The sequence below is a fragment of the Equus asinus genome, chromosome 13 (assembly GCF_041296235.1).
Source record: "Equus asinus isolate D_3611 breed Donkey chromosome 13, EquAss-T2T_v2, whole genome shotgun sequence".
NCBI lineage: Eukaryota > Metazoa > Chordata > Mammalia > Perissodactyla > Equidae > Equus > Equus asinus.
This window is the reverse complement of record NC_091802.1, coordinates 15,332,435-15,404,523: the sequence shown is the minus strand read 5'-3', so window position 1 is coordinate 15,404,523 and position 72,089 is coordinate 15,332,435. Positions and strand designations below refer to the sequence as shown.

Genomic DNA, 72,089 nt, shown 5'->3' with positions numbered 1-72,089 from the left:
ACCCCCACAGCCTTCAATAGTGCTGAACCCAGCTGATGGAGCAGCCGGGATTCCCTGCTTCTGTGTCTCCTCCCTGGGGCTGGAGGTGTTGCTGCAGTGAGACCCACCTCCAGGAGCCCCAGTCACTACTGTGCCCACTCTGAGAGTACCACAGCAGCTTCTGATCTATAGAATGGGAGGTGCTGCTGCTCTGCACCCCAACCCCTGGGCTCAAGTCACAGCTTTTGACACACCAAGCGAAGCTGCATGGCTCTGTGACTGCATCCAGGGTCTTAAGTAGAAACTTTGACCTGCCATCACCAGGGAGTGCTGCCAGAGCCCTCTGCCCCAGCCCCTGAGTCCTGAGTCAGAGCTTTGATCCACCATCACAAGGGCCAAGATGCTGCTGCTGGACTCCCTGTCCCCTGGGTCAGAGTCAGGATTTGACCTGCCGTCTCCAGGGCCTGCTGCTACTGCACCCTGCCACCTGGGCCCAAGCCACTGCTGTATTTCCTCTCCCATTCAGAGCCCAAGTCACTGTAGTGAGCCCCAGAAAACCAGGCTCTAGTTCCCCCAAAGATCAGCACATGCCTGTTCCTCAGACACCAGCACCACTACCACAGCAAGTGCACTTGATCCCAGGACCCTATCTGAAGACACTCTGAGTGTAGTGCAACAGACATGGTGCCAAGAGGGATCCCCTTAGCTAAAGTTTCCCCCAAAGGGCAAAACAGGAGAACAAGAGAATGCCTCCACACCAAGGACTTCAATACATCTAGCTGCCAATGCGACCTGCAGGGCCTCTACCACTTCGGCCGCCAAAGAACCCTGAAGTCTTTGCCAATGTCGACCTCAGCCAAGGGAGCTACATCAAACTAAAAAGTGTCCTCACAGCAAAGGAAGCAATCAATAAATTGAAAAAGCAGTCTGTGGAATGGGAGAAAATATTTGCAAAGCATATATCCAAAAAGGGGTTAATATCCAAAATATACAAAGAACTCATGTAACACAATACAAAAAAAGTGAATAATCCACTTTAAAATATGAGCAAAGGATGTGAATAGACATTTTTCCAAAGAAGACATCCAAATAGCCAGCAGGTACATGAAAAGGTACTCAACATCACTAAGCATCAGGGAAATACAAATCAAAACCCCAATGAGATATCACCTCCACCAGTTAGGATGGCTATTATCCAAAAGACAAGAAATAACAAGTGTTGGTGAAGATGTGGATAAAAGGAAACTTTCGTGCAGTGTGATGGGAATATAAATTGGTGCAGCCACTATGGAAAACAGTATGGAAGTTCCTCCAAAAATTAAAAATAGAACTACTGTATGATCCAGCAATTTTACTTTTGGGAATATATCTGAAGGAAATGAAATCACTATCTTGAAGAGATATCTGCACTCCCGAGTTCACTGAAGCTTTATTCTCAATAGCCAAGATATGGCAACAACCTAAGTCTCCTTCAATGAATTATTAGATAAAGAAAATGTGGCATATATACACACAGACACACACACAAAGGAATATTATCTATCCATAAAAAAGAGGGAACTTGACAAGAAGGAATGCAAATCCTAGCAAGCACAAAACAATGATACCTAGTTTAAGCAACCCTTCAAATATAGACCTTATTCCCAAAGGGATCCATGAGAAGATATATCCTAAGAGATTGAATCCAGAGTCTTATGATGACAATAGTTGGAGCCAAGTTGCCTGTTTTTCTACATGAGTTTCAACCTCTGAAGAGGTGTTAATATAGACACAAGAAGAGGAGTTAGCTAGAGCACAAACACCTCCTTGTTCAGCTAGTATGTAATCTAGAGCAATTCAGTTATCTAATACTGTTTTAACCAAGGAATCTAATGCCTTTTGTTGAGCAGCCAAGGCTTGGAGTGTTTCACTGGCTATCATTCCTAAGGTAGGAGAAAGATTCCTAATCATGTGTTCATGACAGCAACTCCCCACCAAGGTAATAGATTCATCCAAAGAAATATCCAGCAGATCGCTCTCTGACAACCAGGTAAATATTTGTCTGGTACTCCCTGGATTGAATCTCCATCCAATATACATCTTTTAGTTCTAGTAGAGAGTTTTAAAGAACTAGTCCAATGCTTGGCTTTGCTTGAAGTATGAACAGAGAAAGGAGTGGTTAAATATCCTAACAGACAAGTACCTCCTATCCGCCAGCTATCAAGGCATTTATAGGCCCAGGACTGCCAGTTGGACTCACAAAGATGTACCCTGAGGGAGCACATAGGATACTGGACACGTTGTTAAAATTTAGGCTTTCATTTTTGGGGATCTCATCCAAAACTTGGTCAAGCCAGAGGCAGTGCAGGGCAGCATCCAGGAAAAATAATTTAATGTGCACATTGGTAGAGAATTGGGTGATCCTTGAAGGAACACTTGATCTCTTTTACTAACATCTTGACATAATTGGGTGGACATATAGTTTGAAAATGTTCTAGCGTACCTTTCTTTGACTAGAAGGAAGGAAACAGGAAGTGAATAGTAAATGTCATAGAGTAAACAGGTATGTCTAGTCCGTGCATCAGCAAATGTCTAGTTCTTGTGGTTATAGGTCCTTTTGTCCTTCCATTCCTCTCCGGAAATCATTATGGGCTGCTTTGTGCAGGGTGTAATAAACAAACAGGAGACAGGAGATTCTGTGTTGATTAACCTGACCCTTTAGGTTACTTCTAAAGGTTTTTTTTTTTTATCATAAGTCACAGTGAAATTGGGTATGCTGGAGAAATTCATTACTAGCATTATTACCATAAGGTCACCATGATCATGTACTGAGTAGGGCTTTGGGTGGCAAATCCAACAGTCAGTCAAGTTTCCTGGATTTGAAAGACCCTGTGAAATTCTTTTTTTTTTTTCCTCCTAAAAGCCCCAGTACGTAGTTGTATATCCTAGTCGTAGGTCATTCTAGTTCTTTCACGTGGAATGCCACCACAGCATGGCTTGATGAGGTCTACACTCAGGATCTGAATCGGCAATCCCCGGGCTGCTGAAGTGGAGTGCGCAAACTTAACCACTCACCCACGGGGCCAGCCCCTGAAATTCTTATTAAAGATTTATCTTTCCAATCCTGCAAGGCTGGGGCTAACAAAAGAACATAACAAGGAAAAATAGAAAACATTTTATAATCCATACTTGAATCAACAGAGAAAACGCTTTAGTCCTTCTGGGAGGAGGCAATTGACTTGTAGGAAGAAGAAAGTCAGGACAATTATAGAGAGAAGAACGAAGGGACAGTATACCAAAGGACTCAGGCACTGAAGTATTAATGAGAGGGCTTTCATCAGTCAGGGAATGAATCATTATGGAATTCTATCAAAGAGGAAGCCAACATTTGTGAATCATATTCTCTGGGGTTAAATTAAGCAGGTAAGGAAGATGAGTTAGGTAGTGCAGACTAGCGTGTATAAGAACAAGGTAAAATTCAGTTGTGTCAGTCAGGCCAGGCCCATAACTTCTCAGGCAAGCTGTCTCCTTCAGCTGTGATCTGCTCCTGACCTCTCAACCTATCCAGGCATGGCTTCTCGTTTACCTGGAGATCCGAGAGTCCCCTTGGTTTTATCATCCATCTTGTCTTTTTTTTCCTGAAAAGTAACTTAAGATCAGTTAAAGGTTTACAAGAATATTCTTGGGTGGAAAATTTGGCCTTAGGCCTCCATAGCCACACAGTGTTCGTATGATTCTGTCCTTCTGTTTCCTGTTGTTCATGAAGGGCATGATCTGCTTCGAATTATAGATGGGACAGATGAGGGGAATCCTGACTAGAAATGCGTATTTTTTTGCACTGCCTTTCGGACAGTCCTTTGCATTGGTGGATCAACAATAAACTTTTGTAGCCAGTGGTAGGTTGCATCTCTCCCTTAACAGGTTGCTTGATGTAAATGAGTGATAATTCTTTCCATTAAATGCTTGAGTATAAGCCCTAGTCTCTGTTCATTATAAATCCAGACTTCTTTGATTGTTTGGCGCTGATCACCACCCAAGTCATGAGAGTCATCATGAAATCTCCATCCTATTCTTCTGCTCTGTCTAGATCCATTCATGAATACTGAGGCTTAAACAGGGACAGATCCACACTCGGAATGAGTGCTAGGGCCTTAGGATTTGGATTTTTGGTTCTGGCTGCTTGTTTTGCAGCCTGATTGGCCAAATTATTTCCTTTAGCTATATAACTCTTAGTCCTTTGGTGGTCTGGGCAATATACCATGACTGCTTCTTCCAACATCACAATAGAATCTAATAAAGCCAGGATCTCCTCCGCATGTTTAATCTCTTTCTTTCCTGATGTTAGTAGACCTTTCTCTTTCCATATGGCCCCATGTGCATGCACGACAGAGAAGGCACACCTAGAATCAGTATAAGTAATTACATTTTTCTTAGCTCCAAGATGCAGGCCTCTCATGAGGGCTATGAGCTCTGTCTTCTGGGAGGGCTTCTGCTTCTAGGACTTTCTGATGAGGTACTATTGCATATCCAGCCCCATGCAGTCCATGGTTCATAAAGCTGGTCCCATCAGCAAACATTTCCATATCCAGATTTTCCAAAGGCTGATCAGTCAGGTCAGGTCTGCTAGAATAAACTTCTTCGTTACTTATATACAGTCATGTAAAGGTGCTCCTTTAATACTGGGGAGCAACTGGCTTGGTTTAGAGTAGATACCACCTTTAATTTCATATTCGAGTTGTCCAGTACTATGGCCTGATATTTGCCCAGTCTTCTAAAAGTAAGGCAATATCCACATGTTTGTTCAAGTAGAGGTAGCACGCAGTGTGGAGTGTGCACAGTAGGAGGCTGGCCCAGGGTAAATTTCTCACCCTCTTTTTAAAGGCCACAGGTTGCACACACAGTCCAGAGGCAAACTGGCCACCCTTGAGTTACATGTGCAATTGTTTGGAAAAGTAAACTACTGGCCTTTGGGTGGCACCTGGATTCTGAGTTAGCGCTCCAGGACTCACACCCTGTCTTTCATCTACAAAAAGATCAAATGGCTTTCTAATATCTAGGAGAGCAGGTGCTGGAGCTGCTAAAAGTTTCTCCTTGATGGTGTGAAATGCCTTATGGCATTCTGGAGTCCAGTTTGAAGGCTCATCGTCATTTCCTTTAAGAGCCTCATATAGGGGATTGGCCATAAGTCCAAAATTAGGCATCCAAATATGACAAAATCCAAGCATTCCTAAAAATCCTCATAATTGTCTTTTGTTGGTGGGGACGGCCACCCTAGCTGGCGCCTCCCTTCAGTCTGGCAGTAAGTTTCTTTCTCCTTTTGATGACTTGAACCCTAGATATTTTCCAGTTGGTTGTGAACTTTGTGCCTTTGCCTTGGAGACTTTACATCCCTGTTCTGCCAGGAAGTTTAAAGCGAGAATTGTATCTTTGTCTGAAGCTTCCTTAGTTCTACGGGCAATCAGTATGTCATCCACATATTGGAGTAGGATTCCCTCATTTAACTGGAAATCCCTAAGTCCTTAGCTAGGACTTCCCCCAAGATGGTCGGGGCACTTTTAAATCCCTGTGGGAGCACCATCCAGCAATACTGTTGTTTTACATTAGTCTCTGGATCATCCCATTCAAAGGCAAATAGTTCCTGAGACTCAGAGCTTCGGGGTGTCTTTTAAGTCTAGAACTATAAACCAGTTGGTCTATGATGGTTACAGAATTATTGTGATGATCATTTCACAATTTATGCAAATATTGAATCATGTTGTACACATGAAACTGATATAATGTTATATGTCTATTATGCCTCAAAAAAAAGAATACAGTAAAAGTGATGGGATATCACTCCTGAGATTAGATATTAAAAGGCTATGATCTCTTTCTCTCTCCCTCTCCATCTGTCTCTACATCACTACTTTTTTGGTATCCAGAGCACTTTTTTCAAGTATACAATATATGATTATTAACTATAGTCAACGTGCTGCACTAAATGCCTGGAACTCATTCCTCTTATAATTGAAAGTTTGTACCCTTTGACAAACATCCCCATTTACCCCAACCCTCAGCCCTTGGAAACCACCTTTCTACACTTGGTTCTGTGAGTTTGACTTTTTAGATTCCACATAATAAATGAGGTCATATATATATATATATATATATATATATATATATATATATATAAAATACAAATAATTCTGCAGCCTGCAGCTGAGAGGGTGTGGAGCTGAGTTACAGGGTCATTTCTGCATTTACAGGACTTGCAGTCAGACCAAGGTCAGAAGGCCTGCCTCAGGGTTCAGACAGGTATGTCTCCTGCATGGTCCCTGGCTGAGCAGGACTGGTGACTAAGAGGGGCTGGAGCCTGGCTATGGACTGCTTCTGGGTCCAAAACCAGGACCAAAGTCAGCAGACCTGTCACCTGAAGCACAGATGGGTGCGTCTCCTACTTTGTCCCTTGATAAACAGTGCTGGTGGCAGGACCAACACCAAACAGGACTATAACTAAGTCCACAGGGGAGCAGGGCTGCTTCTGGGTCTGTAGCCAGGACTACAATCGATGAGTCTGCCACCTGGGTGCAGGCCTGCCTTCTCAAAACAGTCCCCCTGAATCTTGGGCTCCACCAGGGCTCCATAGTCTCCTTATTACCTGGATCCCAAAGCTCCACAAAGGCACTTTAATCTGTGTCTGGTTGCCAAATTATTGTTGCTGAGCGGAGATGCAAGAAGGAGACCTCCTACTTTGCCATCTTTCTCTCTGGCTCTTTTCTTGCTCTAAGGAAGGAGACCACCGTGTTTTCAGAGGCCCTAGTATCAAGGAACTGAAGGCAGCCTCCAGCTACCAGCCCGTGAGGTCCTGAGGCCCTCAGTCCAACAACCCGCAAGGACTGAATCCTGCCCACGAGCATGTGAATGAGCGTGGAACCTTATCCTTCCCAGTCAAGCCCTGAGACAGCTATGCACTGGTGATGCCTTGATTGCAGCCTTGTGAGAAGACCCAGATCAGGTGTTTTTGATGAAAATTTAGCATCCGTATTGAGCTGTAAGTTTAAAATACACACCAGACTTTGAAGACAGTGTGAAAAACAAGAATGCAAGATATCTTATTTATAATTTCTTAATATTAATCACACGTTGAAATGCTAATATTATAGAAATATCAAATAAAATAAAATAAATTATTGAAATTAATTTCACTTGTTTATTTTTACTTTTGTAAATGTGGCTACTAGAAAGATTTAATTTATGTATGTGGTTCAAATTAAATTTCTAATTGACATTGCTCTGGGCGATAGCTTCATCTTCCAAAATGACTTATTTTTGCTTCTGGCAGACAGTAAGAATAGGAGTAGATCACTTTTATTCAATCTGGGATTCAACACTGAGTTTCCTTGTATGTGAGGGTAGGCTTATTTCCTATTATGCGTCCCTTCTAGGATGTAGCCTGTTGGAACTTCCAGTTGAAAACTTGAAGTGTTTACCATCCTTTTCCCTTTGTCAGGACCCTAATTCCATTTTTCTCTCTCCAGCTCCATAAGCCTGCTGAAAACTCTGCTCACTTCTTAGCCTCTCAGCTGCACCTTATGCTCTCAGCCTCTCAGCCCCTACATTGGATTCAACAAACACCTTGTGGGGGAAAGCAGTGGGATTGTCAGCAATATTTCTTTGGGATTCCTTTCTTTCCTGGATTTTGGACCCTCAATTCCTCACTTGGTAGCTCTTTGATGCTTCTCAGAATTCTGAGGGCAAGGATGTTTATTTGCTTGACTGGGAGCAAAAATCTAGGGTAGCCCTTCTGAACCAGGGTTTCCAAAAGGAATTAAGTTCTAATAACCTAAGGTATCCATTGTATGTAAAGAATTAACTTTTGTCCCGTGCATCCAGAATGTTGCTGCGTGTGGTTTAATTCTGTCATGGAAACCCAGCTGGGAAATGCTAGTATAAAGAATCTCATTAAACTGACTTAGGTCACACGCCCACCTAGAACCATCACTGTGGCCAAGCCAGTTAGATATGCTGACAACTCTACTCTGGAGCCATAGAGATGGAACCATCCAGATGCCAAATGGAAATTGGCAGCTGTTAAAGGGGGAAACCAAATTCAGAAAGGCTATAAATGTTCACCACAAGCAATTATCAAATAAAATGTAGACTTCCTGTTTTCGCTCTGACATGTAAAGAGCTTGGAAGTCATTTCTCTTGTCCTCACAATAAGAAAAAAGATGAACAATATAAAACACAGCTCTTCTTAGATCCAGATCTTAGATGAAAGAGATCGTGGGAGTACGAAATTAATCTTCACTGTTGCAAACCGCTGAGATTTGTGGGGTGGTTTGTTAGCACAATGTAACCTAGCCTAGCCTATATTCTCTGATACAGACAGAAAAATCTTTTCCACTCAAAGTGAGGCACAAAGTCAAAAAGCATTATAAGAAAAGGGAAACAGATCTGACAACGTAAAAATGACACACATCTATTTGACAAAACACACATCAAATTGAAAGACAAATGGAAAGTTAGAGAAGATATTTTCAACTTACATGAAAAAAAGCTGATATCCATAAAAATTAAGAGTTCCTAACAAACAAGCAATCCAATGGAAAAGAGGGCAAAACTTGTCAAAATGCAATTCCAAAAGGAGAAATACAATTGGCCAATAAATATGTGAAAAGATACATAAATTCAGTGTTAATTAGTATTAAAATCCAAATAAAAATACTGCCATTTCTTAACCTTCGCATTGTAAAAATTAAAAATCTTTATAACAACCTTTATGGTAGGAATGTGGGTAAACAGACACTATCATAAATTAGTGGATGTACAAGTTGGTGCAAAAGTTTTGGAAAGTAAGAGAACAATGTATTTGTGTGTGCATGTGTAGCTCAAATTTACATTTACATTTCCCTTAATTTGATAAAGTTATCCATAGGAATTGATGGTAGGATTATATATATAAATATATATAATCACAGAAATTTGGAGAGACATCTCTGTAAAGATATTCATCATAACATTGTTTGCTATTGTAAAACAATTGCAAACAATCCATATCATATCAATAGAGTTTTGACTAAATAAATTATGCTTTATATGTACAATGGTATACTGTGCAACCATTCAAACAGGTAAAGCACAATTTTAGCTTTTTCATGTAAAAGATTATATTGCATAATATGTAGGAAAAATTAAAAAATGGTTGCCACTAATGCATGCTGTTAGCAGCTCAAAGTTTTAAAAGTGCTTAAGGTTGTTTTTCAGAGTCATGTTAGGAAGAGAGACTATTGTCAACCGCCCTGAATCAGACGGAGCCCTGTGGAGAGCAGTGCCTGAGGAGATGGCCCAGAGGTGACCTAAAGTCGCCTTCTGCCTCATTTCAATGCGAAGATCTCCACCCCAGGAGGAGCCTAGGCCTTGTTAGCATCGCACGTGATGTGTATGAGAGAATGTTTTGAGACCGCATCTGTGTGGGCTAATACCCGCCTCGACAAGTGATGATAAAACTTCTCTTTTAAATATTCTTTCCCCACCAGAAGTAAATGACCCGTGCTTCCCTTGGTTCAGGGAGTCACGACTTTGGAAAGAATTTCACGGAGTCTCCTTTGTTTGTGGCGAGTAAATTTTACTTTGTGTGACAACTGCTTCTGGTGAAGGCTCTGATTTCGGCTCACCAAGAAGCAGATCCACTTTGGTCCGGCAACCAGATCACAGATCACATCTAGTGACGTGAAATGTGTTTATCACATATGTGTAAAATCTGGAGGAATAAACAGAAAATTCTTAAAGAGGAGGTAACTCTAAATAATGATATTTTTGGCGCAGTGAAGGGACACTTGGATTTTCAGTTTTACTTGGCAAAATAATATTGTCTGAATGTTTCCACTATCAGATAAAACATTTCTACATAAAGATATTTTACGTAGTAAATATCTTTTAAAGTAAAGATATTTTAAAGTAAAGCTATTTATATTTGGGTACAGAAAGAGAGAAATCTCAAAGGAAATACAGCTTCTCCACTTATTAAATAAGCCCTTTGGTGTTAGAGGTTAGGCAGGACACAGGAACGATTTCCAAGGAAAACATCCTTAAGAGCTTGGGATGAATACTCAGGAGGAAGCAATGCCAAGACCTGGGGATCTTTGGGGTAATAGATAAGATTAATTGGGACAGTGTTAAATGCTCATGAGGTGGATGGAGTGGTGGAAATGGCGGTGGCAATGCTCGCAACATCTTTTTTGTTCAACCCTAGGAAAAAGTTCATCCAGACTATTGCAGTCAAAGGTCATTAAATGTGAAGAATTGTGGAGAGATGATCTTGTCCCAGTTCCTTATGGTACAGGTAGAAACAAGCCCAACCATCAAAAGGAACTTTCTTAGAACACAGAGCAATAGTTAGAGTCCACATTCCTCATTTTCATTCATAACAATTTTGCCCTTTGAGGGAAGCTCACTCTGACCCCAAAATGTCTGGAGACCCTAGAGTATCAGGAAAGAGACATACTTCCTCTCTGTTCTTTACACTGTGTTGGCAAGCACTGTCTCCGAAGGCAGGGAGGCTGATGACTTTGATGGTCCAGTGGGGTTGTGAGGATGAACCCTCAGCAGCCACATCCTCCCTCCCTCTCCACCATCTATCAGTCCTACTCTCTGTCCTTCTAGGATCCTCTCCTAGACAGAGGAAGCAGAAGAGTCCCCAGACTACTTTGCATCATTCTACCTTCAGCAAAACTCGAACTTTTTTTCCTAGTAGGAAGGGTGAGACCCAAGAATAACATCAAAAGTCTTTGTTATTACATTGCCACAGACTAATAGGAAGTAATTCTACAGTATGAATTTTTTCTCATCTCCCATCTCTATTCATTGTTCATTTTCTCCCATCCATCTTTGACCTCATCAACATTCCGGAGGCATCTTTTTTGATACTCCTAATTCTCCATCCTTTCCCTAATTTCTATTCTTCCTTCTCACCCCTCTTGTTCACAATCCTATCCCATTCCTCCCTATATCCTCATATTATATCTTCGTTCCTCCACTCCCAATCCTGTCCTACCTCCTGTTCTCATGTGTTTTCTTCCCGTCCTCATCTCAGCCCATCCCTCAAGTTCCTTGGTTTTAAGAATGGATCTCAGAGAAGCCAGGATCCAGGTGTAACCATGAGACAGTTTTAGGGATGATACAGGACAGGGGCAGTAGGATTGCCAGGACAGTGTAAGTAGCCTTCCAATGGAGGCTGGAAAAAAGATACAAATCGGGCACAGATGAGCTGATGGCTGGATAAACATCAAGATGATGAAATTCTCTGGGTTGTAGCTGTACTGATATACTAACAAACTAAAGTTAGAAAGAGGCACCACTCACAGGGACTTCACTTATGGATATTTTCTGAGCTAGGAGGTTTGGGAGAGAAAAGTAAGATGTTAGAGGAGAAGGTTATATTGGACATTCTACATTGAAAATTCTATGAACCTGGTTGCAGTATAAATGTTTATTCTTTTTTCATATTTTATTTTATTTATTTTTAATTTTAATTTTTGTTTTTATAGCAGTGACATTGGATTATAACATTATATAACTTTCAGATGTACATCATAATATATTTAGAATTCTGTGTAGATTACATCATGTTCACCACCCAAAGACTAATTATAATCCATCACCACACATGTGTGCCTAATCGCCTCTTTCCCGCTCCTCCCTCTCCCCTTCCCCTCTGGTACCCATCAATCCAATCTCCTTTGCTATGTGTTTGTTTGTCCTTGTTTTTATCTTCTACTTATGGGTGAGATCATATGGTATTTGACTTTCTTCCTTTGACTTACTTCACTTAGCATAATTCCCTCAAGGTCTATCCACGTTGTCATGAATTGCTGGATTTCATCCTTTCTTATGGCTGAGTAGTATTCTATTGTGTATGTATACCATATCTTCTTTATCCATTCATCCCTTGATGGGCACCTAGGCTGCTTGCAAGTCTTGGTTATTGTGAATAATACTGCAATGAACACAGGGCTGCATGTATCTTTATGCATTTGTGTTTTCAAGTTCTTTGGATAAATACCCAGCAGTGGAATAGCTGGATCATATGGTAGATCTATTCTCAATTTTCTGAGGAAACTCCATACCGTTTTCCATAGTGGCTGCACCAGTTTACACTCCTACCAGTAGCGTGTGAGGGTTCCCTTCTCCCCACATCCTGGGCAACACTTGTTGTTTCCTGTCATGTTAATAACAGCCATTCTGACTGGAGTGAGGTGATATCTCATTGTAGTTTTGATTTTCATTTCTCTGATAGTTAATGATGTTGAACATGTTTTCACGTACCCCTTGGCCATCGGTATATCTTCTTTGGAGAAATATCTGTTCAGGTCTTTTGCCCATTTTTTAATTGGGTTATTGGTTTTTATGTTGTCAAGACATATGAGTTCTTTGTATATTTTGGATATTAACCCCTTATCCATTGTATGGTTTGCAAATATCTTCTCCTAATTGTTAGATTGTCTTTTCATTTTGTTGATGGTTTCCTTTGCTGTGCAGAAGGTTTTTAGTTTGACGTGGTCCCATTTGCTTATTTTTTCTTTTGTTTCCCTTGCCCAGTCAGATATAGTACTTGAAAATATGCTGCTAGGACCGATGTCAAAGAGCGTGCTGCCTATATTTTCTTCTAGAAGTTTCATGGTTTCAGGTCTTACATTCAAGTCTTTTTAACCCTAAATTTTTATACTTTCAAAGGTGTTATCATATATATGAGGAAGATGACTTATCAATAAGAGAGAAGAGAAACACATACAGGGGATGGAGGTGGAACATTCCTTTTTTGACCTGAGGATATATCACGTATTCCTTAAAGTAGTTTTTAGTTAGTGGGTTATTTCCCTCTCTAGACCCTACCTGTCCCCTAAACATCCCATGGGATCCTTGTGTGGTAGTCAAGAAAAGGAACTGATTTTCTCGGAGGTGAAAGACTAACAGTAGAATAGAATAATCCTTGGCACTGAGTCAGTGGTTCAAAACAGCTTTCTGCACTATGATCTAGAAGGAATTTCAATTCCCCTCCAGAAGAAAACTTCGCAGTGATATTCTTGGTTACTTAGGCTGTGACTAACCAAATAGCACTTCCCTGTAGGACACTGCTGCCCAGAACTACTTGGCTTCCAAGACTTCAACTCTACCTGTAAAGCAAGCACAACCAAAACAAGGTGTCAACCCACCCAGCAGAACCTAACTTCACATCCCCCGTCTTACTTTTCTCTAAAGCACTTACCACTATGTAATATTCCATACAGGATGCTCATTTATTTCATTTATTTTGTTCCTTCAATAGAATGTGAGTTGATAAATGTAGAGACTTTTGTCTCTCTCGTTCACCAGTGCCCTGGAAGAGTGTCTGCATCCCGAAGTCTTTCAATAAATATTTGTTGTATGAATAAAAAAAGAATTACGCAAGATTTCCCTATAGGACAAACATATCACACAACTCTTCAGGCATCAGGATACTGCGAAAATGGTTATAGACAATTTTTCCAGGTTACTGCCTTCGTGGGAAATCTTCCTCAATCCAGAAAAGTCAGGAAAGAAGGGACCATTATCACCCCTCAGGTTAGTGACCTCCTCCCCACAAATACCCGCCACAGGGCATTCTGAACATCAGGGTTTCTAAGGCTGTAGATAAGTGGGTTCAGCATGGGATTGATAACTGAGTTGAAAACACCAACCCCTTTATCCTTGTCTGAAGCCTCCTCTGAACCCAGACGCATGTAGTTAAAGATACCAGTCCCAAAGAAGAGGCAAACTACAGTGAGGTGGGAGCCACATGTGGAGAAGGCCTTCTTCTTGCCCTCCACTGAATGGATCTGTAGAACTGCTGCTGCCACGTGAATGTAGGAAGTGATGATGAGAACCACAGGTGCACCTGCCATTATGAAACCCACAGCAAAGAGCAACAGCTCATTGAGTTGGGTGCTGGAGCAGGAGAGCTGGAAGAGCTGTGGGAGGTCACAATAGAAGTGATTGACCTCATTGGGACCACAGAAGTTGAGGGTAGTTAGGGCAATAGTGTGGGTCAGTGCATTGGTGAAGGCAAAAGCCCAGGACACAGCCACCAATGTTGACTGGACTGCCTGGCTCATGCGGGTGCTATACATAAGGGGCCGGCAGATGGCCAGGAATCGGTCATAGGCCATGGCTGTCAATAGGAAGCAATCCATTCCACCAAGAAAGTGGAAAAAGAACAGCTGAGAGAGGCAGGCTTCATAGGAAATTGTACGTTTGTGGGACAGGAGACGACCCAACATCGCAGGAACAGTGACCGTAATACATCCAACATCCAGAGCTGACAGGTTCCCCAGGAAGAAGTACATAGGGGTGTGGAGTTTGGGTTCCACCAAGATGGCTGCCAGAATGCTGAGATTGCCCCCGATTGTGACCAGGTAGGCAAAGAGGAAGAGTATAAAGACCACAGACTGCAGTTTTTCATTTTCCAACAGCCCCAGTAGAATGAACTCAGTCACAGCTGTCCTGTTGGTCCCAGCTCCTGGATCCATAAGTCCCTGTAAGGAAATATCCCAAGGAGGAGGTATCAGTTCACTCAGTTTATCTATTCAACAGAAATGTTGTAAACCACTTATGTTCAAAGCCCCAGGGAAGTTCCCAGCTTTCCTGGTGATGATTTTCCCACTCCCCAGACCACACACCACTCACTGTGGTGACCTCATCCACCACCTCAGTGCCTTTACCCTTTTCTCCATTGAGATGCCCAATGCCACCACCATCTTGTCCCTCCTATCCTCTCCTGGATAAAGGGGTCAGAATGCTTGAGAAAATAAACTAATGTGAAAGCAGACTTCCTATTTGAATGTAGTGAGATTAGATGGAATTTCCCCATTTTACTCTGAGGGATCAGCCCAAACAAATAAGCAGATTTCAAAATAGAAAAATATTTCCAGAGAAACTAGAAAGCATTTGAAAACAACTTAGGTTTCAAGGCTTCTAAAAATCTTGAAGGTCAAGCAAAGGTATGGCAAGAATCAGAGAGAAGATACCCATCATTGTGGATATCAGATAGTCCAGCCAAGTACATTTCTCCAAGGTGAGGGCCATACTCAGAAGTATCAATTCAAAATCTCTTGGTCAGTAAATAGCTAGTGTTCTTCTTGGTAACTAATCCTTACATAGGCTTTGAATAACAGCTTAATTTAAAATTATTCACTCTTCTTATAGTATCTGCTATCCACCTGTGAAATCAACATTGTAAACATACCTATGGGTTGGTTGCTGCTAAGTACAATTAGTTTTCTGCATTGTACAACCACTGTCCTTCCACTTATCCTTGACTTGGGAGGGGTATACTGACCCACAGCTCTAAGGAAAGGTCTGCAGATGAAGCAGGCACATACATACAGCCAGACTGGGCTAAATATTTCAGATCTTGTAATAAGTTCCTGATCAAAAAGTATCAATTTCTCTCTATTGCCTGTGGAATTAGCTGCGCTAGAACTTCACTAAGTGTACTGTTATTCCCCTGCATAGAATACACTGGAATCAGAGGATGGGAAGCAGTCTGAGTCTGGTAACTCTAAGAGAAGGGGAAGAATGATGAGGGCCTGAGCTCAGATGGATGAAGTTAGATGCGATGATCTCTAAGATAGCCTTAAAAATTTAAGATCATGTGATTGGTGAGATGAGGGGGATCATCCTCAGGTTTGATCATCACTGATGAAATTGATAATTGATAAATTCTTTGCAAATTGGCAAATCAATGGATGGATAATGCTCTTTACATATATTATATTAAAGAACAATAACTACTCTCCATTTTCCCTTTTGGGTCCATTTTAACCCAAGCATTAGATTGTGACCCTGGGATCATCTACCTCTTTGCTCATACTGTTTTCTCTATCTATAATGGCTTCCCTCCAATTCCACATGTCCAAATATTTCAAGATTTGACTCAAATCCTGGCCGCTGCAGGAATCCTTCATGGAAACTTGCCCATCTCAAAAAGATCTCTGTCTCGCTCCCAAGCTTCCACTACACATAAGGTCATGGAACAAATTACTGCTCACCTTCTAGCTAAGTCATTTCTCTATACAGCACATCTCCCCTACTTCTCTGTAAGTGACTCGAGGACAGGATACATGTTTGATTCAGTTTTCCACAGCAATACTTACAATAATACTTCACACATAGTAGGTACATAGTATCTCTTAAATAAACAAATGGATGGGCAAATGTTCATAGGATTTGAGAGAAAGAGAGCTTCAGGATGAGCTAGAGTTGTCATGGAAGACTCTCTGGACATATTGGAGTTTGGGCCAGACCTTTATAGAGTAGTGTGACTTAAGGGAGGAGTAAGGCCAAGTGCAGGGTGCAAAGTTGCTGAAGGGACTAGTTCTTTCCTTGGTTTTAATAGAACAAGCAGGTAATCTAGCAGCCCACACACTGACCTGTTTATTTTCATGTAAACCAGTCAAAAGAACAAGGCCCTTATGAGGGATACAGGGACAGACAAGTGAGTTGGAGCCAGGGACAGAAGAACAACAAGACAGCTGCTGCCCACCTTCAGATGGCCAGAGATGCAGCTTTCTGAAAATCAGCAGGATTCTGGGGTGACCTCCAATCATCCAGAGACATCCAGAGTGTCTGATGGACATCACACCCATCGTGAGGAGCCCTCCTGTATTACTACTCTCAGGGCTTTGTAATGAGTCCCAGGTCCTCCTTACTGAGCTATGACAGCTCTGTACTCTGGAACTTCACCCAATCCCTCCATGCTTCCAAGAAGAAAACACTCAACAAGGCCTCTGACTGGAGAGAAGGTACTAGGCTTCCTGATGAAGTGGGTCCTTGGCAGTGAACTGAACTTGAACTGGCAGAGCCAGGACCTCTGGGTTATCACCCAAGATCTTTCCATGTAATGTCTTCCCTTTTCAGAGCCATCAGCTGCACCATGTGTAAAGTCAGGTTTGAACTGATGGCAACAGAGCCCTATCTCTGTTTTGTAAGAACAGAGGAAGAACTCCTGAGTGTACTCACCTTGGCATGGGCATAGGAGCCAGTGAGGTTTCTTCAGGAAAGGAGATGAGGAGTTATGCAGACTCAGTTTTACACCGAGAAAACAAGTAAGGGGCTATATATAAGAAAATGAGGAAAAACAAGCTGATATCTTCTCTGTCATAGGCCTATCTTCACTATAGTGTTGTCCCCAGAGGGCCTCAGAAATTAGTCCTCCCACGAAATAGGAGATAGATGGGGAGAGAGACAAGTTGATTTGTAAACAACTCAATCCCTTCATAAATACGGCAGCAATGTCTTACATCTTCTGGTATTTAGACTTTCTAAAGAAAGGCTTTACCTCTAGCCTTGGTTTTATAGCAAGTAGTGATATAAATTCCACTGAATGATGGGATCACTGAGGTCTACGGCCTTGTCCATATCCTCAAAGTCACCAAGGAAGCCAGGGATGTAATTGAGACTAGATATAGCTGTCTTAAGGAAGAGTTTTCCTTTCCCAGATGTCAGCCCTAAGCATGTCCTTTGAGCAGAAACAAGCTAATTTCCAGACTTGCCCTGGACCTGAGGATGAGAAGGAGGCACCAGAAGAGAGGCAAAAGGGAGAAGATTTCTTCAAACCCAGTTTCTTAATGAGACCTCAGGAATGCAGTGCTTTGCCCCTCAGGGCCTTGTTAGTGGGGCCACTGGGACTGTGTCTTGGGGTTCCTATAATGATTCTGGAAGTGGTGGTAGAAGAGCTATATTGAGCTAGAAGGACTCCTGGGAAGCTGCCTACCAATACGATTGTCAAGGCCAGACCCTTAGAAGATGAAAGCCCTGGTGAAGGTCACAGGTTCATAATGGAAGATGTAGGAAGGTTGAGGAGGGGGTTCCTCCAACTCCTATACCTACCAATGATTACACAGCCAACACCCCCTCCACAGCAGAGAGTGCTCTCTCTTCTCCTACCAGAGAAGCCTGGTGCAGTAGGAAAAGCACTCTAGACAGACCTCATCTTCTGTCTTCTATTAGTGCTTTGACTTTGGGCAAGCTGTTGCATCCTTTTGGGTCTCAGTTTTCTCATCTGTAAAGTGAGCATATCCTCTGCCACAGAGCATTGCTGTAAAGATTACGAATGAAGTGAGATTCATTTAACTGCTAGTAGAGGCTCAACAATATGTAACATACCAACTGATAACACTTATGAGTGCTTGTTACCTACATGGCAATGTGCTAAGAGCTTTAGAAGCCTGGAATCCCTATCAGTCCTTGCAACAATCCTATGAAGCAGATTGTAGCAGACGTGGCAGGTGTTCTGACTCATGTCTTGCTCAGCCATTCTTCTGATTGGACAGTTCTCTTCAGGCTTCTGCCCATTACAAGCTGACAATGTAGCCACTTCCTTGGGATCCTCTGATGTTGTGACCAACAGGGGGTCACTAGGTCTGAGCACACGTGGAGCCCATAGCTCAGAGGACAACTTGATAACAGGAGATAGGAGCCAATGGATAAATGCCCCACCACCTCTTCTTCAGACAATTCTGAGAGGCATTCTATATGCCCTTGTATAATCAATCTCTCCTGTCCTTAGTGGGGACTTTGATAATGTCCCCTCCTCAGGGATACTTCTTCCTTCTTTGTCTCACTGTCTTCATTACCTCAGTCTTGCTCCCTGGGACAGCCTCCCAAGTAAAGAACCTCTTGCTCCCTAAGATGACTTCCCAATTGAACCACACACACACAGCTTGTCTCAGGATCTGCCTTGCCTCACAGCTTTGACCCACCCTCACCAAGCCAAGCTGCACTGCTCTGTGACTGCATCCTGGGTCCTAAGTAGAAGTTTTGACTGGCCATCACCAGGGAGTGCTGCCAGTGCCCTGTGCCCCAGCCCCTGTGTCTTGAGTCAGGGCATTGACATCCATCACAGGGGTCATGCTGCTGCTGCTCTGCTCCCTGCCCCCTGGGGCCAGAGTGAGGACTTTGACCTGCTGTCTCCAGGGAAAGCTGCTGCTGCACCTGCCGCCTGGGCCCAAGCCACTACTGCATTTCCCCTCCCCCTCAGAGTTCGAGTCACTGCAGTGAGCCCCAGAAACCCAGACCTTAGTGCCCCATGAGATCTGCACATGCCTGCACCTCAGATACCATCATCACTGCCACAGCAAGTGCACCTGATCCCAGGACCCCAACTCTACTGCCATCTGAGTACAGAGCACCAGACCTGGTACCAAGAGGGATCCCCTTGGCTAGATTTTCCCATCTTCCCCCTCACAGGCAAAATAGAAGCACAGGAGAATGCCAGCAGCCTTCACATCGAGGACCTCAATAGCTCTAGCTGTCACTGCCACCTGCAGGGCCTCCACAGTTTTGGCCACCAAAGCCCCCTGAAGTCTTTGTCAATGGCGACCTCAGCCAAGGAGCTCCACCAAACTAAAAAGTGTCTGCTGAGCAAAGGGGACCATCAATATTTGAAAAAGCAACCTATAGAATAGGAGAAAATATTTGCAAAGCATATATCTGATATGGGGTTACTATCCAAAATATAGAAAGAACTCATACAACACAATACAAGAAAACAGATAATCCACTTTAAAAAATGGGCAAAGGATGTGAATGACATTTTTCTAAAGAAGACGTTCAAATGGCCAACAGGTAAATGAAAAGATGATCAACATCACGAATCATCAAGGTAATGCAAATCAAAACTACAATAAGATGTCACCTCCACCTGTTAGGATGGATATTCTCAGAAAGACAAGAAATAACAAGTGTTTGTGAAATGTAGAGGAAAAAGAAACTTTTCTACACTGTTGGTGGGAATGTAAATTGGTGTGGCCGCTATGGAGAACAGTATGGAGGTTCCTCAAAAATTAAAAATAGAAATAGCCATATGATCTAGCAATTCCACTTCAGGGCATATATCTGAAGGAAATTAAATCACTATCTTGAAGAGATATCTTCACTCCCATGTTCATTGCAGCATTATTCTCAATAGCTAACATATGGAAACAACCTAAATGTCCTTCAATGAATTATTGGATAAAGAAAATGTGGCATATATATATTCAAAGGAAGATTATTCATCCATAAAAATAAGGAACTCCTATCACTTGCAACAACATGAATGGAATTGGATGGCATTATGCTAAGTGAAATAAGCCAGACAAAGAAGGACAAATTCTGTATCATAACACATATGTGGAATCTAAAAAACAAAAAAAGCCAATTTCACAGAAACAGAAAGTAGGACAGTAATTGCCAGGGACTGGTGGGAGGGGGAAATGGGGAGATGTAGGTCAAAGGGTACAAAATTTCAGTTATAAGGTGAATAAGTTCTGAGGACCAAATGTACAGTCTGATGTGTAAAGTTAGTAATATGGTATTGTATACTTGAAATTTGTGGAGAGTAGATCTTAAGGGTTCTCACAACAAAGAAAAAAAGAGTTAACTATGAGGGGCGATGGATGTGTTAAACATCGTGATCTTGATAATCATTCCACAATGTATACCAAGTCATCACGTTGTACACTTAAACGTATTCAATTATATGTGTCAATTATTCCTCAATAAAGCTGTGGGGAAAAAATTCCCAGTGAGGAAATACTAATGGATTGTATTAGTCAGCTCAGGCCTCCATAACAAAATACCACAGACTGGGTGGTTTACACAACAGAAATTGATTTTCTTACAGTTCTGGAGGCCAGAAGTCTAAGATCCGGATATCAGCACAGTCAGTGTCTGGTAAGGGTTCTCTTTGTGGGTTGCAGATGGCCACCTTCCCACTGTGTCCTCACATGGCAGGGAGAGAGAAAGAGTCCTCTCTCTGTCTCTTCTTCTACTATAAGGCCTCAGTCCTATTGAATTAGGACTAACTCAACCTTAATTACTTTCTAAAATACCTGATTAGTACTCCTTAATTAATCTCATTTAACCTTAATTACTTCCTAAAGACCATATCTCCCGATACAGTAACATTGGGGGTTAACGCTTCGACATTTGAGCTTTGGTGAGACACAATTCAGTCCACATCATCGGTAATAAACATTTGAAAATAATTCAACCTTATGTGAACATCAAAGAAATGCATATTGAAATAACAATTAATAATTTTCAGTCACTATATTGTCAAAAATTAGAAGAATTTATTTATAATAGCCACTGTTGACAAAAGCGTGGAGAACAAGCAGTTTCACTCACTGTTGGAATAAAAAATAGTGCAAATTTTTGCAGGATAAGAGGGAAATACATGTTTAAAATCAAAATTTTTATTTTATTCAACTCAGGAATCTTGCTAATTAGAACTTATCTTTGGAAATGCTTTCGGAATAATAGAAACACATCTGTAAAGAACATTCTTTATGATATTGATAGTAATCGCAGTGAATCTAGAAACTTGGCAAGTTTTTCGATACTTGACAGGTAAAAAAGTCTACCATGTGATGTATAAACAAAGAATAAGACATAACATACCTCTGTTGATATGAAATGTACATAAACATGTTTATGTTGATATAAAAATATATAAACATGTTTATATATGTGTTGAAAAAAAAACCTAGAAGGGTAATCACCAAATTCTTAACAGTGGCTTCTTCTGGAAAATTGAATTATGAGAGGTGGGGACAGAGAAGGTATAGCTTTTGTCTTTAATTTTCCACTGGTAAAATTTTGTTTTGATTTCATAATTTCTAAAATTTAAATCAACGCATATTTCCATTATAGGGAAAAAAAGGAGAAATTCCAAAGGAAATATAAACTCTCCATTGTTACCCTGGAATCTTGCGGTGTAGACAGGGTACTAGAAGTCAGTGTCTCAAATGATACTGTACTAGGTGTGGGTCCTCGTGTGGGATCCTGTGTAAAAGCAGGTTGGAGAGCTGTTTCAGGGGAAACCTGACAGCAGGACATGTTAATACTTGGCACCAGGCTGTGACTTTTCATATTCCTTTTTTTTTTGCTGTGTATTTTTAGAGACTCCAGCAGAAAATAAACAAGGAGTCTTTCCTGTAGGACCATGAGCCTCTGAGGATACAGAGCTTTCTGGGTCCCACCTCCATCTAGAGTGGGAAGGGTCGCCATGACCAAATGTCAACTAGCCAAGTGTTCTGGTCTATAAAACCTGCACACCTATTATCAGGTAGAGCCTCCTTGAGGAACAAGAAGCCTCACTTCCTAATAAAAGTCATCTTGTCAAAGATCCAGGAGAGATAGAAATCATTTGCTGTGGTTCGGCACTCCTGAGACACTCCTCACGCAAGGCGTCGCTTCCCTGTGAGCACCCACCGCAGGGCACCCTGCACATCAGGGTTCCGGAGGCTGTAGATGAGTGGGTTCAGCATGGGGCTGATGACAGTGTTGAGGATACCAATCCCTTTGTCCTTGTCTGAAGCCTCCACTGAGCCCAGTCTCATGTAGCTGAACACTCCTGTCCCATAGAAAATGCCCACCACAGTGAGGTGGGAGCCACACGTGGAGACGGCTTTCTTCCTGCCCTCAGGAGAGCGTATTTGCAGGACTGCAACTGCCACGTGGATGTAGGAAGTGACAATGAGAATCACAGGCACACCTGCCATGAGGATACCTAGACCAAAGAGCAGCAGCTCATTGAGTTGGGTGCTGGAACAGGAGAGCTGGAAGAGCTGCGGGAGGTCACAGTAGAAGTGATTGATCATATTTGGGCCACAGAAGGTGAGTGTGGATATGGCTACAGTATGGGTCAGTGCATTGGTGAAGGCACAAGCCCAGGACACAACCACCAGTATCCTCTGGACCATCTGGCTCATGCGAGTGCTATAGGTGAGGGGCTGGCAGATGGCCAGGAATCTGTCATAGGCCATAGCTGTCAACAGGAAGCAGTCCACACCAGCCAACTGATGGAAGAAGAAGAGCTGTGTGAGGCAGGCTCCATAGGAAACTGTACACTTGTGGGACAAGAGACGACTCAACATTGAAGGAACAGTGACGGTGATGCACCCAACGTCCAGCGCTGATAGGTTCCCCAGGAAGAAGTACATGGGGGTGTGGAGTTTGGACTCCACCAAGATGGCTGCCAGGATGCTGATGTTGCCTCCAACTGTGACCAGGTAGGCAAAGAAGAAGAGCACAAAGATAACTGGTCGAAGCCCTGGTGTCTCCACCAAGCCCAGCAGGATGAACTCAGTAATGGCTGTTCCATTGGCCCTAGATTCTGGTTCCATGGGTCCCTGTAGGGAGACATCCCATAGTGGAAGGGATCAGTCTTCCCAATTTAGTTATTCAATAAAAATATATTGACTGGGGCTGGCCCCGTGGCCGAGTGGTTAAGCTCGCGCGCTCCGCTGCAGGCGGCCCAGTGTTTCGTTGGTTCGACTCCTGGGCGCGGACATGGCACTGCTCATCAGACCACGCTGAGGCAGCGTCCCACATGCTACAACTAGAAAAACCCACAACGAAGAACAACGAAGAATACACAACTATGTACCGGGGGGGCTTTGGGGAGAAAAAGGAAAAAATAAAATCTTTAAAAAAAAAAAATATATTGACTCACTTTGACACATCAAGCCCCAGGGTACCTTGCTAAGTGTCCTAGTGGGTATTTTCTCACTCCTCAGGCCACGCCTCACTCATTAACCCTCTCTCTGGCTTCACCTCAGTCCTTACCCAGATTTCAGGTGCGTTGCCTGATGCCACAACTACCTTGGACTTGCCCCCTCCTCGTGAAATGTATATAAATCCTGTCTTCCTTTGTCCCCACCAATAACCTGTATGAGGCGATTTGGGGAAAAAATAATGCTAAAAGTGAAAATGAACAGATAGTAAAACAGAAAGGAAAAGAAGAATTGATCATAAGTCCTTATAAATGTATTACAAAGAAATAAATATCTGGCAAATATCTAAGCAAGAAAAATGTAAAGATACACAAAATTAGGAATTGAGAAGGCAGTTTAACCACAGACCAAAAATAATCATGGAATACCATCTGTTCCTAAGTTTGAACAACTAACTCAAGAACAATCTCCACACCAAATAAACCAGCTAAAATTGAAAAACAAAAGAAAAAATTAGTCAATAATGTACTTCCATGTGTAGGCTCCAGGCTCATATACTTCTTAGACAAATTATTTTAAACTATCACTGTAAACATAATTATCACGTAATATAAACTTTCCTTAGCTTAGGAAAAAATGAAAGCCATCCAATTCATTTTCTAGAGTTAGCAAATCCTGATACTAAAATGTAACAATGATAGCAAAAAAAGAAATTATTCTTAGACTAATCTCATTTGCTAAGATGTATGCAAAAATCCTCAGTACAAAAGGTGAAATCCACTATTATCTAAGAGATTTTATAGGAGAGGACGATTTACATTAGTAAATCTATCAATATACTGTAGCATATTAGTTGGCTTAAAAAGAGGAAAATTTTCTAAAAGGTGATTCATAAATGTCTACACACATTCCTGATGTAGAGAAAAGAAAGAAAAGAAAAAAATGCTCGTAGTTACATGAAATGGAAGTACACGATTTTATATGATGGCACTTAAATGCCAACAATAATCAGCTACAAATCCCAAATTCACAATTGTAAGGTGAAATCGTATAATATAAAATTAAGAGTAAAGCTGGAAGTAAATTTGTACCTGAATCACGTATGCAGGTACCCAGAAAAATGACCCCAAATAAGCATTGCTCAGTTCCACTGACTGGTAGGAATATGCGAGATTTTTTATTCCCTTTTTTCCACTTTGCTTTCAAATAATCAACAGTGAATCATATTACTTTTAGAATAATAAATAGATGTTTTTACTGTTCTTTTTCCTCCAGATTACAAAGATGTTTAAAGGACAGCAATAGTAGCTCAATGGCTCCTCCTCTCCGTCATGCTTCCTGCAGTTTCAAGGTCCTGCTACTCAGTAGATTAAATAAAGCTTTAGAATGCCACATGCATCCCAATTTGCCTCAGTATGAAATAATAAAATAGCATTAGCTCCATTGTGCTCCCTTGAAAAAAATCTATTTTTAACAAAACAGTCAACTTGTTTACCAGTTTCTGCCCAAACTAATTTATGTGGTATCCGTCAGTGGAAGCTTACAGTCTGTTTTACTCTTTTTGTGCACACTTCAGGAGAAGATGGATGTTTTAAGAATATATTTATCTTCTACTTATTAAACTTATTTCTTTGACCATTTTTCTGTCTTTTTGATGGATCTTTTTAAATATAGTAATCTGGTAACATTACTGGTGCCTAGAAATATTTAGGTTTCTTAAAAAGTGTAATTAAAAGCTTCATAGATAATAATTAAAAGTTGTCGTTTCTGCAACTGCGTTTATCATGATACAGGAATAATGAAAATAAGTCCCAAAACATTGAGAAGTACTTTAAATCCAAGACATAATGTCAATTTCCCATCAATAAAGTAGCTTCTGAGTCATAATGGGGGGCCCACATGCAGGGTAACATTCAGCTGGAATCCATTGGTACAGAGTACCAGTCTGGTTCTTGTTAAATATTTTGACTATAACCCCTACCCACATTGTGGCCTTATCAGTGCACATAACTGTATTCTGTAAACCCCGTATATAGTGTCATTCAGTCAAAGAAGGACCAAGTTGGTTGACATCTTGGAGAGTATCTACTCCCTCATTTTACCAATGATGAAACTGTGGTAGAGCATTTCTGAGTTGGAATGGTTGGGATTAGAGTGGACGCTGAATATACTTATAAAATGTCCATTTTTCTTTTTTTTTAAAAAGTACGTGTTGCTGGGCCAGCCCATTGTATGCTTGCTAAACTCCAAATAACTATGAGGCCATCAGAGAAAGAATTTGTATAAGGACACCAGAAATTCGTCCATTGGTCTGACCAGCCCAAGATGGCTGCTTCCAACCAAGTCCCCAAGGGGCACTTCCTGTACTTATCAAAGGGTGAAAAAATCCATGTGTTTCTGCAGTTCTCTCTAGAGCTGCTCTGGACGCACTCTTCTGACTGAGAAACCTATTCCCTACGCTTTGTGGCTGTGCTTTGCAAACCTCATGCTCTCATGCTCGCAGACCTGTTGTAAGTAGCTCGTGAACAAGCAAGCTCTTTGGATAGGTCATGGTTACCTAACTACGTCCTGCTTCCCACCAACCACACAGTTCACTCTGGGATCTCCTCCCTCAGAGCCTATCTGCCGAGAGCCTTTCCTCTGATACATCTGCTTGAGTCAGATTTTCTAAATGTGCCACCAAATGTCACAGAACCACAGGTGTCTCATGAATGCAGGTCCCTGAGGGCACTTCTCACGTGCCAACAGTCTTCCTCTCAGCCCTCCGCTTTCCATTTTTCCCAAAGACTTCCCATCTTGCCCAAAGGAAACCACGCTGCTTTCCATGCCTCTTCAATGCTGTATCTCATGGTCTTCCTATAGCTGATGGCAAGCCACAGCTCCCCCCTTCACCCCACCTTCCCTCCACCATCATAATCATCACCCTTTCTTGCTCTCAAATAAGAACCTGGACTCTTTTTGTGTTAAAAATTTTTCTGATGGTTATAGATAGTGCATAAAAGCAATGACAAATACAGAAAAATAACAGGAGTTTAGGATATCTTTCAAAGTCCTTGTCATGAATGTCGTCTTGCCCTGTCTGGGTGGTCCCTGGAAACCACCCCAATGGGCCTCTGGCTCTCTTCATCCGTTCCTTGCTCTCTCGGCCAGCAACTACCCCTCTAGATCCTGAAGACAACCTCTTTTCTATACAGGTTCATTTTATATGTGCAGTTAAGGCGGAACAGCAGCTACAGACACACAGAGATAGCTGGTAGAAGCCTAATGCCAGAATCCAAATTAGGTCCCCATATTGTGGTGGCTGTCAGTTTTAGGGATTCCATGTGGCTGAGAAATTTGATGCAGTGTCTCCTAAGTTCTCCTAAACTCTGAAATCCATGACTTCTGTTGTGTTACCCTCTGAGTCTAGTTACAGACCTAGACTCATTCAGTAAATACTATGGGAATTGACATATTGACAGGAGCAAAATATCTCCCCAAATTAAATAATGAAAGAATAATTAAACTACCTCTCAATTGTCGTCTCAAATCCACTTTAACTTGAGTTATAAACTTTCACGCTTTGATTTCATACCTTTCTATCTTTGCTCAAACTGTTTATTTTATCTGAAATGCCCTCTCACTAATTCCAAGTGCTCAAATCCTTTAAGACTCAACTACAACGTTTCTCGTCCGTGAAAGTTTTGTGGCTCCTTCTCTGTCTCAGACTCCCCTCCGCTAAACTCCTGCAGCACTTTAACTGTATATTTCCCAGCACTTATCTCTCTTAACTTCTCTCATGGTCCTTTCTCCATAGAGCACTTCCCTACTCTTCTACCCACTACAAGTGGCTTCAGGGAAGATTTATGCCTGACTCATCTTTGTATTCTCAACACCTATCATCATATTTTGCATACAGTAGTGCTCAATATTTCTGAAATAAATAAATGAATGAACATGGCAACTAAGACCGTAAGATCGACAAGTTTTCAGTGAAAGGGGGCATCAGATTGGGCTGCAGGAGTTGGGAAAGGTTTTCTGGATAAACTGGAATTTATGCAAGACAATGAAAGATTAATCATTTGAGCAAGTTAAAGGCACAAAAGCACTGCTGTAGGAATCTCTGCTCCCTTTATGTGGATGGGGCATTGGAAACAGTTAAGACAGTACAGTCGCCCCCTCAATTGGGGAGGATTACATTCCAAGACTTTCAGTGGATGCCTGAAACTGCGGATAGCACTGAACCCTCTATATACTATGTTTTTCCCTATACCTACCTATGATACAGTTTAACTTAGAAATTAGGCACAATAAGAGATTAACAACAATAACTAATAATAGAATAATTAGAACAATATACTGTAACAAAAGTTACCGTAGGTCTTAGCAATCTCAGTGTAAGATGTTTTTCTTTCCTTATTAAGTCAAGAACTTTCACTTTTCGCTTAAAGGAAGCACTTTACAGCTTCTCTTTGGCACATTCAAATTGCCAGTATCACTGCTCTTGTGCTTTGGGGCCATTTTTAAGTAAAATAAGGGTTACTTGAACACAAGCACTGTAATACCGAGACAGTCAATCTGACAACTGAGACTCCAAGTGACTAACAGGCAGGGAGTGTATACAGTGTGGATACACTAGAGAAAGGGGTGATTCACATCCTGGATGGGACAGAAAGGGATGGCATGAGATTTTATCACACTACTCAGAACAGAGCACAATTTAAAACTTACGAATTGCTTATTTTCAAAATTTTCCATTTAATATTTTCAGACCATGGTTGACTATGGGTAAGCGAAACCATGAAAACTGAAACAGCAGATAGGGAGACTACTGTACTGAAAACAGCTCAATAGAACTTGGCAGTTAGGAGGCACAGACCCTAGGAATAAGTAAGGCTAGACAAGAGGAGCACACCCCACAGAGATGCCATGTAACCCTACTGTACAGAGGTGAAGCTTACTTATCACCATGAAGATTCTAGGATGACCACTGGTCTGTGCGTCTAAGAAGCCCATCTTAAACAAGATCACCATGGGGATCCTAACTGAAGAGGTCCTCCTAGATTAGCACTCTTTGGAGTCCAGAATGAGTCCCAGGCTGCCCTTGCTAAGTGTTCATGACTCCCTGCTCTCAAGTTCTAACTAAACCCTTCATGCCTCTGGTGATGAAGACTCAATCAGGTCTCCTGATGTAGGTGTCTGGTCTGAAGTTCGTCCCTGAGGAAGGTGTCCAGCAGGAAGGTTGGATTCAGCAAGTGCGCTCATACTCATTCCAATAAAAACAGAAAGCAGACTTCATCCAAGGATGCCAGATGTTGGCAAAGTGGCCAGGCATAGGAGAGTCCCAGCTCTTTCCCTCACTTGATGTGTTAGCCGGAGCAAGACTCTCTTTCTCTTCTGAATCATCTGTGAAATAGGAGGTTTGACCTGCTTGGTAACAACTCAAGTGCCTTCTCCATTATCAGGGAACAGAAGGGGACTCTGGAGAATACTCACCTTGTTACAGGTACAGAAGGCAGAGAGGTTTTGGTGAAGGGAAATGAAGAAGGTGCGCCACTGTGTGGGCCCAGCCTCTGAGAACAAGGAAGGGTCCATAAATAAGAAAAGGAGTGAAAGAGAGATGAGATCACCTCTGCTGTGGGGCTCTATCCACTGCAGTGCCATCCCCTGGGGACCTCAAAAATTAGCCCTCCCAGGAGAGGTTGGGGGCTTGGGGAGCCACAGACTGATAAACAACCCCAAGCCTTTAATGAACCCAATAATGATGCTTCACAACTTTGTGATGCTTTTGATTTTCTCCAAAAGGCCTCACATCCAATTCCTTTCTCTACGTCTTATATTGGTTCCATGGGGGTTACTAGGGGGTGTTATTAATCCCATTTATCACACAAGGACAGGGAGGGCCAGAGAGTTTATCCATCTTCCCAGTCACCTATGAAGCTACTGGAGCTGGGACTCGACCAGGGTCCAGCCTGAGTGCTTTGCTCTCCCAGATTCTTGGCCCAAACAAGACCTCTGAGCAGAGAGCAGCCTTGCCTGGGGATGAGAGGAGGCACAAGAAAGGAGGCAAAGGGGAGAAGCATTCTGCAAACTCAGTTTCCCAATGACTCCTCAGGAAGGTAATACCTTCCTCCTCAGAGTCTTTTAGGGAAGACAACTGGGATTGCATCTTGGGGTCCCATAATGATTCTGGAAGTGGTACTAGGAGAACTGAGCTGTGTTAGGAGGGACCCCAGGGTCCCCAGGGATGTCATCCCCCTGTCAGATTGTCTAGGCCATGCTGTTAGATGTGGAGGGTCCTAGTGATGACATTAATGAACAGAGAATGTAGAGAAGTTGTCTAGACTCACCTCCCCCTCAATGTCCTCCTCCCTGTTCAAACAGTGACTCCCCACCATAATGGAGACCTTGCACTTCTCTAGCTGTGGGACCCCCAGCTCCTCATACTTGTCCAGGACAGCCTGGTGCAATATGAAAAGCATGGATGTGGTGTATAGTCAGACTAACTTTTCCAATTATTAGTGGTATGTCTTAGGACCAGCTACTGAACTCCTCTGGGCTTCAGTTCCCTCATCTGTGAAATGAGAACACTCTCTCTGACCATACACAGTCAGTCTGAGAATTAAATAAAATAACGCTCTTATAGTACTTGGTAGGGGATGAACAAATATGAATAATAATAAAATAACAAGCAATAGTATTTACTGCATTTTAGTGCATTGTCTTATATAATCCTCCCAATAACTCTTGGACATAGCTTCGTTATTTGCCCTACTTTGCAGAGGAGGAAACTGAAGCTCATGTCACTCGCCTGATGTTGTACATCTAGGGTGTAGCAGGAACTCAGACCCCTTAATTTGGTTTTAACAACTTTCTATAAAATTTTCCATCCCCTCTTCTTCCAACTCCTTCAAAACGCACCCGCTACCAATCATACACCAGTGTGATCTTGTGTCTGCCATCAAGACATATTCTGATATTGGTGCCAGCTTTTTCAGCTCTTTCATGATCAATTGTAGATGCCTCCACCTATAGAATATAAGCCAATTGGGAAAGAGTTAGTGACCGTATTGTCACCTTCAGATGCTTGCCATCTGTCTTACAATGTGCCTGGTATCTGTCATGCGGTGGGTGAGCCTGGGGCTCCACATCCAACTCATGCTCATCTGGTAACCCCAGGATTCAGCTCTGGACTCTAATTCTGGCTAAAAGCTGCCACCATTCACAGTATGACTCTCTTACTGTCCCACTAAGTGGCTCCTGCCAGCCCTGAAAGGCATCATAACATATCTTAAGGGTACGGTAATTAAGGTCATGTTGTATTTGAGCAAAATTAGAGAAATGAACCAAAAGAACAAACTAGGGAGTCTGGAAATAGTATGTGGAAATTTGATATGTGACATGGGTAAACATGTCAACAGGAAAAGAGAAATAGGATAAGGACAGGCCTTTCAATAAGCAATGCTAGGCAATGGGATGTCCACAGAAAAAAATGACACTAAATATCTTTCTCATTCCATACACAAAAATTAGATTTGGGTGGATGAGACACTTATATTGAAGAGCAAACATGTAAAGCCTTAAAAACAGTCTATGGAATATTTTCATGACCTTCCAGGAGGTCAGTCATCCTCAAAGAAGTCCTAAAAGCATTAATCATAAAAAAAAAAAAAAAGACTGAGAAACTTGCCTACATTAAAATTTAAAGCCTTTACTCATCATTGGACAAAAAATTTTAAGTGAAAAGTCAGCTACAGTTAGAAGAGATTTGCAGCACATATATCTTTTCTTAAGTATCCAAAATGTATGAAAAACTTCTACAATCAACAAGAAAAATACAAGGAACCCAAGCGAAAATAGGCAAAAGATGTGAACAGGGATTTCACAGAAGAGGAAATACAAACGGCCCATGAATTTAGGAAAGGAAGTTCAGCCCTATTCATAATCTATTAAATGCAAATTAAAATCACACTGGAGACACAATGTCACACTCGTTATATTGGTCTAAATGAAGAAATAAGGTAATAGCAAGTTTTGATGAGAATCTAGAGCAAGAAAAATTCTTATACACTGCTAGTAAAACCAAAAGATGGTACGAGCACTTTGGAAAATTGGAAAACAATTTGATTTTATCCTTTAAATCTGAAGACACACAAATTCCATTCCTTATTAGAGAAATTTTTGCACGTGTGAACCAGGGGATGTGTACAAGAGTATTCACAGAAGCAAAATACTTTGAAACAGAAAGAAATGATAGATTGTACTGTAGTCATACCATGCAATGCTAAACAGCCTTAAAAAATAAATGAGCAAGAGTTGTAGGCACAAATTTAATACTGAACGAAATAAACAAGTCAAAGAGCAATAACTGTTGAATGACTCCTTTCATATAAAGACCAAATATAATAATAAAATCTAGATGAGGGGAAGATGGGTGTTCACTGTATAATTATTTGAATGTTACTGTAAGCTTGAAAATTTTTGCAATAAAATGTCAGGGGAGAACAGTCTATCACTAAATAGAGGACCTGGCTAAATATCTTGCTATCAAATATACTAGTCTTCATAACCTTTGAACCCACTTATAGGAATCTGTTCTAAATATAGAAGAGCCACATGCATAAGGGGAAAATTTAAGTAACTTACATACCTACCAAGGGAATAATCAAGAAAACTTTATATTCACCACCTCTTTATTGAAACTCTCTCTTCCTTGACCCACTGTGAGTCTGGAGTTGGGGCTGAGGCGAATGGCACCAGAAGATGAGATTCCCTCTGATATTCTATCCAGTGTCTTTGGACTTGGGCATGTCAGCTCTCTCTGACCTCTTCTGGGAGGCTCTACCATCCCTCATGCAAATTGACTTCAGTAGGACCCTCCTGTCGTTGCCATATTTGTCAGTTCTAAGGTGAAGTAACTTTCATTCTCAAGCTGAGAATACCACTGCATATGCAATATTGTTACGTTAGTGTTTTATTTATGAAATACATTAAAAATGGTACTCATGGGCAAAGTATTATAAATCAAATAAAAAATAAGAAGAGAGACATCGTAGACATTTTCAGCTCTTTCAGAATGTCTAGGCATTGTAGCAAGGGCATCCTGTTGAGTAAAATCTGTATGACTATGGCACTTAAGTAAATGTCATCATCATCATCATCATCAGTCCCAATGTAAATTAAATGGTATAAAAACTCAAGCAGGGGCCAGCCCCGTGGCCAAGTGGTTAAGTTCGCGTGCTCCGCTGTGGTGGCCCAGTGTTTCATCAGTTCGAATCCTGGACATGACACCAATCATCAAACCATGCTGAGGTGGCATCCCACATGCCACAACCAGAAGGACCCACAACTAAAAATATACAGCTATGTACTGGGGGGCTTTGGGGAGAAAAAGGAAAAAAATAAAATCTTAATTAAAAAAACAAAACCTCAAGCAAATTTTCTTCCTTCCCACTACCTAATCTTTATTACATGAGAGCTTTGAATAGTCACACATTTACATAATGAATCTTTTTTTCTTTTCCTTCACAGTTAACTGAGTTAAAATACTTCTGTTAACAAACAAGGCAACAGGCCTTGAAGCTGGTTAAAACTCCCCTCAAAACAAGAATAGAGGCAAGAAATATGATGAATATAGTTGGAGGATATGAGGAATACATGTTTCCCCTATCCTTTATATAACATGTAAGTAATTAAGTATTTTGTTCTTTTGTCATGAGGTAACAAGAAATCTAGTTTGGTTTCTTTTTCACTGAAGAAAATTAGCTCTGAGCTAACATCTGTGACAACCTTCCTCTACTTTTGGTATGTGGGTCACTGCCACAGAATGGCTGATGAGTGGTGTAGGTCTGCGGTGGGACCTGAACCCACAGACCCAGGCCATCAAAGCAGAGTGCACCAAACCCAACTCTATGCCATGGGGCCAGCCCCAGGAATCTAGTTTTGAGAATGGAGAATATCAATGGATGAGACAAGATCTTTGCACAAATTGGGGTAGAAACTACTCAGGACATAGGACAAAAATCAGAGATGGAGAGACTTGATTGCATTATTGTTTATAAAAGTGAAAAATTGGAAACTAAATACCCAATGGTTAATTAAGTTTTGGAACATGCAAAAGTCATTGTAAAATTTTGAAGAATAATACATTACACGAAGCTCAAAATATAAAGATAGTTTTAAAAAAGCTGATAATAAAATTTTAATCAATATCATGGCTTTTTGTAAACAAACAAAAAAAGTATTGTCTCTGTGTGTGTGCACATGCATATGCACAGTGATTAGGAGATAACTACTTATTAAGGCCTGTCTTCTTTATGAGGTGTTAAGCTTCATGTGGGCAGGTACCATGTCTGTCTTGGTCACATTGCCTGGCAAATAACACCTTCCTCAATTAATAGTTGCTAAATAAATGAATGGCATTTCCCCATCTCCTTTAAGTAAGCTGAGAAGGAGCATCTGGTTTGGACAATGAGGAACTCTGGATACTCATTTCCTCCCCTCCTTTCAGTAGATTAGCCAGAAGTTGGCTTATCAGCTCAATGGAAGAATGGACTGATCACCAAGGCTGAGCTCTGCTGGAGGCTCCCCCGTTTAACAAGCTTACTTCTTCATCCAGGAGGCACTGGCTGTTAGGCAGTTGCCTAGATGTTTCCACTCCCACATCCACTTCCTATAAATATGTAGAGAGTTTGTGGGGAATTGAATCCCTCTCTACCAAAAACCTTGCCATACTGTATTCAGTCTAGTGATGTTCATGTTTAGCCCCACTCCATGTGGGAAAGGGAGAGTTCAGGGGATCATTGTGCTCTGCTTCTTCTCTGCTTGTGAGCTCTTCCACAATAAGACATGTGGTTCTATGTGTGTGCCTTTTGTACACTAGTGGGAAGCATGATACATTCAGTTTTGTGCATGTTGAGCTTGCGGTTCCTGTGGGACGTTCATGTAGAAATATCCAACATAGTTAGGTATTAGGTTCAACAGCTTAGTGCCTTAGATGGAGATAAAAATTGAGGCCCAGCAGCATGCATTGCCTTTAGATTGCTGTGGGAGTATAGAGGAAGGGCACCTAACCCAGCCCCCAGGGCTCATGGACAGTTTCCTGGAAGAGAGGAGACCTGTGTTGGGTCTTCAAGGATAGAGTTTCCTGGGTTAACAGGGTGTGAGAAAAGGAGACTTTCCAGGTAGAGAAGGCAGGCTTTGTCATGTCAGGAGGGAAATGTGCAATAATGGGCTCCATTTGGGCTCTGTAATCTAGAGGTTCCCTTTCATGGACAGCTGTCAACAGAAATCTCAATTCATCCTAATTCTCTGATAACTTCTCCTTGGCCTATGACGGCCTTGAGCCACTGTAAGGCTCCTCAATGGATCCTGCAAGGAGCTTCTCCCAAACTTGCTAACAAAAGTCAGTGGGAAAGCTTTATTAATTAACAAGGAATTGTTTTTGATGCCTAAAGCCACCTTCAGGAGTTAGCAAAAGTAGGGTGATCCTGGTCTAGAAGATACTCCAAATCTTGACTCTTCTTTATGGTGTTGGGGGCATAAGGCTGGAAAACATTAAAGGTCAGGATATTATAGGGTCTGGATCACGCTGCAGGAGCAGAGAAAAGGCAAGCGTTTGAGACTGGAAGAGAAACCAGGTTTGAGGATGGTTAAAGTGAGCTGCGATGGGAGATGTGAGGTGACCTCATGAGATGATGGGGGGACACTGCTCCAGGGGTGAGACAGGTGCAAATCCTGCCCCAGGCTCCTCCCTCCTCTCAGTCCCATGCTGTAGGCAAGGCTAGGAAGTCAGAAGTCACTGCCCTCCCCTCCCAAGATGATGGGCTGGACTAACCCAAAGCCCCAACTCCATCCCCAATACTGTGTGACCTTCACTGCATGTTAAGACTTTCTGAGATTCCTTTCAACTCTGTAAAACGCTGATAAGAGCGCAAGTTCATAGTAAGTGCTCAGAAACAATTTTGTTAAATAAATGAAGGAATTTTGCTATATCCATAAAGGTCATACTTGGAAACATTTTAAGAAAATTTAAAACATTTTAAAGGTTCCAGAGATTATTTTGTCTGTGGCAAAGGCAAGTATTTATCTGGCTCAGGCTCCCGCTGGAAGGTGCTAATTTCTGAGGCCTCCAGGGGTTACAACGGGGCGGGGGGGAAAATCCCATCATGAAAATTATGTCAGCCAAGTTGTTTGTCTCTTTGTCCCTTTGTTCTTTATAAGCTCTTCCCTTGTGTGGGCCTCTGAGCTGGAGTGACTACCCCTCGTCTTTGCCCAAAAAGTGTCCTTCCCTTTGTGTGGGTGAGTGTCATCCCAAGACCGCACTCTCACAACTTGGTTTCAAGTGAGGTTGAACATCCAAGTGGAGTTTATCTTCTGGGCTCTGGAATAGCTACTCTCTTCCCCCAAAAAATATTGTGTGGGCCTTAGGTGCTTGAACGCTAGAAGTAAGAGATAGAAAGGAGTCAGCAATGACTGAAGTTTCAAGCCTTTCCAACTGGGAAGATGGTAAGGCTGTTACCAAAATACTTAAGTCAAGAGCAGATTGAGAAAGAAGGCGGCTAGTGCAGATCTGGAGAGACTGAGTTTGAGGTGATGGTCAGAACAACATGCCCGTGGAGAAAAAGCCAGACCGTTAGATAGTGGTTGACCCATTGTGGACTTGGAGGACATTATTCTCAACGTTAATCATCAGAAAATGTCTTCCTCTGCTCACGCCTTTTGCCCCTTGGGGAACTCCAACTTCAGCCTTTTCCTGTTCAGGGTACACTCCATGTAAATAACTTAAATACCCAGCCCTCAGTCAGGTTGAGGCAGATAACTGTGTATTTTGTTAGTGTGACCACTTCGGAGCTGGGGAAGGGAAAGCATTCTCTACTGATCATGTGTGAGCAGGTCACGGCACTGTAACAGACTCTGCCCTTATCTGGTCACCAGGTCCATGATAACATGTGTGTTGGATTATGTGCAATTAGAGCCAGGAGACAGAAGAGCAAGAAGCTAAGTGATGGTGGAATTGCAGGCAGAGGGAATTCAGGGTCTGGGTATCTGTTTGTCCAGCTGTGTGAGAGAGCTCAGCTGAGTACCCGGTGAGGCAGCTCAACTGGGTATCCACTAAACCCACTGGGAGCTTAAGCCTGGAAACTCATCCTGCTCAAAAGCTCTTTTTACATTTTTCTTATTCATTAAAAGATCAGTACTTTGGAGCCCAAATTTCCCAGATTCTGTTTGGAGAAACGCAATATCATCTTACTATTTAGAAAATCTAGAAGTCTAGTAGTCCCCAGCTATGGAGCTGGAGATGTCCTCAATGATATCTCCTCATTTAGTTTCACTGTTTTCATTTCATTCCACTCTTTTTCTGAAAAGTCCAGACCTCATGGCTTCACAGGTTAATCTGTTAATAGTCTGGGCAATAGGAGGCATCTCATTACTGCCTTCGCATATGATGACACATGTACGTGGAAACGGCAGGGACACAGGCTGTGGGGGAGCATGCTTTCCTGTCCCCTTGCCCTGAAGCCTCCATTTCATCCTGTAGGATCCTCTGTACCCAAATTACGGCCATGCCACCATCTGCAGGCTTGGAGTTTTCTTCTTGGAATTTTGGTCTCAGGAAAATAATCTTTCCCTTTAACTTTCAAGTGTTACATTGGTTGCCCTTTTTATGTCAATTCATCTATCTCTGTTTGATCCTATCCAATGCCACGATTATTGCCCATTAAGAGTTAAATTTATCAAGTCTTTTCCTACTATGTTTCAGTTTTTAGCTTCTAGTTAAATTTTACGTATCCTTCCATCCCAGCCCTCTCCTGGACATTGCTGCACTTTGTGGTTGCTATCAAGGTCTCATTCTCCTTTTACCACCATTGGCACCTTCTAGCTTTGCTCACTTCTACTGCTCGTGGATGGAGCCTCAGGAAATGACTCCGAGGTCACCGAGTTTGTCCTGCTGGGCCTAACGGAGACTCCAGCCCTACAGCCCATCCTCTTCGTCATCTTCCTTCTTGCTTATGCAGTTACTGTTGGTGGCAATTCCAGCATCCTGGCTGCCATCCTTGCTGAACCCAAACTCCACACCCCCATGTACTTCTTCCTAGGGAACTTGTCCCTGCTGGATGTTGGGTGCATCAGCGTCACTGTCCCCGCCATGCTGAGGCACTTCATGTCCCATAACAGAGGCATTCCCTATCAGGCCTGCCTCTCCCAGCTCTTCTTCTTCCACCTCCTGGCTGGGGTGGACTGCTTCCTCCTGACTGTCATGGCCTATGACCGCTATCTGGCCATCTGCCAGCCCCTCACCTATAGCACCCGCATGAGCTGGGGAATCCAGCAAGCCCTGGTGGCTATGTCTTGTGTCTTTTCCTTCACCAATGCACTGACCCAAACTGTTGCCTTATCTACTCTTAAATTTTGTGGCCCCAATGTGATCAATCACTTCTACTGTGACCTCCCACAGCTCTTCCAGCTCTCCTGCTCCAGCATCCAACTCAATGAGCAGTTGCTCTTTGCAGCAGCAGCCTTCATGGGTGTTGCCCCCTTAATCCTCATCACTGTGTCCTATGCACACGTGGTAGCCGCAGTCCTGCGAATCCGCTCTCCTGAGGGCAGGAAGAAAGCCTTCTCCACGTGTGGCTCCCACCTCACTGTGGTGGGCATCTTCTATGGGACAGGAGTATTCAGCTACATGAGACTGGGCTCAGTGGAGGCTTCAGACAAGGACAAGGGGATTGGCATCCTCAACACTGTCATCAGCCCCATGCTGAACCCACTCATCTACAGCCTCCGGAACCCTGATGTGCAGGGCGCACTGCGGCAGGTGCTCACCAGGAGACAGCCCCCCAAGTGAAATCCCTGCCTCTGGTCTTAATGAATGTCATGGACCACTTATTGCTTCCAAGAGGTATTGTGACTAGTGCAAATGGTATGACGAAATTGGATCAGTGACTGGCTTAGAAAGGAAAGTACAATAAAAATGATAATAGCTATTACTTATATGGTGATTACCACATGCCAGGCTACTGTTCGAAGTGACTGAAATGTATTAACCCATTTAATCCTCATAACAACCCTGTGTGGTAGATACAGATTTACAAATTATGGGTTAGGAAACTGAACCTCAGAGAGGTTAAGTAACTTGCCCAAAGTTACACAGCTAACGAATGTCAGAGATGGGATTTGAACCTAGGCAGGCTACATCTTTAACTATTGCCTCTCAAGAGTAATAAATCATTTCAAGTAGGAAGGGCATCTGTAAGGTGGGGTGGACGGATGAGCAACAAAGAAGGGGAAAAAAAAGGAAGTTCAATGTTATGGGGAACAGCTATTTGAATGAAATCGTATATGAATTAAGCTGTTTTGTTCCTTTAACAAAGTTACAGTTTATTTCAGAGCAATTGGTAGAAGTTGAGAGGAAATTGCTGGAGGCTTATTTCAACAAATAAACCAACAAAAAGAGAACATATTTTAAAACCCAAATCTGAAGAAATAGGCACTGTTTGAAAAAAATGAGGTGGAGTATCTTCATATTGGACCAACAATTACAAAAACTATGTGTAATAAAGTTAATTAGAGTAAGAGATTTGGCTCATTTGGAAAATGAATGACTGAATGGAGATCAGAGATCTTGACTGACTCTCTGCTGTGAACCTGAACCAGCACTCTCCCTCTGCATTGCTGTAAGGAGGACGACACTTCATCGATTCAATTCATAGCTTTAAAAAGCTTTTTACATAATGCAATAAAAATGCATGCTTATTATAAATTTAGAAAGTGCAAAAAAATTAAAATTACCCCTAAGTTTACCATTCAGAAATAACCATTATTGGCATTTAGCATAAAACTGCTAAATTTTTTATATCTAATATATATTTGTAAAAATATAATTATTCTATACCTAAGCTCTGTAACCTGCTTTTTTCACTTAATGATGTAGGTGAGCATCTTTCCACAACACTAAATATGGATCTTCCTCATCTTTTTCTATGACTGCATAGTATTCCTTTGAGTGAATGGAAGAAAATGAATTTAACAACCCTCTATAAGTAAATCTGGGTGCGTTCGAATAATCTCATTGTGCGGAGCGCTGCCATGAGCATCCTTGTAGATTCATCTGTGCACACTCTTGTAATTATTTGCCAATGATAAATCCCCATGACTGAAGTTCCTAGATCAAAGGATATGACCTTTTTCGAAACACTTGAAAACATATTGCCAATTTGCTATTCAGAAAAAGTTAAACAAATTGACATTTCCATAATCACTATTTCTCTCCCCAAAGCCCCAGCACATAGTTGTATATCCTAGTTGCAAGTCATTCTGGTTCTTCTATGTGGGATGCCACCACAGCATGGCTTGATGGAGCACTGTGTAGTTCTGCACCCAGGATCCGAACCGGTGAATCCCAGGCCGCAGAAGCAGAGCATGCAAACTTAACCACTCATCCATGGGGCCAGCTCTCATAGTCACTTTTATCTTTGCCAATATGATAGGCCAAATGCTATAACTCAGTGCTCCTTTAATTCTAAATTAGTTAATCCTAGTAAAGTTAAATATATATGTATAAACACACACACACTAAGACAAACATCTTAGAAATATATACATAAATTTGGAAATACTCTTAACTTATTAATGACATTAATTCTTCATCTCATGAATATTGCAAATGTGATGCTCTCTTTTGCCATACAGAAGTTTTAAATATATACATGGTCAAATTACTTAATCTTTTCTTCTGTAAGGTATTGGTATCTGGTTTTAGTGTTATGCCAGAAAGAATCTTTTTTATTTTTGAATGGATAGATTTATTGATTCTTTCCCCACTGATGTGAAATGATGCCTTTGCCATCTGCTAAGTATCCTTCTAGTTTGGGATCTGTTGTTGGACTCTCTTTTGCAGCACTGCACTTTTTAATCACTATGGTATTACGACACAAATTAATATGCAGTTGTTATGGTTCTTCTTGTTACTCTTCTTTCCCTAGCATTGCTGTGTCCCAGCCTTACCCATTCCTGCAGCTGCTTACTCTCCTACAATCCTCCTTCCAGATTAATTTTAAAAATCTGTTTGTAAAATTCTACCAATGTAGTATCAATGTACAAATTTAGGAAGACTTGACACCTTTGAATTATTGATTTTCCATTCTGGAACAAGGTATATCTCTTCAATTACTCAATTCTTCTTTTATAGTGTAAGAGATTTTTTTTAAAAACAAACATTAAGACCATGTGAGACAGAAAGTTGAACTTCCCTTGCCAGGAGGCAGATTTAACCAGAGTGATTCATGAGGCCAAGAAGGCAAGTTCTCCAGGTAGGGGCAGGGAGAATTTGCTCGTTCTGCAGCAACCAGCTGCAGAGAATCTCTGAAACTTCCACATACCACTTGGAAAAGATCCTATGTGTATTTACTGTTCTGATAATTAGGAACATCTGCACTTAGAAAAGCAATGGAATGGAACTATTTTGGAGTGTTTTACAGAGTTCAGCTAAAAGACCCCTAGCTGTATCCAGAGCACAGAAGTGTAGTTTACAATATTTGAAAATAAAAATCATCAGATTTCCCATGGTTTCCAGCTCCTGTTGTAAAATGAAATCTGTCAACAGTGGACTCACATTCTTATTCATCAGTGATCACCTAGGGCTAAGTTTCTATGACCCTCTTTGCAGAAGGTGAGTACTCTCCAGTTAACCAAAGTCTTCCACCTGACCACTTCATCTGCCTGCCCCTTTTAGGCATTTGAGTTTGTCATCCCTGATCTAGACATTTGAAGATCTAGTCTTTGGGACATTTGACACTATTGGAAAAATATTTTATCTTAACCTATGTTTGTTTCCTAGAATTTTCTGGTTCTATCTGAACCCTAAACTTACAATATAGAAAACTTATACTCGCATGTAAAAGGTACTCTACTACTAATGGGATGAATCACTGCCTCATTATAAAGAAGATGGTCTCAATAGTTATGCATTATCTAGGGAGAGACAAGAGGTACAGACGTCGCTAAATTGGAACTGTCACAAAACTGGACTTGACATATTTCTCTAAAAGCATAATTCTATTAAATCATTAACTGATTCAAAAAGCATTCATTGAGCACTTAAAATGTAACAGGAATAATACTCAGTATTAGGATGAAGAGAAGAATAAAACACAAACTCTGGCTTCAAGGTGATTCCTTGATATTAAAGGGAGCAAAAAAGGCCACATTACAGAAACAAATACAGGTGCTGTGTGACAGATGGTTTCCATGCACAGTGAGGATAAAGAGAAGTCTTTCTGGCAAAGAAATGATGATACTGAGAAAAGACATCTGGAAGAGATGGAGATTGAGCCATTAAAAGATGAGTGGACATGTGCCAAGTTCACTAGGAAGGAAGTCATCCCAGGCAGAGTGTGACCTCTTCCAAGGCCCTGTGAGAGGGGTGATGGGAGTAGGAGAGTGTTGCAGTGGGACTGTAGAGTGAAAGAGAAGTCAGGAAATGAAGACCACAGATGAAAACCGCTCCTTGGAGACGTTCAGCTGTAACTGGAAGAAGGGAAGCGCCAAGGCAGCCAATGGAGAAACAGAAGATTAAGGGAGATTTGGATTTTGTTTTAGTTTTGTTTGAAGACGAGAAGAGCTGCATGTTTGTATGCTGGCACACAAACACCAACAAAAATGGAGAAGTTTAAGATGTCCACGAAAAAGGAGATATTTGGTAGAGTGAGATACGAAAGAAAGTGAGAAAAATGAAACAATTATAAGAGAAAAGATTGATTTTCTATATACTGACATATTTCTTGATTAAGAGAAAGTATTCAATGAAGTATTTATTGAGGAATATAGTAGAATATAATAACTAAGTGCTGCAGTCTAGGTAATTTTCACCCCTCAGTCATTTTTTTTCCGCTAGCCAATTATTTTGTTAACAATTGATTTGTTCCATTGTTAATAATGTCTATTTGCTGTACTGGCTTAACACCTGCCTTCAAGGAATTTATAATACACAGAAAATTATAATAAAACATATTAATTACAATTATAGAGTTACATACAGCTTATAAAGCCCAGAGAATTAACAACCACTTACCTACAGAATCTGCAAGCGTTGAAAATCAGGCCTGATTACCTTGCAATACTCATATAAGGTTTAACTTAATAAATTTATACAAAAGTTCCTTTTGTTTATTTAATTGCCCAACAAATGTTTATTGGAGTCCTACTAAATGTCCAACTTTATACTGGACAATAAGTTACAAAGAGAAAAAGTCAGTCTCTACCCTCAAAGAATCCAGTCTGTTATGGCAAAGTGCTGTAGCAATGTTAGCTATCAATATAGAATCATTATTTTCAGGTATCTGATTTGAGATCTCTGTCGGCATTATTGTCAGATGCATAAATTTCTCTCTTGAAGGCTAGCATGAAAACTGTAAAAAAGGTGTAGATTTAGGCATATACAAATACCACTAAATGTAGTAACAATAATTCCTTACATGCAAGTAGTACTTCCCAGTTCACAAAAACACTTTCATGTCTAGCATCTTATTTGATGTTAAGACATCCCTGTTCAACCTACAGTGTAGAGATCATTATTATTCCTCATTTTACAAAGGAAAAACCTGAGTACAATAGGACACAGTTGCTTGCTCAAGGTCACAGTGTCAGAACAAATCCTAGAATTTAACACATTTGAAATCTGGAAGCTGTTTCCAAGGATGAGTAGAATATTTTAAATAATTTTGAATGAAGTTGCATACAGGCATTACAATTGTTTGCAATAAATTCTACTAGAAAAATATTATCATATTTTTCTTTAATAAAGATGCATCTATTTCAAACCTAGAACCAAACAATATACTCAATGGCAAAACTCTAGAAGTGTGTCCTCTAAACTCAAGGCCAAAGCAAACATGCTCATTACTGTTGTAATAATCTACACAACTAAATTGTGATTTCAGTAGTTTGAGAAATTTTGCTAATTTAATAAGGCATACTGAATTATCTCACTCACATGAATGATTTTATCTGCCCTGATGACTCCTCATTTCCAAACTTCGGATGCACTTATTCATCAGTCTAATGGATGTTTTTACGTGCATTGCAAACCAAACATATCATGATCAAACTCGTCTTCTCACCAGCCTTTCTCATCTTCTGATATCTGGTCATTTATATACCATCATCTGATCACCTAAGAATTAAAACTAGAGGTCATCAGTTCTTTCCTTGACCCTGTTAGCATCCTTGACCATCCCATTCAGCAGGCATCTGTGAGCCAATAAAAATGAGCTGGAAAGCGTTCACAAATGATTGGAGTTCTGACACCTACTCTTCCTCATTGCCTCTCTGTTCTCTCTCTGATCACATCCCACATAGTTTTAAACTTTCTTACTCTGAAATTGGCCTTTCTCCTGCCTCTGGTCCCTGAGATTGGTGCTTAGCTTTGGGTCTCTAATGTTAGAACCTCAGTTTTTCTCTGTGCCTTTCCACACCCCAACCCATCCCTGCTCTAGGTCAGGTTTTGAGATGCCCAACCTTGTCCTTTTGCCTCATCTTGCTATCCAGACCCCTCTTTCAAGAGGACCACACAGAATTCTTGGTTGTTGTGTAGGGTATGTCTCACAATCCTTACACTAGGATATGAGAACTACAGGATGACACTGGTTCTATAAGGGTCAGGGATCTCAAGTCACTGACCATGAACTGACTGGAATAGCCCAGTGCTTTGGAATGAGTACTGAAAAGGCCTCAGGAATAAAGAAAGTATGGACCAGGCCTAGATTTAGCATGCCCTGTTATGAATTTGGCACAAAGCAGCCCCTTGTTGGTAAGAAATACATTTAGCCACCATCTTCCCTGATTAGTATATAGGAAACATCATCAGATGACCAGTGTACTACCCAGTGGTTCTTGATATCCTTCAACTGGAAACTTATTAGTATATCATCTCTTAGTGCAGCCAAACCCTATATCTCACTTATTGGTGCCATAATTTCTATTAATAAATCCCTGAAGCTTCCATTCTGTGTGCCTTATTTGCACATATTTATCCTGTTTAAAAATCATGGACAGGTAGGGGCTGGCCCCATGGCTGAGTGGTTGGGTTTGCATGCTCCACTGCAGGCGGCCCAGTGTTTTGTTGGTTCGAATCCTGGGCACGGACATGGCACTCTCATCAAGCCACACTGGGGCAGCGTCCCACATATCACAACTAGAAGGACCTACAACGAAGAATATACAACTATGTACCAGGGGGCTTTGGGGAGAAAAAGGAAAAACAATAAAATCTTTAAGAAAAAAAAATCATGGACAGGAAAATTGCCCACAGGGAGTGTCCAAACAGAAGGCAGCAGAGTTTCTTATTTTGTAAGAGTACCACGTAGGGCCTCTGATCTGATATGATAACTTTATCACCTGAAACAGAATTAGTGCAAAGAAAAACACACTTGGACACACTGTAATCAAACTACTAAACACCAAAGATAAAGATAAAGTCTTGAAGGCAGTCAGAGAAAATGAAACATTACATATAGAAGAACAAAGATAAGAATGACAATAGACTTCTTATTCGAGAACATGCAAGCAAGAAGAAAATGGAGTCATATCTTTAAAATATTGAGAGGAAAAAGCTGTCAAACCACAATACTATATCCAGCCAAAATATCTTTCGAAAATGAAAGTGAAATAAGGATTTCATCAGAGAAGAAAAAGCTAAAATACTTTATCACTAGCAGATTTACAGTATAAAAAAATGTTAAAGGAAGTTCTTGAGGCAGGAGGATGATACCAGATGGTATTCAGGAACATAAATTGGCTCATCATTCCAAAATCAACCAATTTAATTCACCATGTCAGCTGACTAAGCATGAAAAATCGTATGATCATCTCAGTAGATTCAGAAAAAGCATTTGTCAAAATTCAACATTCATTCATGATGAAAACTCACATGAAACTAGGAATAGAAGGTAACTTTACCAACTTGATAAAGGATATCTACCAAGAACTTAGAGATAACGCCACAGTTAATGGAGAAGACTGAATGTGTTGCCTCTAAGATCAGAAACAAGACAAGGATGTTGGAATTCACAATTTTTATTTAACATTGTGCTTGAAGTGCTAGCCAGTGCAATATGACAAGAAAAATAAAAGTCATACAGCTTGGAAAGAGGATGTAAAAGTGTCCTTATTCATGATGACATGATCTTCTTTGTTGAGAATCCCAAACAATCTACAAAAAGCTATTAGAACTAATAGGTGAGTTTAGTAAGGTCAGAGTATAAAAGATCAATACAGAGTATACAATAGAGACTATACAAAAATCAATTATATTTCACTATAACGGAAAAAAATTCATATTAAAACAATACTATTTACAACACATTAAAAAACATGAAATAAGGATAAATGAAAAAAATATGTGTGAGACCTATACACTGAAAACTACAAAATGCTGCAGAGAAAAATATTTAAAGACTTTAACGAATGAAGAAATAATTATGTTCCTGAATAAAAAGACTCAATATTGTTATGATGTCAGTTCTTCCCCAATTCATCTATAGCCTTCGCATATGTTTTATAGAAATTGGCAAGCTGATTCTAAATTTTATATGAAAAAATAAAGGACCTATAATAGCCAGAATAATTTTGAAAAAAGAAAAACTAATTTAGGGGACTAAATTTCAAGACTTATTATTAAGCCACAACAATCAAGATAGTGTGTATTGGTATAAGAACAAACATATAGATCAATGGAACAGAATAGAGTCCAGAAGTAGACCCACACATATATGGGTTGATTTTATATATACACCAGTTGATTTTTGTCAAAGGTGCCAAGTTAATTCAAAGGAAATATGTAGTCTTTTCAACAAATGGTGCTGAAACAACTGTACAGACATATGGGAAAAAAATATCCTCAACTCTTATCTTGCACCATATGAAAAACTAATTCAAAATGGATCATAGATCTAAATGTAAGAGCTAAAACTATAAAACTTCTAGAAAAAAATAGGAGAAACATCTTTGTGATTTTGAATTAGGCAAAGTGTTGGAGGAGGTAATCAAGAGGACATGACTTCTGGTTGACCCACGAGCTGGACTCAGGCAATCAGAGGTTCCTCACCCCTTCCCCTGTCCTTGGATTGTACACCCTGCCTATACGTTCTCACAGTGGGAGCTGTTCCAAGGATGCAGCCTTGAGAGAGTAAGGTGTTGTTGAGACCATCTGGATGGCATAAGTGACTGAACCCAGTTAAGACTTCTATATAAACTTTTAAGATTCTAGCGAGTAGATGTGGAGATATATTCATCTTGCAGCCGTCCAAGACAAGCCTCATAAGTTCCCTTGCTTATTACAACTGCCACTTGCCAATCTGGAGTGGTCTTCCTCTTTCTTTGATCTCTCCTTACCCTCCATGTATGGGGTCAATTTTCAAATGTCCAATGACTGCTTAGATAAGATACAAAAAACATGAATCATAAAGGGAAAAATTGATAAATTAGATATCATCAAAATGTAAAATGTCAGGTATTCAAAGGACACTGTTAAAAATTGAAAATACAAGACACAGAATGGAGAAAAATTTGTGAAACATTTATCTAATTATAGTCTAGGATCCAGAATACATAAATAACTCTTACAATTCAGTAAGAAGTAGAAAAACAACCCAATTTTTGGAGGGATGAGGAGCAAAATATTTAAACAAACACTTCATCACAGACATACAGATGGTGAACAAGCACATGAAAAGATGCTCAGTATCACAAAGGAAATACAAAGCTAAGCCACAATGAGATACTACTACATAACTAATAGAATGGTTAATATTAAAAAGACTGGTGGTATTAAGTGTTGCTGAGCAACTGGCAATCTCATACATTGCTGGTAAGAATGCAAAATGGTACAGCCACTTTGGAAAACAGTTTGACAGTTCCTTATAAAATTAAACATCCATTTATATCAAGTTTAGCAGTTACATTACCAGGTATCTTCCAAGGAGAAATGAAGACATATATCCACACAAAGAACTGTTTGCATGTATATATCATAGCTTTATTTGTAATGGCTAAAATCTGGAAACAACCCAAATGTTCATGAACTATTGAATAGCTAAACAAATTGCTATACATCCATACAATGGGAAACCACTCAGTGGAAAAAAGACTGAACTACTAGTATAGCCAACATGCCTGAGCCTCAAAAGGATTATGCTAGTTGAATGAATCCAATTATAAAAAGTCTACATACCATATGATTCCATTTATATGAGACTATATTTCATACAAAATGCAAAACCATAGGGACAGAAATCAGATCAGCGGTTGCTGTGGGCTATAGTGTGGAGAGGAGATTGCCTACAAAGGAGAAGAAGGGAACTTTTTGGAGTGGTTGAAATGTTCCAAATATTGATGGAGGTATTAGATACATAACTGCATACTTTTATCAAAACTCATCAAACTTTACAATTAAAACTGTACCTTATTTAACCAAGCTTTTTAAAGTTATACCTTAAAAATCCCAGTGTGAAAAATAAATGAGAGGAAAAGTACCAGAATCAGCTTATCTGGAGCCCAGGCTGAGCTCCATCATGGATCCACTTTCTGGCCTTGGCATCATCCAAGCCCTCTGGATCTCATTTTTCCCATCTTTAATATAGTGACTCTATCTTTCCTCCTTCCTCTGAGACATTAGGAGCCTGGAATGATGTCACAAATCTAATATTTCTTTAATAGAATCCAAAATATTAGGCAGATGAGAGAAATCCTTAAGGGCTGAGGTTGTTTATCTGCCTTGGACTTCTTGTACAATCCCTGGGAGAGTTAATTTTTAGGGCTTCTAGGTGCTTGTTAATTCCCAAAGGGAAAGAGCACCAAGACAGGCTTTCTCAGCACCTGTCTCACTCCCTATTTATAAGCCTTTTGGAGACGGGCCACCTTGGGTCAGCTTAGCACTCACTCCCCTCCCTAAAAGAAATCCCACCCAAGAGCTCTACCCAGAGTGTTCAGAGAAAGGTAAGTTCCTCATGAGCCTTCCCACTGCTCCAGAACTCCGAATTCCTTTCCTTCATGTGTAAGGGTGGGTGAAGGAGACTCATGATCTTCATATGGCTCTTTCCTTGTTGATAGAAGAGTAAAGGGCTGAATGATACTTGGATTGAGGGTGTGGTAGTGAAATATAACGGTGAGGTTTTCCATTCCGAATGACTAGAAGAATGAAGGACAGAGCTGACAAATAGAGGGAAGTCAGAAGGGAGCTGATAGGGATAAAGAGCGGGGAAATGAAGAGAGCCTGGAGAGAGCCAAGGGGGCTATTTAAATTGATTGGGGCAGCAGAATCAATATTTACAGAATCTTATAACTCTAAGTAAACCTAGAGATAATGCAGTACAGCCTTTCATATTACAGAAGGGAAATGGATGGATGGATGGATGGATGGGTGGGTGGATAGATAAATAGATAGATAGATAGATAGATAGATAGATAGATAGATAGATAGATAGATAGATGTAAACAACAAGATAATGGCAAAGGGCTTGGGAGACAGCAGGGGTTGTCAGAAAAAGAACAAGTTCTCCATTCAGAAAAAACTCTGACATACGTGGACTCAAACAAATTAACTTTTTTAAGCCTCGCTTTTCTCATTAGTAAAATGATTGCTAGTCTTCAAGAATTTTTGTAGTTTAAATGGAGTAACACATAATGGAGTTAAATGGAGTGATATACCTGACAAAAAGTTTATATTCAAGTAAAGATTAGCTTCCTATTCTCTTTTTCTTTTCCTTCCTCTCTCCCTCCCTTCTTTTCATCTTTTTTGGATTGGATGAGGTAATACATAAAAGTAACTTGGATGGAAAGTGCTTGATAAATGTTTCCTGTCACCAGCTGTCACTCTGAATCCACCACCTCCAGGGAACACTCTCATATTATGCCTATGCTGACTTCAAATGGGACATTTTGCTGAGCCTCCCAAGCATTTAGGGAGGGATTGCCTGGAACAAACTCATAAGAGAAGAAATTTATCTTCTCCAACCATGGAACAGGAAGACACGAGCTATGAGGAAGGGATCATCATGTTAAGGTGTGGGCTTGGGGAGTCAGATAGTCCCAGGTTTGAGAGACCAGCTCCGCCAAGAGTCTACAATCCTGGACTACTTATTTATTTCCAAACCTGAGTCCTGAGTACCTAGACATCATAGTAGTTACCTCGCAGAGTTTTGTGAGAATTAAATGAGAAAATAAATATAAAGTACTTAGTACAATACTCACAGTTTACACTTTTGAAATGTTGTTAGTCTATTCTTGAATTGCCTGTGTGTCTTCAGCTTTCAGCCTCTGTACTTCTGTACTTCGGTCTGCTTCTCGCTCCTCTCTTGGCTCACTGTCTCGTGTCTCTTCTTGATTTCATGAGATCCTGTCCTCCCAAGCTTCTTCATGTTGCTGTGCTTCTATATCATGCATTCTGGAAACTCATCCATTCATTTATGTGTTGAACTAGTCAGAGCTGCTAGTCAGTCACTATACACTGATGCCACCTTAATAGCTGTTAAAACACAGAAACACTCCATACCGTACTGGTAAATAACCACTGCCCTGGGTCCCCAGAGTAGTTCCCTCTGCTTTACCTCCTTCGCTGGAATCTCTGGGATCTCAACCTGAACCAGCAATTAAAGGGTTAATGTCTGGTATTGTCAGAGCCTCCAGGAGCCTGCTCAAGCTCTAGGCTCATATCCTTTCCTATGGGTAGGTCCCGATGCCATATTACCCTAGCATTGGGATTAAGTGCCTACTATGTGTCTCCCTCCCTTTTGGCAGGTCCAAGTCTTCTCCCACTATAGCTCTCAGCAGTGGCCTATGGAGCCAGGTTCCTGGGGGAACAGGACAACTGTCACTGAGTTCGTCCTTCTTGGCCTAACAGAGAACGTAAGACTGCAACCCATCCTTTTTGCTGTCTTCCTTTGCGCCTATGTGGTCACAGTCGGAGGCAACTTCAGCATCCTGGCTGCCATCTTGGTGGAGCCCAAACTCCACACTCCTATGTACTACTTCCTGGGGAACCTGTCTCTGCTGGACATTGGATGCATCACTGTCACTGTTCCTCCCATGCTGGCATGTCTCCTGGCCCACCATTGCAGAGTTCCCTATGCTGCCTGCATTTCACAGCTCTTTTTTTTCCACCTCCTGGCGGGTGTAGACTGTCACCTCTTGACAGCCATGGCCTATGACCGCTACCTGGCCATCTGCCAGCCCCTCACCTACAGCACCCGCATGAGCCGTGTAGTTCAGGGTGCCCTGGTCGGCATTTGCTGCACTGTCTCCTTCATCAATGCTCTGACTCACACAGTGGCTGTGTCCGTGCTTGATTTCTGTGGCCCTAATGTGGTCAACCACTTCTACTGCGACCTCCCACCTCTTTTCCAGCTCTCCTGCTCCAGCATTCACCTCAATGGGCAGCTGCTCTTTGTAGGGGCCACCTTCATGGGGGTGATTCCCATGATCCTTATCTCAGCCTCCTATGCCCATGTCGCAGCTGCAGTACTACGCATCCGCTCAGCCGAGGGGAGGAAGAAGGCATTCTCCACGTGTGGCTCCCACCTCACCGTGGTCTGTATCTTTTACGGAACTGGCTTCTTCAGTTACATGCGTTTGGGCTCAGTGTCAGCCTCAGACAAGGACAAGGGGATTGGGATCCTCAATACTATCCTCAGCCCCATGCTGAACCCAGTCATCTACAGCCTCCGGAACCCTGATGTGCAGGGTGCCCTGAAGAGGGTGCTAACAGGAAAGAGGCCCCCAGAGTGAGAAGGCAGGGGCAACAAGATGCTCCTCCCTCTTTGAGCATCCCTTGGCTTTCTTATGCTGAGGACCTGGATGTGGGCAGGCGGATATTCAGGGGTGTGTTCAGTGATGGGAGGAAAGCAGATACTGTGGGCCAGGGTATAATGTGGTTTTCCATGGCTTGGCTGAAGCTTAGGGACAAGAGTATCTACGTTGCTGATGCATTAAAGACAGATGGGAGGAAATTATAACATGGGTCAAGAAATGGGACACAAATCAGCTATTTTGTATTTTTTTAATTTGATGACTGTTCAATTGAAATATATTTAAAATGTTAATGAAAATAAAGTGCTTTCCTCCCCCCGCGTCCCCCCCTCCACCGCCTTTAAGATAAAATAGATTTGTACCAGAGTATGGGGTCTGATTATGGGGTAAGAGATTCTTCTTCAGGAAATAAACCTAGGATTGTGAAGTTAAACTGACATACCCTAGGAGCAGGGTGTTGGGACCCGTCAGAGCACCCTGCCAGCATCTTCTTCAGAGCAGCATTACTTCTCAGAGCAGTAACACTGGTTACTGAAACCAGTGTCCCCATCCTGACTAACGGTCAGTGGGAACAACATATTTTCGTGTCACTGCATGAGCTAACTCTCATAACCCCTCCACCAAAAAACGTGAGAACATATCGTCATATGTTTCATGAGAAGAAGCATTCAGAATAGTAAGTTTTATTTTTAATGGCAAAATACACTGAATTGGCATTCCATTTAATATATATGTACAGATAATTAGTAAAGGTGGGGAGATTGTTAAGGAAGGGAAAATAGAGGGAGATATTGTTTGCAATTTACCAATGAGTGAGTCCTAGAAACCAAGATTTTACCAAAAGGGTGAAACTAAGGCAATCCAGAGAGGAATGGTCAATAGAATGATAGGCAATTTCATGTGCTATTGTGGCCATTTCTAGAATATTTTCTGTGAACCATGTCAGATACTTCCTGGCCAAGAAGCTGGAAGTCTGAGAAGAGTGACCTTACCTGACATGCTTATTAATTGATTAAGGGGGGCATCATGGAGCCCTTAAGGTGTCTGGGAATGTTTCCCAGTCAAACGCACGTATCTACAGTCATTCTCCAAATCCAGCCACCCACCAGGACCACTGAGTGTTCTCTAAGACTTTCACACCTGCACTCTTGTCTTCTTGAAAACAGCAGCCTCCCATACAGGCCCACTGGGGCTCCTGCAACAGCCTCTGAGCCTTATGCCCCCCTCCACTCAGTGCTGCCCACACTGCCCAATGAACCCCCTGAAGCAATGTCTGTCCCACATCATTCCATCCTCCAAAGGCCACTAATTATTTTCTGATTGCCACCAGATCACATCCAGACCTTCATCAGGTGTGCACAGCCTCCATCATTTCTTCCTGACCTCTCCACTCAATCTTTATCTCTCAACCACAGCCTCTCCCTCAGGGTGGGCTTTTCCTTGCCAGGTAACTCACGCACCCATTTGCTTCATTCACTGTTCTCAACCTCCTCTGAAAGACTGTGGCCCGCACAGCAAGCCACCATCATAATCTTTTCTGTATTCTCTGCAGCTTCTTTTGCTCTCCCCAACTAGATTATAAGCTCCCTAAAGATAGGGATCATGTTTTATACTATACTGTGTCCTCCAAATGCACGGCATAGTGCTGAGTACATAAAGCCGTCTTGTGGATTAGTTAATCAACTGATAATGGAAAGCATGACCTATGAAAAGAAATTTGTGTTCTACAGGAAGGTCAGTGAAACTGCTAGGTATTTTCAAAATACCATAAATGGCCCAATATTGGGAAAGTATAACGATATAAAGGGAAAAGAAAAAAAAAAGAGAAACCTTCATCTGATGAACTAAAGATGATCATTGAGTTTGATGTAACAGGGAGATTTCCTGACTTTGCATGTGAACTGTGACATCCTGTCTCCTCAAAACTAAGAGAAACTGTAGAATATTTAGTTACCAAAAGCTGCGCATAGAGCACCAGGGTGCAAAATCCTGTAACATCCAAAGACTGTGATCCATTCAGTTTGGAGCACATTACTGAGGTGGGATAATAATAATAAACGAGTGGTCAAAAGTTATGACAAAGTGTTTGTCTTTCTTTAATTCATGATCTGAAGGGAATAGTTCTTAACTCTGCTATACAAAGATGAGTAATTGATGTTTCATGTTTTAAACATTTTAATAAAAAGCATATTTTTGTTTAAAAAGATGAGTGGATGTATTGACATGAAAAGATGTTTAGTACATATTGCTAAATTTAGAAAGTGATGACAATGTGACATACATATGTGTATGGGCAAAAAAGTCCTAGAGAACAGCCCCTTTAGCTGTAGATGAGGATTCTCTCTGTCAGGGGATAGGACTGGGGAAAACTTGAAGTTTTTCACTAAATTCTGTAATTTAAAAACAAAAATAATAAATTCTAAAAAGTGCTAACAGTGAAAATGTGGGGGTGGGAGTAAAGTGAACTGACTGTGGTGTTTTCTCTCCAGCCGTCAAAGTGTCCTCATCATCCTCATCTTTGAGAAAAATAGTAAGTTGGCCTGTCCATCCACTATAAGGTCACCAGGTTCACTTGATCAAGATTCAGAGGCCTAGCAGAGACATGAAGCAGTCATTGGTCATCTTGTCTATCCTTTGTCTTCTGAGTTAAGAGCCAAACCAAATCATCTCTATCCCAGTAGAATACTCCCAGTGGACACTTTCCTCCTCCTCCCATCTCCTGGTTCTGGAAATTCAAATTTCACCCTCCATTCCACACCAACCTTTATCCTGCACCACCACCAACACCCACTCCTCACAACACCCCTGTACTGCTGCCTAGTTTTTCATCTTTTACTGTAATTCCAGTCAAAAGTAATGACTAATCCTAGGGGGGACACATGTAGACTTTTCATAATTCCCTGTGCCACAAACATAGGTTCATGGCCTCCAAGCACTAAAGGAAACTTCTAGTGATATTTTGGTCCAGTGACCTTGACTTTCAGATAGCTCATATCCAGAGAAACGTGTTCCAGATTTTATCAGTCCTCAACACACCTGTGAACTTTGGAGGACATCCTGGATCCATCTGTCAAGCTCAGCAGATGTCATTTTATACACCATAGGCATCTGTATATGTCTACTTGGAGATGCTCTCATTCACATCTCAACAATGCCTCCTTTCCCACATCCACCTGAGCATCTAGAAGCTCCCCATGTGCCCAGCACAGAGACAGACACTCTCAGGACTCAGAGGAATTATAACAGTAGTAGGATTTCTCTTATTATCCTATAAGCACACAACAGTTTTTACAAGCCACTTTGAATCTCATTATGTTCTCATTTGAATATTGCATATGCACAATTGAGTGTTACTCACAACCAAGGCCAGGATTAGGAAGTAAGATCGCAAGCTTTTATTATCTTCACTTTACAGGTTAAAAAAAGCAGAGGTACAGACAGGCTAAGTGATTTTCCAAAGGCCATAGAGTTAGTAGGTAACTACTCCGAGTGCTGACTCGAGTGCCCACTATCATTGCCCTCCTCCCTGCCCGCCTGTAGTACATCACCAAAGGATTCTCAACTAAACAGAGCAACACTGGCTCCGGGTACAATGAGTCTCAGAAATGGGAAAGGTATTACCATGGAGTGAAGAGAGCCTTAGAAATGATATCTGGAGACCTGGGTTCTAATCCAACTTCTCCTACTTAAGGCTACATGAATTTCTAAGCATCAATTCTTTTATCTGTAAAATTAGTCCCCTCCATGTTTCTTGGGCTTTTTTCATCCACCTACTACATGATGAATACTCAGACCCACAGAGGATGCCAAAGGCTAGGGGGAAATAAGGGACCATGGGCAATTAAACGGACAGGTGGTAAGGTTGAGAGCAGGTGTATAAACCCAGGAGTAATTCATGCACAGTGGATCTCTGATTGGTAAAAGTTGGTTCATGGGCTTCAGCAACTGGAGAGATGCCCAGGTTGGAGGTCATAGCATTGGGCCAGGCATAGACATGAAGCCCTAAAGAGGTAGAAATAATTGAAACTGACACAAGTGAGCTTGGGAAGGAATCTTGGAAGATCAGCCACAAAATATCTAACCTTGTTTTGAGAGTTTGTGTTGGTAGGATCTGAAGGGATAATGATATCAGAGCCCTGAAAGACTTCAGACCTTTATTTGGTATTTACAGCTGGTTATCCAAGCTAGTATATAAGGAAAAGCAAATATGTAGCAAGCATCTTCTACACACCGGGCAGCAAGCTGAGAAGCCCATGCTTCTTGCTGCATTAAATCAGCTGTGGTCCATCAGGCAGCATTGGACTGAGAAGTCGGGAGACCTGGCTTCTGGGCTAACCCTCCTACTTGTTAGCTGTGTGACATTGGACAGGTCAGTTCTCTCCGTGGGTCCCAGTTTTCTCATCTACGAAGTGGGAATCATAACATGCACTTTAAATGATTATTCTGAAGATTAAATGAATTGAAATGCAGAATTATTGAGTTGACAGGTATAGTGTAGAAAAAGATGTTAAAATTCCATTGGCTTTTGAGGAGGAGTTGCCTGTTTCTAGAGTTTGTACCCTCTCTCTAATAAAGACCAGAAAAGGGATTTAGCCCCCAAAACTCTGGCCAGTGCTATGCGTTTTCCACCACACTGGTCCCTTGAATGAGCTAGTGAAGGACTCAGTCCTATAGAAGGTGCTGCCCTGCCCCCCATGGATACTGGGAGGGAACATGATTAATCTCTTGGGGCCCAAAACACTTCAGTATCTTTTGGTCTGTTAAACAAAAAGCAACTAATTGATAAACTTTGCTACCTTCCCAGCTCCGCATGGCCTGGAGAGGCACAGCCATCCAGCAACTGTTCTAACAAGGTTCCCAGGGGATAACCAGGGGATTGGGGAATGAAGTCCTTGCAAGTTCCACAAACAGAATCCTCTAATTAGCTCCCAAATGACAGTTCAGGATAATGCAGCCTAGGGGCTGAGGGAAATTGGGATGTGGTGATTGTCTTCTGCAACTCTGCTAATAGGGCCAGAGGGATGGGACACCCTGAAAAGATTTGTTTTCTTTTTGGTCCTTTAGTCAGAAAGAAACTAGGACCTTAGAGAGAAGAATGAAGGAGGCCAATTAGTGATGGGTGGTTTCAGTAGTGTCCTTGCAAGTCTCACTAGCAAAGCTGTGAGTAGAGGGAAGATATGTTCAAACCAAGAATGCCTGAGCATGAGCCTCAGCCTCCCTGCCAGCACTGGCCTCCCATTTCTTCACTTTTTGTCTGATTTTTGGCATCGCGTTCTTCCACCCTTTTGCACACCCCAGCACTCTCCTGACCTCTCACTCCCATCGCAGCCTGGTTTTCTTTGTCAGTCTCATATTAATAAATGCAGCTGCTCCATGGTTCGTAATGGCTGTGTCCTTTTACAACTGCATCACCATTTCCTTAATCAACCCCCTATGTTGACCCTTCAGGTTATTTCCAGTTTTTTCCTATTAAAGGCAAGGCTTTGCCATGGCTTTGCCCAGCTCTTTCCTTGGATGGACCAGATGCATGTATATATTTTAACTTAACATTTCTATGAATATTGACAAATTATCAACTAGACAGATTGTACCATTTGACTTTTCTACCAATTCAATGTGAGGGGACCACTTTCCTAATCCTAACCAACCCTAGGCATTATCGTTTATAAAAATCTTTACAATGTTGTAAGTGAAATACTATTTTGCATTACTGTTTGAGTGTGCATTTCTTTAATTGTGAGCAAGATTGAGCTTTTTTCTTATATTAATGCAAGTGTTAGTTTTTCTTATATGCTACGAATATTTTCCTTATCTATGTTTGTCCATCATTAATGCTAATGATATTTTTGACACAGACTTTATTTTCTGTAGTCAAGTATATAAATAATTTACTTTATGACTTCTGTCTTTGTTGTCACGTTTGAAATTATTTTCTCTATCTCAAGTTTAGGTAAATATTCTTCTATATTTTCTACTACTTGTTTTATGATTTTATTTTTTACATTTTATGTTTTACATTTCTTACATCCAAAATTCATTTTACTACATGATGTGACATAGAGATAAAGCTTTATTTTTGTATCTATAGCTTGTGTCCAAGAGCTTTCCCAATCATTTGAAGTACCTCCTTTTGTCAAATATCAAATGTTTTTGTACACTTGTGTCTGCTTCTGAACTTTATATTCTATTACAGCTTTCTGTGTTAGCACCACAATGTTTCAACCACTGTAGCTTTAGGATACTTACTCATGTGTCATTCTGGAAATCTCAAATTCACATCGCATTCTCATATTCTCGTTACACTCTTTCCTCCCAAACGTGCTTGATTAGTCTCATGTGTTAACTATAGAATCATGTTTTATGATTGTGATTTTAATTAGAATTGTGTTAAATTTACAGATAATCTGGGGGTAATTGACAGCTTTACAATACTGAATCTTTCCAGATAGGGACATGATATGGTCCATCCATTTATTCAAGTGTTATTTCTAAAGAAGAGTTTTGAAGGCATTTAAAAATGAGAGTTCTCTTCTTTTTATTAAGCTTATTTCTAGGTATATAATAGTTTTTATTTCTACTATGGAGTAAATATTTTAATATGTGATATGAATATTTGAGGACTCAATACATATTGCTAAACTATCTACTAAGAGGAAAGTGACAGCTTAGTCTCCATTTGGAAATGATCAATGTCCACTTCATCATATCATCACAGATAATATTTATTTTTAATCATTACCAAATTGAGAATCAAACATATATACTAATTTTACTTTGCTTTTTCTGCTTATTAGTGAAGCTGAGTATTTTCTCCTGTCTGTTAACCATGTCTGCATTTTTCTCTTTTGTAAATTGCTTTTAAGTTCTTGGCGTATTTATCCAATGAGAGCTCAGCATTTTCACTTCATTTTGTTTTCAGTTTCGTTTGTTTGTTTGTATTCCTAATAGATCTTACAGGGTGAATAAATTGACCTTTTGGTATTTTCTGCAAACATTTGTCCAAGTTTGTTGTTTGCCTTTTAATTTGGGTAACTTTTTACATAAATTTTAAAAAATGGTTATGTAGTCAAATCTATTGATCTTTTCCTGTGTGCCTTCTTCCATTGTTTGTGTTCCTAGAACAGCTGCTATCATTGACAGCTATGATAAATATTCGCTTATATGTTCCCTCAGGCTTTTTCAGCTTTGGGTTTTGTATTTAGCTCTTGATCCATCTTGCATTTGTTTTGGCACAGCGGGTAACATAAGCATTCAAGAGCTCTTTATTTTTCAAGTGAACGATCAATTGCCTCAACACTATTGAATATTTCATTCCCCGCCCCATTCCCATTATTTGCGATGCTTAATTTATGCACATATTAAGTCATTATAAATCCAAAAATGTGTTTATGGTCTGTGTCTTCCATTCCATAAATTGTCTATTTCTAAATAAATTTCAGGATGCTTTTGTCACTGTTAATAATAATAATAATAACCTGTATTTATTTCTGTTTATTTAGCAACCAGCCAGAGACTAGGTTTCACATATGTTGTCTCATTTAATCTTTATAATGAAAGTCCCATAATGTAAATGCTAAAATTTCCATTTTACAGATGAAGAATGCCCCAGGGGGCTGACAGAAAATACACTGTAACATTGTCCTCATTTTTTTTCAGTTTATTTAAAGGTATATCACCTGGCTTCTCTCAATCCCCAACTTATCTGACTTAATGCACTCAAGACTGCATACACTGCCCTTCCTGCCTCACATCCCAAAATGGGTCAGGGGCCAGAGTGGCCAAAGAGCTGCCCAAGGTGCCAATGCAAACAAATGCTAAAACATCACTGCGACATTTCCACGCAGATGTCCTCATGTAACTCTTTCACAGCTGGCAAAACACAAACTCCCTGCCCATCCCTGCTGAGATACACAGCACTCCAGTGTATTTCCAGGGGAAATTTTTAAAACTCTCCTTGCCAATGCTCTCCTAGCTTTGATCAATATTTTAGGACTTGCATATGGAAATAAAGACATGTCACCAGCCTCAACATCAGCCAGGTCTTGGTCATCTGAATGCAGCAGGTGAAGTAGACTAAAATTCTAAAACTGGACAATTCACAGCATAGTGGTTTTTAGTGAAAATAAGTCACTTTTTTCCATTATCTAAATTTTAAACACTTTAGAAGGAATGTGAATACCAGGAAAAGAATAATTTTTTTAAGCAACTTAAAATGATATTTATTATTTCCCACTGCTTCTGAGGGTCAAGAATCCAGGAGTAGGTTAACTGGATGGTTTCAGCCCGGGGTCTTTTATGAGGTTGTAGTCAAGCCCTTGGCCAGGGCTGCAACCCCTCAAGACTCAACTGGGAGTGGAAGCTTCTGTTCATCACCATGTGGGCCTCTCTATAGGGACGCTCTTGATATGGCTTCCACCATAGCGAGCGATGAGAGAGGGAGAAAGAGAGAGGACACCCAAGATGGAAGTCATAGAACCTAATCTTGGAAGTGATATCCCATCACTTTTATAGTATTCTATTTGCTAGCAGCGAATCATTATGTCCAGCCCACACTGAAAAGGAGGGAAATTAAGTTCTATCGCTTGAGAGGAGGAGCATCAAAGAATGTGTGGACATATCAGAAAAGAATAATTTTCATACACATTTTGACAAAACTTTAAAACCGTATTCATATAAACCTCCTCTATCCTTAAGTAATATAACTAGCAATGTTCAGCTACAAATGGTAGAAAAAACATGAAATAAAAGAGAATTTTATGATCTGACTAGTAGCATCTTGAATGGCCTTTATTTTCCCTTTATCCATTTCTACATTTTCTAATAATCTTATAATAAGCATAATAAAAAATGAAAGCTTAAAAAAAGAGCATTTTATTATTAAGTCAAAGAAGTACGTTCAATATAAGTACTAAATCCGTTACCAGTACCCAAGGGAGAGAGAGACACAATTTTTATTAATTACAAATCCATTCTACACTCCACAATAAATAAAATTTGAATGAATGTATAACAAATATCAATTTGAACTTGTATCCAAATATTACACTGTCTGGGAGCCCAGAAACCTTAATTTAGCTGTGCTTACACTAGAGATGTCCTTTTAACTCTTTCCCCTCTTAGACCAGACTGAGTTCTCCACAAGATCATAAATTTGTGTATTATTTCTTGAAACTTCCTCAAAACCTGGCACACATGGTAGCCATCAATAAGTATCTTCTGAATGAACAGATGGTGCATCCCTCCTCACTCCTACCCTAACCCCCAACTCTCTGCCTCCTCAGGAAAGCCGGTTACTCCACCCCTTTGATTGTGTTCTCATCCTATGTGAAGACAGTTACACAAGCAACCAGAGATTGACCCTGGGTCAAACTGCAAACCTGGGTTCTCATATCTGTGTCTAATTTCATTCTTCTTTCCATCTCCGAGCCCCAACTGGACATTTAGCTTCCAGAAAGCAAAATCTACACTTCCTTATATGAAAATCTAATGCAAAGACAGTAAGAATTTGACTTATTGACCTAAATAGTCTTAGTATTCCCTACCCAATGACTCATTTTGGAGAATGCTAAGGTTTTAATGTGCTGCTTCTTGCTTTCGCTTACTGTCATGCATTATAGACAAAAAGAAATGGAAACAAATAGAATCCATGGCTCCTCTCTGCCTTCCAATCACATGTCATGAGGAAAACTAAGACATAAACTCAATAATTCAAGTTCTAAGTGAGGCAAATGGGATTAAAAGAGAGTTTGAGGAGGGTACACTCTGGAGTCATCAGCACTGTATTGGACACTACAGTATTCATTTGGTCAAAGCTTGCTCAGTGTCTGTATCACCCAACTCCCTTTCTTAACAGTAAACTAATTTTTATCGTGCCTCACCCATCCTGATGCAGGGCATATGCTTTGGCAGAAGATAAATCTACACCCATCCCCTTGACTCAAGATTGGCTCAGGTAACCTAGGCCCAAGCCAACCAGCACTGGAAACTCTCTCCCATCACCATTGGCAACCAATATAATCAAAGGGGCAGAAGGAGAGATTTATGATCCTACTTTATCTAGGGACCTTTTCTCATCCTCATCCATGATTTAAAATACATCTTAATGTTCTTCACCTTGTTGTTTTGTTTTTCCACTCAGCAATAGACAGGAGATCTTGCCATATCAGTACACACATAGCTTGATTTTTGGCTGCTTGATGTTACCCTTCAGTAACTTGTTATAAAAATGAGCCAAATATGGCCTCTGTGTATTGGCCCCATGGGTTATGCATTTCTTCACTGCAGCCTGAGACCTATTAGTTCAAAAGCCAACTGACATTAAACTCAAATTTTTACACATCAAGTTGTTTTAAAAATAGCCCAAAGAAGCAGATTTTCAGCCATTTAAAGCCTACCTGCTTTGCATACCCAGCAAAACTTCACCCAACATCTGCCAACCATAGATACAACTGCGTTGTATTATAAGAACCCAAGCCAAAGCTGACCTTCAGCGCTCTCTGACCTAGAGACGCCCCACCATGCTGCTGAGCGACATTACCTAGAGAGAAAAGTCCCCTCTCAATCCCTCTCTCCTTTGGGAGTTCCCTTGCCCTCCTGCTCTTCTGACTAGCAACTCCAGTGCTGGTGCTGTAGCCTCTGTCTAGTCCCTTGCTGTGAGGGATGACCCTACATGTAAACCGTCAAAGCTCAGCCTAACAAAGCTCGTGTGTTCCACTGCCACCTTGTGGTCATAGCTTTTTCCTTGATTAGTCTCCAAATCCCTCAAATCCCCTACATAGCCACAGTCTGGATACCCATGGATTTCCCACAGATTTCCAATCTATGAGTCTTGGTTTGGGCTAAATTCAGCTCAATATCTGGCTAAGCAGTGTCCTTATCCTCCAAGGTTATAGGTTTAGGGAAGGGCATGTGACTCAAGTTGGTCTAACTAGGATGAATTCTAGACCCTATGCTGAGCCATGTGGAGGGAAAGTTAGTTGTCTCCCATGAGACTATATGGGAAGAGCTGCAGCAGCCATCTTGCCACCATGAGGAGAAAGCCTATCAGTGGTCTGAGGGATCACAATCTCCAAGACTCAGTTTCTCTCTTTCTCTTAGAACTGCCTTTCTCTCTTTTGGCCTCATCCTTAAATGAACTGAAGAGAAATGGTTTTCCCATTCTTCACAAGAAGAGTTAAATGTTTCTAAAAGTTAGGTAAGAGAGTATGGAATCCAAAAGGCAGATGGAGAAATGGATCTCAGGAAAGGAAGGAAGGAAGGAAAGAAAGGTGCCATTGCTGATGTAGATAGGTTGATAAATTCATGGAAAGGTGGAAAGATGTAAGTACAGGCAAGTCATTAGAGGATCTCTTTCTCAGGAAACTAACAAGGACAAATACAAAATAAAAGATATTCATATACCAATAGTTAGAGATCAAACAATTAAATAATCCAGTCACATCTATTGGTCCACAAGCTTAACCCCGCCTCGGAACTTCCAGTCATCTTCATTGGGCCTCTCCCTTAAATAATGAGAACAGCCAAAATCATCTGAGAGAGAGCAACCACAACACCAAAAGTCAGAGCAAAAAGGGTAAGGGTGAGGGGTTGCAAAACAAATAAAAAGAAGTAACATATGGAGCAGAAGAAAAAGCAAATTGTAATAAGTATCCTTACAAAACAAAGGCGATTTGAACCCATGAAATAAGAACAAAAGACCATAAAAAGGAACAGTTGGATACCAGAAAAGAGCTCTTGAAAACAAAAAATACGATCTCAGAAATTTATTTAAATCAACAGAAGGATTGGAAGATAAAGTTGAGGAATCCTCCCACGAAGTAGAGGAAGAATAAAAATTGCTGGAGAAGAGAAAAGAAAGAAATTTTGAGGACCAGAAGTTTGGCAAGCACAGGACCAGTAACAGAATCTGTGACCCCAAAATATGCCTCTTTGGCATAAGGATTATTTTAGGCCAGTTGTTTTTAAGAAACAGCAGACATCAAAGAAGCTCTGAAAATCAAGTGAAAGTTACCCTTTGTAAAAGACATTTACATTGGTAAGGGAAATCTCCATTTATAAGGGTGTTTCCCTCTCTGTGCCAGGAAGACAAAGATGACTCTAAATCACAAGAAACTCTTACCAATGGAGAAGGCAATGACTTAAATCTGCATAACAACTTTATCCTTGTTTACTGTGTTTTTCCTGGTAATCCCCCATAACTGACCCCATCTTAGCAGCAGAACGTTAAAGCTGTTTTTCAGTGGCAGTGAGAGAAAATCTGCAAATCACGTAGCTGGAGCATGCACAGAACAGAAAATTTTGACCTGAAATAACATCTGGAAGCAAAGACTCTCCCCATAGAACCAAAAGGAAATGATCAGAACTCAAAAGATGGACACTTTCCAGAAGTGAGGCGTCCATTGTCCAGGAAGATCCAAGGTTAAAGCTGATTTCCATAAATAATCTTGTTTGGAGTCCTGCCAAGTGAAACTCATCCTGCCGGTTCTTCTGCAGACCAGCTGGCCCTCCCTAACACCTTAAACTTTGCCCCAAACCTTGGATGAGGGAGACATTTGAGAGCCTTGCCTCTGATAAATAAATGAAGAGCAATCAGATATAGTGGAGTATGTGAGGAAGGCATTTGGTGTAAAACTAATTCGGCCTGACTTTGTTTTTCCCAAAGAGCCTGATGTGGCCACTGAGCATGCATTGTAGATCTGCTTTAAGCATTTACTATGTCCCAAGACAAGGACAATGCCCTTAAAGGTAAAGATGTAACCTCCCCCACATTGGCATTTCCTTAAGGATAAGCATCTCTCCCTAGGCTAGGAATTGATTGCTAGCCTGCTGTGCTCACCCTTTGACCACCCAGCTCGAGACCACAGGCCTGCTACCTGCTGTGTTCATCAACTGCTGTGCGAGTTGCTGTGCCAGCTAGGCAATCTCATCACTGTTGTAAAAGGGACATTCCAATCATATGTGATACATACTCTGACAGTATGTAACTACTCTGTCAACTTTACTTCTTTGGGGTGCTCCATTCCTTTGTGAAAGGACTCTCTCAGGCTATATGGTCCTCACATCTGGCTCATAATAAACTGATTTATAGATTGCTTATGGATTATTTGCATCAACATCTCCTATCCCCTTGCTGGTCCACTGTGCAATAAAGCCTTTTCTTTTCTCAAAGCCAGGGCCATAATTATTGGCTTTTTATGCACATCAAGCACAGTTTCAATATCTGACTAATAAAAGTTCCCTAGAGAGACAACAAAGAAAATGGAGGGGAGGGGAGATCATCAAGGCAATAGTTTTTTTAAATTTCCTTAAGTGAAGAAAATGCCCAGATTCAAAGCACAATGGATAAAAATAGATCCATCCTAAGGCAATCATTGTGAAATTTCAAGTCACTGGGATCAAAGAGAATAGTCTACAAGCTTGCAGATTAGGGGTAGTTGAGAAGGGAAGTGTCAGTTCACGTGCAAAGGATAAGGATTCAAATGGAAGTCCACTTCTTATAACGGCAGGCTAGGTAATCTGGACTAAGCCTCCCTCTGAGGACAATTATAAAAAGTGGACAAAATATTTTAAAATGTATTCTTAAAGGCATCACAGAGCTAATTTAAAAAGTGAAGAACTGCCAGGACAGGACCCAGAAGAGATGGAGTCCCACAGAGATAAGCCCATCCAGGCTTTTTCCCTGGAGCCCTATCCTTGATTTCAGAGGGGACAGCCAATCAACCGAAAGCCAAGAAGTTCAAGACCACCCCAAATCCACTTCAGGGATTGAGACAATTTTGAGCCACGCTATATAGTGTGTTTTAGATCATCCTTTACTGTTAAAATGTAGCCTTTCTGAATCCAAACCAAAAACAAGGGGGTTTCATAAGACCCCGAACTCTAATCCTTTTTCTCCAGGACCTTCAGGATTGCCAAAACCACTTACATGCATATTAGGAAAGAAGAAAAGCTTTAAAAATCAATGCACTGAGCACATGCCTTAAGAAGTTTAAAACAAAAAAGAATAGCAAATTAAACTCATAGAAAGAATGAAGGAAATAATAAAGATATGAGTTAAAATTAATAAAATAGAAAAACATTATCATAGAGAAGATCAACAAAGCCAATAGTTGTTCTTTGAAAAGATCAGTAAAATTAATAAACTCTGGCATGACTTATGAAGAAAGAAAGAAGGCACAAAACAACCAATGTAAAGAATGACAAGGGGATTATCCCCACAGGGGTTTGCAGACATTAAAAGATTATAAGAGTTTATGAAAAACTTTATTCCAAAAGAAAAGGTTAGCATTTTTTGAAGAAGAAAAATAAAAACTGAACAGTCCTATAATTATTTAAAAAATTAAATCTCTAATGAAAAACCTTTAGTGATGCGGGGTCGGTGAGCCGAGGAGTCGAAAGAAAGATTTCTTAGACTCTCAAGATCTGGCAGTAGTGCTCTTTTATTTAGAGAATAGTATAGAATAGCATGGGGACAGGACCCATGGGCAGGCAGAGCTTCTGCTGCCGCCGCTTCTGCTGCCCCCGCTGGCATGGGGACAGAGCCCATGGGCAGGCAGAGCCGCTGCTGCTGCCCCTGCTGGCATGGGGACAGGACCCACGGGCAGTCAGAGCTCCTGCTGCTGCCCCGAGTTGAGGGTTAGGGCTAAATTTAAGGCATAGATATGTGAGTTATCTCTTTGCAAGACAAAGAATATGTAAAAAAGTTAAAATGGTATCAGTGCCCGTTTGGTCTGGCCATTTGGCGGTCCCACAACTTTTAGATAAGAATCAAACCGGATTGGAGAAGAGCCAAGATGGCGCCGTGAGTAGTCCTCTTTGTCTCTCGCCCTTCGAGTCTACAATTATTTGGACACTTATCGCTTGACAAAGGATATCCAGACAGCATCTCAGGACGTCTGAGACACCCACGCGACTATACATCGGAAGGCGGATGGACTTTCCTCCGGGAGGATGTGGAAATAGGTGAGGGCTCTCCGACCCCGACGGGCAGCCTGGTACCCGCAAGCGGCTTTCTTCCAACGGACGCCCCCAGAGGATCCACGCATGTCTAGGGCAGGAGCGAGAACACAACAGAGGAGCGACGGTGGAAACAGGTGACCAGAACCCTACCTAAACCCCCTGCAATTACTCCTAAACGCAGAGGGAAACTTTGGAGTTGCACACCTGAGCCCGCGGGGAGAGTCTCTCCCCGCCATTGGCGGGGGGATCCAGCCTGGTGCTCGGGGCGCCCGGAGGGTCCCAGAGAGAGACACGGAGGGCACGGAGATCTCCCAGCTGCCGTTGCCCGCCCAGTGGAACTAGGGATTGCCAGAGATCTCGGAGAGTACCGGGGCGGGGGGAATTTTCAAAGGCCGGTCCTGCGACCCGGAGGGGAAGCGCCGGAGCTCCGCCCGGGCAGCAGACAAAACTCTCTGTCTGCCATTAGCAGAGGGGCCACGCCCAGCATTCACGGCTCCGGCAGAGGCCCGGAGAGAAGCCCTGAGGGCGGGGCGACCCCCAGCTGCCGTTGCCCACCCCGTGAGGCTAGGGATTGCCGGAGATCTCGGAGAGGACCGGGGCGGGGGGAATTTTCAAAGGCCGGTTCTGCGACCCGGAGGGGAAGTGCCGGAGCTCCGCCCGGGCAGCAGACAAAACTCCCTGTCTGCCATTGGCAGAGGGGCCACGCCCAGCATTCACGGCTCCGGGAGAGGCCAGGAGAGAAGCCCTGAGGGCGGGGCGACCCCCAGCTGCCGTTGCCCGCCCCGTGGGTCTAGGGATTGCCGGAGATCTCGGAGAGGACTGGGGCTGGAGAGAGTTCCAGAGACCCAGCTTAGTAGCCTAGGGGGAAACCCTACAGGCTCACAGCAGCCTTAGGGAAAGCCTCTGCACAGCACCAGTAGAAGGCACCCAGCCACCAGCCACAAGGCTGGAAGACCCCAGGGCAAAAGCAGCATAACTAGGTGTACTAACCACAGACTGTAGAAGATGCCAATAGCTCTCCTGCGACCTATAGAGGACAAGTGAGATTTGGTGGGTGCCGACAGCAACGGAGCGACAAATATAAGTGATCCCACCCCTGGCTGCTGGAAAAGCCCATAACACCGTTGCAGACCCCAAGGAGAGAGCACATCTAGGTGGGCTGCAACAGTAGGCACCTGCAGCCTGAAGCCCCCCTGTGACGGCCCCCACGGCAGAGGAGGGAATCCAAAGGGCCACTGTGGCTACGAAGAGGGGCCCAGGCCCAGTTAGCAACTACGGACAGGGTTCCTGGTTGGTGAAATATAAACAGCTGCTCCTCCCACCGCAGCAGCTGAAACAAGTGAAAGGAGCAACTAAACTCTATCTCCATGCAGAGGCACAAATCAACAACATCAAGCAATATGAAAAAATACATTAAATCTCCAGAACAGAAAGAAAGCAACAAATACACAGAAAACAATCCCAAAGAAAATGAGATGTATAACCTAAATGACGATGACTTCAAAACAGCCATCATTAAGATTCTCAATGAGTTAAGAGAGAATTCTGACCGACAACTCAACGAGTTCAGGAGCTATGTCACAAAAGAGTTTGATACGATAAAGAAGAACCAAACAGAAATATTGGAAATGAAGAACACAATAGAGGAGATTAAGAAAAATCTAGATGCTCTGAACAGTAGGGCCGATAATATGGAGGAAAGAATTAGCAATTTGGAAGATGGCAATATAGAATTGTTGCAGGCAGAGGAGGAGAGAGAAGCAAGACTTAAAAGAAATGAAGAAACTCTCCGAGAATTATCAGACACAATTAGGAGATGCAACGTAAGGATTATAGGTATACCAGAGGGAGAAGAGAAGGAGAAAGGGGCAGAAAACCTATTCAAAGAAATAATGGCTGAGAACTTCCCAAATCTGGTGAGGGAGATGGATCTTCAGGTGACAGAAGCCAATAGATCTCCAAACTTTATCAATGCAAGAAGACCAACTCCACGGCATATAGTAGTGAAGCTAGCAAAAGTCAACGACAAGGAGAAAATATTAAGGACAGCCAGGCAAAAGAAACTAACCTACAAAGGAACCCCCATCAGGCTATCAGCAGATTTCTCAGCAGAAACTTTACAGGCTAGAAGAGAGTGGAATGATATATTCAAAAATCTGAAGGACAAAAATCTACAGCCGAGAATTCTCTACCCAGCGAAAATATCCTTCAAATACGATGGAGAAATAAAAACTTTCCCAGACAAACAAAAATTAAGGGAGTTCATTGCCACAAAACCTCCTCTTCAGGAAATCCTCAGGAAAACCCTCATTCCTGAAAAATCCAAAAAAGGAAAGGGGCTACAAAACCAAGAGCAGAGGAGATAAGTAGAAGGACAACAACAGAGAGTAGTAGCTCTACATCAGAACAGATTAAACCATGGGACGAGAAACAAAGGAAACTGAAGAAAACCGGAAAACAAGACACAAAATGGGAGTGGTAGGCCCCCACGTCTCAATAATCACTCTAAATGTAAATGGATTGAACTCCCCAATCAAAAGACACAGAGTGGCAGGATGGATCAAAGAACAAGATCCAACAATATGCTGCCTCCAGGAAACACACCTCAGCCCCAAAGACAAACACAGACTCAGAGTGAAGGGATGGAGAACAATACTCCAAGCTAATAATGAACAAAAGAAAGCAGGTGTCGCTATACTAATATCAGACAAGGTAGATTTCAAAGCAAAACAGATAAAGAAAGATAAAGAGGGACAGTATATAATGATAAAAGGGACTCTCCACCAAGAAGACATAACACTTATAAATATATACGCACCCAACACAGGAGCACCAAAATTTGTAAAGCAACTCTTAATAGAACTAAAAGAAGACATCAACAACAATACAATAATAGTAGGGGACCTCAACACACCATTAACACCAATGGACAGAACATCCAGACAGAAAATCAACAAGGAAATAATAGAATTAAATGAAAAATTAGACCAGATGGACTTAATAGATATATATAGAACACTTCATCCAAAAACAGCAGGTTACACATTCTTCTCAAGTGCACATGGAACATTCTCAAGGATTGACCATATTTTGGGAACCAAAGCAAACATCAATAAATACAAGAGAGTTGAAATAATATCAAGCATCTTTTCTGATCATAACGCTATTAAACTAGAAATCAACTACAAGAAAAAAGCAGAGAAAGGTGCAAAAATGTGGAGACTAAACAACACGCTTCTCAACAAACAATGGATCATTGAAGAAATTAAAGAAGAAATCAAATATTATCTGGAGACAAATGAAAATGAGAACACGACATACCAAATCATTTGGGATGCAGCAAAAGCAGTCCTAAGAGGGAAATTCATCGCAATACAGGCTCACCTCACTAAACAAGAAAAAGCTCACGTAAGCAACCTCAAACGACACCTAACGGAACTAGAAAAAGAAGAACAAACAAAGCCCAGAGTCAGTAGAAGGAGGGAAATAATAAAAATAAGAGCAGAAATAAACGATATTGAAACAAAAAAAGACAATAGAAAGGATCAATGAAACAAAGAGTTGGTTCTTCGAAAGAATTAACAAAATTGACAAACCCCTAGCCAGACTCACCAAGAAAAGAAGAGAGAAAGCGCAAATTAATAAAATCAGGAATGAGAGAGGAGAAATCACAACAGATACCAATGAAACACAAGAGATCATAAGAGAATACTATGAAAAACTATATGCCAACAAATTGAACAACTTGGAAGAAATGGACAAATTCCTAGACTCCTACAATCTCCCCAAACTGAATCAGGAAGAAATGGAGAATCTGAATAGACCAATCACAAGTAAGGAAATAGAAACGGTAATCAAAAACCTCCGCAAAAACAAGAGTCCAGGACCAGACGGCTTCTCTGGAGAATTCTACCAAACATTTAAAGAAGACTTAATACCTATTCTCCTCAAACTGTTCCAGAAAATTGAGAAAGATGGAGAACTCCCTAACACATTCTATGAAGCCAACATCACTCTGATCCCCAAACCTGACAAGGACAACACAAAGAAGGAGAACTACAGGCCGATATCACTGATGAACATAGATGCAAAAATCCTCAACAAAATTTTGGCAAACCGATTACAGCAATACATCAAAAAGATTATACACCATGATCAAGTGGGATTTATACCAGGGACACAGGGATGGTTCAACATCCGCAAGTCAATCAACGTGATACACTACATCAACAAAATGAAAAACAAAAACCACATGATCATCTCAATAGACGCAGAGAAAGCATTCGACAAGATCCAACACCCATTTATGATAAAAACCCTCAGTAAAATGGGTATAGAAGGAAAGTACCTCAACATAATAAAGGCCATATATGATAGACCCACAGCCAACATCATACTCAATGGACAAAAGCTGAAAGCCATCCCTCTGAGGACAGGAACAAGACAAGGGTGCCCACTTTCACCACTCCTATTCAACATAGTACTGGAGGTGCTGGCCAGAGCAATTCGGCAGGAAAAAAAAATAAAAGGAATCCAAATAGGTAACGAAGAAGTAAAACTCGCGTTGTTTGCAGACGACATGATCTTATACATAGAAAACCCCAAAGAATCCACAGAAAAACTATTAGAAATAATCAACAACTACAGCAAAGTAGCAGGGTATAAAATTAACGTGCATAAATCAGTAGCATTTCTATACACTAACAATAAACTAACAGAAAAAGAACTCAAGAACTCTATCCCATTCACAATCGCAACGAAAAGAATAAAATACCTTGGGATAAACTTAACCAAGGAAGTGAAGGATCTATACAATGAAAACTACAAGACTTTCTTGAAAGAAATTGACGATGACATAAAGAGATGGAAAGACATTCCTTGCACATGGATTGGAAGAATAAACATAGTTAAAATGTCCATACTACCCAAAGCAATATACAGATTCAATGCTATCCCAATCAGAATCCCAAGAACATTCTTCACAGAAATTCAACAAACAATCCTAAAATTCATATGGGGGAACAAAAGACCACGAATTGCTAAAGCAATCTTGAGCAAGAAAAACAAAGCCGGCGGAATCACAATCCCCGATTTCAAAACATACTACAAAGCTACAGTGATCAAAACAGCATGGTACTGGTACAAAAACAGGTGCACAGATCAATGGAACAGAATTGAAAGCCCAGAGATAAAACCACACATCTATGGACAGCTAATCTTCGACAAAGGAGCAGAGGGCCTACAAGGGAGAAAAGAAAGTCTCTTCAACAAATGGTGCTGGGAAAACTGGACAGCCACATGCAAAAGATTGAAAATCGACCATTCTTTTTCACCACACACCAAAATAAACTCAAAATGGATCAAAGACCTAAAGATTAGGCCTGAGACAATAAGTCTTTTGGAAGAGAATATAGGCAGTACACTCTTTGACATCAGTTTCAAAAGAATCTTTTCGGACACTGTAACTCCTCAGTTGAGGGAAACAATAGAAAGAATAAACAAATGGGACTTCATCAGACTAAAGAGCTTCTTCAAGGCAAGGGAAAACAGAATTGAAACAAAAAAACAGCTCACTAATTGGGAAAAAATATTTACAAGCCACTTATCCGACAAAGGGTTAATCTCCATAATATACAAAGAACTCACACTGCTTAACAACAAAAAAACAAACAACCCGATCAAAAAATGGGCAGAGGACATGAACAGACATTTCTCAAAAGAAGATATGAATATGGCCAATAGACACATGAAAAGATGTTCATCATCGCTAATCATCAGGGAAATGCAAATCAAAACTACACTAAGATATCACCTTACCCCCGTTAGATTGGCAAAAACATCCAAAACCAAGAACGACAAATGTTGGAGAGGTTGTGGAGAAAGAGGAACCCTCAT

General features: G+C 41.2%; 4 protein-coding genes across 4 annotated transcripts; 2 read left to right on the top strand and 2 right to left on the bottom strand.

The window, feature by feature from the left end:
- Window positions 1-13,535: 13,535 nt before the first annotated feature.
- Window positions 13,536-14,495, bottom strand: LOC123276319 (olfactory receptor 3A2). The gene has a single exon (XM_044745806.2). It carries the CDS (start codon window positions 14,481-14,483, stop codon window positions 13,536-13,538), a length of 948 nt encoding a protein of 315 aa, XP_044601741.1. The 5' UTR covers window positions 14,484-14,495.
- Window positions 14,496-22,178: 7,683 nt separating this feature from the next.
- Window positions 22,179-23,138, bottom strand: LOC106821972 (olfactory receptor 3A1-like). Its single transcript, XM_014826879.3, has one exon. It carries the CDS (start codon window positions 23,124-23,126, stop codon window positions 22,179-22,181), a length of 948 nt encoding a protein of 315 aa, XP_014682365.1. The 5' UTR covers window positions 23,127-23,138.
- An 11,963-nt stretch (window positions 23,139-35,101) lies between these two features.
- Window positions 35,102-38,283, top strand: LOC106821942 (putative olfactory receptor 3A4). Its single transcript, XM_044745146.1, has 2 exons — window positions 35,102-35,110; window positions 37,318-38,283. The coding sequence occupies exons 1-2, from the start codon at window positions 35,102-35,104 to the stop codon at window positions 38,281-38,283; spliced, it is 975 nt and encodes a 324-aa protein (XP_044601081.1).
- Window positions 38,284-50,267: 11,984 nt separating this feature from the next.
- Window positions 50,268-51,215, top strand: LOC106821941 (olfactory receptor 3A10). Its single transcript, XM_014826844.1, has one exon. It carries the CDS (start codon window positions 50,268-50,270, stop codon window positions 51,213-51,215), a length of 948 nt encoding a protein of 315 aa, XP_014682330.1.
- The last annotated feature ends 20,874 nt before the right edge of the window (window positions 51,216-72,089 follow it).

Coding starts and splice junctions, on each gene's coding strand:
- LOC123276319 (XM_044745806.2), bottom strand. CDS start 14,483: ATGGATCCAGGAGCTGGGACCAACAGGACAGCTGTGACTGAGTTCATT.
- LOC106821972 (XM_014826879.3), bottom strand. CDS start 23,126: ATGGAACCAGAATCTAGGGCCAATGGAACAGCCATTACTGAGTTCATC.
- LOC106821941 (XM_014826844.1), top strand. CDS start 50,268: ATGGAGCCAGGTTCCTGGGGGAACAGGACAACTGTCACTGAGTTCGTC.